Source organism: Caloenas nicobarica, chromosome 14 (genome assembly GCF_036013445.1).
Source record: "Caloenas nicobarica isolate bCalNic1 chromosome 14, bCalNic1.hap1, whole genome shotgun sequence".
Lineage (NCBI taxonomy): Eukaryota > Metazoa > Chordata > Aves > Columbiformes > Columbidae > Caloenas > Caloenas nicobarica.
Window position 1 is genome coordinate 2,138,583 of NC_088258.1, and position 71,070 is coordinate 2,209,652.

Sequence of the window (71,070 nt, forward strand, 5' to 3'; positions counted from 1 at the left end):
CTTTTGTGTTTGAACTCAGAGATGTGGTGTTTTTAGGTTAAGTCTGCAAGTGCAAGAACTTTTTCCTGTCTTAGACTTGCAGAGGTAAGAGCAGGAGAACGAGAGGAAAAAAATGATAGAGAGCAATTAAGTAGTTAAGTAAGAGCTCTGCAGAAATCTTACAAGTCATCATGCAATGCTTCATTTAGGGCAATCATGTAAGGAAGGGGAGTGAAGGAGTACATTTGGCAGTCATAAGACAGACTTAAGCACAGGATTCAACGGGGCAGAGAGATCCCCGGTAATTACTGAGCGGTGCTGCAGGATTTCTCGTGTGTGAGTTGGTGCTGTTGGAAATCGCAGCCAAAGCATATGTAAAACAACACAAAAGCAGGCCTGGCTCAGCCACTTCTTATGGGGATTTCTAGCAGGAGCTGTTAGTTGTGGGTTTTTTCCAGGCTTTCCTCCAGAAAAAAAAAGAAAAAAAAAAGAAAAAGAAAAAAAAAAAAAGGAAAAAAAAAAGGAAAAAAAGAAAAAAAAAGGAAAAAAAGAAAAAAAAGAAAAAAAAAAGAAAAAAGAAAAAAAGGAAAAAAAGAAAAAGGAAAAAAAGGAAAAAAAAAAGAAGAAGAAAAAAAAGGCTGAAACTTAAATCTCCAGGAAAAGAAGGTTGAAGGGGCCCCGTGCAGTGATGTGCTTAATTCCTCTGCTCGAAGCCAGAGCTGCCCGTATCATTTCCAGCAGAACCTCAGATGCTTTTGAAAGCTTCCTGGGATGGGGAACTCTTGTGTTTCGTGCTGCAGCCACTTGCGGAGTCTGAGTCTCCTTCTACGTGAAGTGTTTTTTCCTAATATTGAACATAAGTCTTGCCCTGTCCCCACTGGATACGGGCAGGCCATTTGCTTGCTCTCTTCCATCCATCACCCTTCTCTACAAGGATGGATGCTGTCCCAGCACTTTATCTCTGAGATGCTCCTGTGGGGCTCTGATGCCAGAGATGAAGGAAAGTCCCTTAGATGAGTTTATCTCCTCCTGTTGCCAAAGTTTGGGCTGGTAAGTGTAAATCTCATAAAGATTAGCAGTCAGAAAGTAAAATGTATGTCATCTTCAAGTCTGTTTTAATCTTCTCAAGCCAACCAAGAGATTTTTTGGAGGGTAGATGCTTCTCACCTGCTGTTTTTCTTAATCTTCTTGTTGCTATAGAAGGCTCCAGTTCTCCATTCACAGCTTTTTCTGCATAGCTCCTTGTATACACTCTCAACAGGCCCCTCTGCTTCCCCTATTTCTGGCCCTGCCCCAAGGACAGGTGAGGTTATTTTGGCAAATTGATTTATTGGTGTCTTGTACCATGGGGGTTTTATCTTCCACAAGGATCCTGGGGTGAGACCTACAGAAGAGCTAATGTTTCTTAATGAAATGTACTGGGATTTATGGCAGCTGAGGCAGTTCTTTCATTTCTGTGTAATACTGTTCACTGAAGGATTTGGAAAAAGTATTCCGACAGATCCCTGATGACTTATTTCAAAGCATAAAATACTAAGTACCAATTTAAGGAAATAATTGGAAAAGTAAATACACATGACTTTTTTTCATTTAGATTTCAGCACTTAAACCCCTCACTTTCTTCTCTTCAAAAGAGGACTTTAAAAGCTTTTTTCAAAGTTTTTGTTCTCCAAGATTTAAAGGGATTTAAATCCTGTTCCTATAAGAGAGGCCCTGCCAAGCTATTTGTTGATGAGCAGATCTCAAATATTTGTGCTTTGGATTTGGCTCATAAAACTTCTCTGAAGAGGGATGCTTGTCCAAGCCCTTGAAGGTGGAAAAAACTGGTGGATGATTCAAAAGGTGGCAGCACGAATGTCTTTGTATATTAAGCTTTTTAGATATTTCAGTGTTTTTCCCCAAAGAACTTGGAAGGTCAAGACTTCTAGTTCTTTGCTATAAATGACTAATTTGAATAATGTGGGCAACACAATAATATTTTTTTATTTGAAAGGTTATTATGCACCTGAAACCAATGTGGCTTTAATGATTTACCTGCTTATGCCACTGGCGTATCAGTCATGAGCATTTTGAGTGTTTCCTATTGCTTCAATAATCAGACTTTCTCTAACCATGCGTCTCGGTGTTATGGAGATATGCATATATAGTGATATAGATGGATGGATTTTTGCTTGCTTCCTAGTAGAAAGAAACATCCAAAATCAGTGCGGGTTGAATATAAACGTGTTCGGGGTGTGTTTTTTCCAGTGCTGAATTAAGCACTGTCAAGAACTCCAGCTGGGCATGGCATTTTAAGATGGCTGGACCTTTTTTTTTTTCCTTTTAAATTACAGTCAATGCAGCAAATTGCAGACAGGGGTGAGCCAAAACTGCTCAATATGTGAGGAATGTTAGACAGCCCCGCAACCGCATCTGTCTCAGTGAATAATCCCCGTTCGACCACAGGCATCCTGTGTGCTCCTCTGCCAGTGGTACCCTGCAGCTGGAGTTTGAGATGCTGCAGCTGCAAAATCTAAGTCTGGATGGGGAATAAAGGGGGGAAAAAATATTTTGAGCTCTCAAATACGGTACATGGCTGGGAAAAACGGCACGCAAACGCCTTCACTGGGTCCGGCGCAGCGGAAAGGTTTTTGCTCATGCCTGTGTTTGCTCAGCGCTGGCATCTCCCGGCAGTGCCCTCGGCACTAAGTGGCGTGTGCTGCAAATAAGCAATGCAGCCATTAGGGCTTTTACCATCACCCTAATGGAAAGAGCTGATTAGGAAGCTTTTTTAGAAGGAGGGTGGGAAGGAAATGCTGTGCAATGGCCTGACCTAAGCAGCTGGGAGAGCTGGTAGCAGCTCAGTGCAGGATCTGCATAAAATGCCTTTGGGAGTGTTTTTTAGAGCTAAGTGAATTTCCCACTTTGCCTTTTCAAGGTTGCAGGCTGGCAGCAGGAGCAAACGTGATGTTTCAAGGTGTGTGAGACCCACTTTCATCATGCATTACTTACTTACAAGTTCTAAGCTTCATGAAGATTGTGAGATCTCAAAGATTTGCTATTTATTTTACAGCAAGGGGTCATTAACTACTCTGTCTCCCCATCCTGATACTTGATGCTGACTGTTTACTGGCCTGCAAGGGAGGAGTTGAAGGTCACGGTCTAGTTTCTGGAGTCCTTTGGTGTTTGAGTAACTAAAATTGCCATCTGAGACATTTCTGTAGGTCTGGATGTTCAGTCCGGTGCTTTTAGCCCTGTACCGTGAAAACACGTATGGAGATAAGATAAACAAAACCAGGGTACTCAAAGCAAGTGTACTCAAAGCAATATCTTTATTTCAGCTACTTTTCCAAACAGCTGGGGGTAGGCGAGATACAGCAGTGAAGCAGTTTGCCTAGCAAGAACTTTTCGGGTATCCTTCATACAAATGGCTCGGGATGCAAACGGGAGACTGGGGGAATGGGCAAGGAGGAGCTGGAGAAAACGATGTTTCTAGCTGCTGCATGTACCTTTCCACTGTTACGCCAATAATTTTTTAGGAAAAACTGAATCCCCTAAAATATCACTGCTTGTAGTAAAGCACCTCTTTTCTTTGCAGCGAAGCACCTTTTTTCTTTCTGGTTTCTTCTCAACTTTCCAAAAAATGAGCGATCTTAAGGCAGGGCCCACCATTTTCCTTAAAATGGGAAATACACGTGTTCCCAGCCGTGCTGGATGTTCTTGTGAGAGAAGTACTGCCAGCAGTACAGAAGTCCAGCAAAGTTATAGCACATGGTTGCAACTGTACTTAAAACTATGTGCCTCTGAAAAAGCTTTGCCAGATCGATATGCTGTTATTTATCTAATTCTAGGATTATGCTTTCAGAATGCAATATCACATGAAATGGAACAAAAATGTAATTTAGGTTAAATGTACTGTGCAAAATGTTGTTCTTAACGCTGGTGCATTCTTGCCCACCTGAGTGGAGCAGACCTGTTGCAGGTGCTGGCAAATGTGGGCTCTTATTAGCAATTAGCACACTGCAAAGATCCCCCAGTATTGTTGTAGGAGCAATGACATTCCTTAACTAGCACCCATAAATGGTATCTGAAGATGACCCTTAGATGTAATTAAAATATCTTCTCTAAAGCAGAGCAAAGAGGTTCAATTTTTTGCTACCAACTTGGTAAATTCTTCAGGGATGTAACTAGGGCTGCAGAACTGAGGTCTTCTGCACATGTCTTCTCCAGGGCCCATAAGGGCTGAAGCCTTCTCAGTACTTGTGTAGTTTGCATCACCTTGAAACGGTCACCTCTGTTCACACAGGTGTCCTTGGCATGGACAGACAACCCTGTCGGCAGGCCTGAAAGCCAGCAATCCTTCCACGTGGAACTAGACATAAGCATTTCTAATGTATCTACCAAAGCTTTGAGCCTAAAGCTGGTGAATGGCTACTCTACGGCTGGCTTGATTAAATGGCCATTGAAGATGATGTAAACATCAGACTCCTCACTATAGATGGCGTTTTCTCGCTCCCGCTTGAACATCCTCACCCAGACCTCCTCTCCTTCCTGCAGGTCCAGCATCAGGCTCTGGCTCTGCATGATGCTCCGATCGCTGGGCTGGGCGTAGAGGATGGCCACCTCTTTCTCGTTCTTCATCAAGTGCAGGTAGGTCTCCTTGAAGTTCCAGGTGTGGACATTGAGGCTGAAGTAGTAGATTCCCGCCACATAGCAGAAGAACTTCCCCGAGAACATGTTGAAGTGCTTGTAGAGGTTCACGAACTCGGTGTCAAAAGTGACGTGCTGGAAGTAGTCTGAGCTGTGAAGGGGTTTTCTCCGACCCACCGAGAAAGCAGCGTAGAGCTGCTTGCAGGAATGGCCTTGCGGGCCGGGCTGGCCTTTCTGTCCTTTCCGTCCATTAAAGCCGCGTAGGCCTCTTTCTCCTTCCTTCCCAACTGCTCCAGGGTTCCCTTTCTGACCCATTTCACCCTTCTCACCTGCGAGCATAAAGGAAAACCTTGTCAAACACAAGCGCGTGAAGCCCAAGCTGCAGACACATCCTGCTGGAGATAACCGCTAAAGCAGCTGCTAAAACACTGTTTTCCCAGCACAGATGTCTGGAAGCACCTTCCGAATTCTCAGGACAAAATGCCGGGTGAAACCCTGGCCCCGATGAGCTTGTGGTGCCAAAGTTCCATGTCCAATAGTAGAACTCCGGACTGATTGCATGAATCCAGTATTCACGAACCCAGCTCCTTCGTGCAGAGGTTTGAGCAAGAAAAGTTACTGATTTTGCTGAGGTCTGATTTGGGCCTGGGAGGAGTGGTTGGGTTTGTGCACCCCCCCCACAGGACTTCTTGGCTTATCTCCTCTATTATATGCTTCATTTTTGTTTTCCTGCCTCACCGAGACAAAAAATGCACAATGGAAAAAGTGAGTGGCATCTCTCCTTGTACCTAACTCTATCATTTAGTCATTCTGTGATAACATTTGTATCTGACTTTTAGTGTGATCTAACCTGAGCTTCCAGTGATTCTGGTTTTTGATGGACTAGAGCCTTTTGCCAACATATTTACAGCTTGTGCCATGTCACCCCTTGACCTTCTTTGGGGTAAACAAAGTGGATGAGTTTTTGGTGTAAGAAAGAGCAGAGCTTGCAGAATGAGGGTGAGCAAGCAAGATAAAGGATGATATCATGGTAGTCAGCTTTACCCACCTTTGAGGATGGTGATATCTATAGTGGGCTGGACTTTGGGTACCGAATAGGCAGGGTCGCTGCTCATCCTTGTGTATCGTGAGGAGACGATGGAGACGGGCTGCTCTGAAGGTCCACAGCATCGCACACATGAGAGGCGACGCGGTTCCCGTCTCGGCTGACCCTCCTCCAGCACCGCGCCGACGTTCGCAGTGGACACCAGGAGCAGGAGAAACACGGCGCTCATCTTCGGCAGAGCCAGCTGGACCCAGCAAAGAACAGAAATTATTAACACAGTGATTCAAATCAGAGCTTTTGATGGTGATGGGCCAGCTGTTAATGTTCCCGCAAGGTGCGTTTCTTCTGATTAATTATTAGCTTATCTTGTAGTGGCACCAGGAGACTCCGGGTAGGAAGGGTGTCCCGGTGTGTACTGTTCACAAGCAGCAGAAAAGGCAATCCCTGCCTCTCATTACTTACAGGTGAAATATCTGACAAGAGGCACCATGTTAAAAACAAAACAACAACAACAGAAAAACCCACACACACCAAAACCTGCTGAGATCGGAAGCTGAAGCTGAGATGTTTGAAGCTGTTGTAGCAAACTCTGCTCAAGGCACACTTGCTGCCTGTGGCTGCTCTTGGAACAGCCCTTGCAAAAGGTAAAAGTCTTGAAGTGTTGCCCTGTTGGTTGCTGTTTCTTGCATTGCCATTCTGAAAGGTTCAAAATCAGATGCAGAAAATGAAACTTTATTTAAATATAGAGCCTAAACCCATTTGTGGTTGTGGGGTTTGGTTGGTTGAGGTTTGATTTTGGTTTTTTTTTAGGAAAAACCTGAATGGAAATACGGAAATGAAATTAAAAGAAATCAAAAGCATTTGTCTCTTGAGAATAGTCTCTCTTAGCCTCTTTCCAAGGTGACCTGGCCAAGCACTTTGTGGCTTTGACCATACCCACGTGCTGTTCCTAGCAGAATTTCTGTGTACACTTTCCATTTTTATTTTCCAGTGTGCAGAATGGAAAGCCAAATAGCTGCAACAAATGGACCGAACTGGGATTTGCTCTGCACAAACACTAGTTTTTGAGATCATCTATTACATTTTCATCTGCTACCGGCAAGCTCCAAAGGCCCTGAATCCTGGGTAAAATGAACAGAGAGAAAATGTTTCAGGGGGTGCACAGGAGGTGAGTTTTCTCCACCTCCCCATCGCCCTCTTTCCTAGGGAGGGATTGGAGCCTGGGAGACGTAACTGCCTCCTCATACCATCTGTAATTAATGTCATTCTCCTGATTGCAGTGGTGTTTCATACAAGATAGATTTTGGATTGATGCCTTTTTGGACCTTATCCAAAGTCCAATTAGTTGGATGGACTCTTGGTGACCTCAGGCTGGGAAGAGCTTTTACAGTTGCTCTTCTACCAGCTTTAATTGCTGGAATAGTTGGTAAAGGTAGCTGTTAAATGTCCTGGCTTGTAGAAAAAGCTCAGTGAACACACAGGTTGCATCTGCAGAGTGAGGGGTTCTTGCCGTGGAGCTTTACAAAGGCTTCGCTGGGCACGAAATGGACCAGTTGAGAAAATGTGGAAAAAAAAAGAAGTATCAGTCTAGGGCAAGGTACTGGCATTCTTGGGAAATGCTTTTTTCTAGTTCTTACCTGCCCCAAAAGAACTCTGATTCACACCTTTTATTACTTGGTGCAATACAACTCCTTGGAAACCTAATGAATACTTAGTAGCAGCGACGCGATAACTTTCCTTCTGACAGCGGCGAAAATTCTTTCATCAAATCTGTCACAACTTGAAACGATCTTTCTATTCATAGTCATACATCATTCTAGGTACAAGTCTGAGGAAGGATTAATACTCCTTTTACATTAGTGTTCAGGGCCCGACTTCTATTTTCATTAAGTCCTTTTTAATTTTCATTCACTTCTTAAGCCATCGTTGTGATGCCAAACAGGAACAGAAATGAAATGTAAGTCGAAATGGACAGCAGGTCATAAATAACCAACCTGTACGTGACCAGAACAGAAAGTTTGAACCGCAGAGAGAATTTGGTGTCTGCACGATGTTTCTGGGGTCTCCTCTGCAGTAATTAAAGTTTTTATATATCCATATTGGTCTAAAGAAGACCCCATGTCCATTCAGAGTCCCAGGGAATCAGGGCCAATACATCCTCCATGGGACTAAAAGCTATTTAGGAGTCAATAACCTGGGGATAAAGTGTAGGGCATGGGATTACATTATCAGAACATTAAAACCGGATGATGTAATTGCTCATAATACCTTCATGAAGAAGAAAGAGCATTCATTAAGAGGAGTATTCACAATGGGCGGAAGGGAAAGGATTCATAAATGTGAAGAAATTACTTTGCATTTTTATAGAACATTATTTTCCTTAAGATGAATGACTTTCATATATATATATATATATATATATATAAAATCCATCAAGCTTTTTATTTCCACATTTTTTACTTGCTATGAACAATCTGCATCAAAAGTGCTGGTTTTTCAGTGACACCTGGTATTCGCAGTGTACACCAGCAAAAAAACCCCGAAATTCCTCCCATGCAGGGCTCTAGAGATGCCACAAACCTTTGCTAGAGAAGGGCAGAAACCATTAGTTCCAGTTCAGGGAGTTAAATGATGTGATTCTTTCTTCTTGTGTGCAACTTCTTATTTAAATATATTTTCTTGACACTGTTGAGCTGGAGAGAGCACCTTGATTGATTTTTTTTTTTTTTTTTTTTTTTTTTGGCTCATGATTGAGTTTAATCTTATAGCTCAAGGTAGACAGCTTATGTATAAGGCACATTTGCTCATGCAAAGCTTTTTAATCATTCTGTGTACCTAAGAATCTTAATACTTTGATATAAAGTAACACATCTGGGCAATAGAAATGATAAGAAATCCCTATAATATTTGCAAAAAAATTGCTTACCTGCTCTGCACACACAGGAAATAAAGCAAGAAGGCGAAGCAAGTCAGCCTGGAAGCTGGACCAAAAGGTTTTCCCTGTGGTTAATAACGTGGAGTTTCCAACCTGACCCCTGATCGTGGCCAAGCCACGACTGGCCCATCAGCACTGCCAGCAGCCCCGTTGGGATGTGTAGGTCAAGCCAAAGGTATAAATCTACCTTAACCTAGCCCAGGCCCCTGTTTTCCATGGGTACAGTAAGTCCTTACCTTGCAGGGATGCTGGAGAATAAATCCCACTAATAACTGTGCTGAGCCCACACGCTGCTTTAGTGAGAGTTCACGAGGCAGAAATTGGTCTTGGATCCCTGAGTCGTACTTGAAATTTCTGCTGACATTTTCCTTCCTGTTATTCGTAGGGCTTCACTTGGAAAAGCAATCTATGACTGTCTTTGCTTTAAATTCACAGGACAACACCAGCCACTGCCCATTTTAAATTAGTGACAAATCTGGACTGAAAACCCAAGAGGGCAGTTAAGACTAAAACCTTTTTTTGCGCCACAGAGATGGAAAACACACGGATGCGTCAGGCGTGAACGTCGGCATCGTCCCAGAGATGGAAAATATCCTGGGTCTGCTTTTTTACCTTTTGTTTTCTTTCAAATCTCCTCACTGCTGCAGACCTCCTTGCCTCGCCGGCAGCAGGAAACGAAGCATCGTTAGGACCGGGTTCGTCTGGACGCTGGACTTCCTCTTGGAAATGATTTGTTCGGTGTTTTTTTTTTTTTCTTTTTAATTTTCTTCCCCGAGAGGATCTAAAATTTCTTCATGAGCAACTTATTGTAGAAAAACCCAAAACACTGAAGGAGCTCGTGCGTTTTCCAAGGCAAAGCTCAGCGGTTCCTCTGCCCGCGGAGCCAGAGCTGAGCGCGGGGCAGCTCCTCCCTCACACGATGCTGCGGAGATGCTCGAGCTGAGCATCCCGAGCCCGTCTGCAGCCATGAAGTGACTTGAAGGCTCGCAGACAAGAATATTTGGATCCCAAAAAGCAATGCGGTTTAAAATTTTCCACTGTCTGTAGTGGTTTGCAGATGACCGGCGTTAACGCCCTCTCGTCCGCAGTGTTTATGCAACGTGGTGGGGTGAAGCAGAAGAGGTTGGGAAACGCTGCTGGATACAGGCGGGTTGGTTTGAGTTGTGAGTGGGGTGGGGATGGAGCAAAGCCAGGATCCATATTCCTAACAACCTGGATGAACACTTGGTCAATGGGTTTGTAGCTCCATTTCTAATTATTTGGTTTGGGTTTTTTTATTTTCTGGTGCTTTTTTAGCATGTGCTTACTCCCAGTGGGGGTGAAATGCCCTAATTCCTCTGTCCCAGGAGGAGCTGTGAAAAACCTTCAGCCCACCAGTTCGTGCCCCTGAGCAGCAGCAGCTCCTGTGGTCACCACGTGCTCTCCGCAGCTGCAGTTTCACCCATCAGACATGGGAAAGGATGAGGATCCCAAGCACATGTCCCTTCCTGTCACCTGCAGATGCTCAGACCTGGGGGACTGTGTGGATTTAACATGGTCTCCTGCAGATGCTATGGGAGGAGTTGTTGTGCCTGTATGGAAATGGTCCTGTGCACCTGGGGTCCAGCATCTTAGCATGGTACCACCTTTCCTGGTCTGTGGCAGGGGTTGTTATCACACTTATCTCAGCGCAGACAGGGAGCAAAAGGCTGTTTGCTCGTTCCTAAGCAAACAACTCTTCCCCCTCTCCATCTCCTCATCCTTGTCTACACCTCTGGCGCCAGGAACGTGCCTGCACTGTCTTGGGAATGGTCCTGCTCGGGGCTGGGCGGCTCCTTGCGAGCAATCCCATCTCCATAGCAAGCCCAGACACTGATTCAGCCCGGCACAGGGCACGTTGCAGTTAAGTCATTCCCGGGCAGCTCCGCCGACGGAGCAAATTGCCCTGACGCAGTGGACGGCACCAATGCTCCTTCGCCCTTCCCAGCAGAGAAGCAGCTTTCCCATGAAAGTCACCGCTGACTCAGCCGCTCCGGGAGCTCAGCTGTCCGTCTGCTGAAATAAAGCAGGCAGGGGTGTCCCTGCAGCAGGTCCCACGGGTGCTGTCACAGCTGGGCGGGTGGCAGCGCCAGGACGCAGGTGCTGGCAGCAGCAGCACTGTCCCGTCCCTGCTGCAAACCCCTGCTCACAGCTCAGGAGCGACCGGCAACTTTCAAAGGGCTGCAGTTCCCCGGCGAGGCCGGAGAAATAAAAGTTTCCACGTCTGCAGAGGACGCCAGGAAACGGCTTTTTCCTACATCAGATCAGGCGCCGTCCCCGTCCCACCACTCAGCCGCAGCTGAGAGCAAAACCAGACTATAGGGAAGCATCATTCTGGGGTGCTAAGAGCAGTTAATGAAACAAGAAGTGTTAGCAGGGACAAATTAAAGCCAGCTCAGCAATAACCTGGCCTTGCACTTACTTTGCCTGCTGCAGCGAAGCAGAAAAATTGAGATGAAGTACGGCAGGCAGAGACCACCTCTTCTCATGACTCATCCAAGCAACCTGCTTTTGCAGGGTGGGAACACTTTGTTCCCTATAGCAAGAATATTTTTTTTTTCCCCCCAACTCATTCAGATCCATTTAACTTACCTTGTGACTCAGAAACCCGTCTTTTACTTTCCTTGCTGTTGCTTAGCAGGATGCATAATATGAAAGCTGCCGTTCATTCAGGTATTTCAGTTCTCGGCGGCTGCTGCAGCTTCCTAGCTGGAGTCCAAATGAAACACTGAAAGTCAGGCCGGCTCCTTATGAAACCCAGCAACTAGGTTGTCTGCAAAAAGCGGGTTTTTTTCTTGTTTCTTTGCTTGCATCAACTCGTACTGGGTTTGTGTGCTTTTGTCCTGCTATAGGACTTGCAGCCAGTCTGTTGAGTTGCACGTTGCCTCTCACAATGGTGGAGATGAAGACCAAAAAAATTTGTGAATAATAATAATAAAAAAAAAAGAGTATCAAAAAACCACAGACCAAAAACCACATCCAGTGCTCTTGCCAAGAGAAAAAGTGCTGGGATCACATGGAAATAATTTTTCTTCGGGAGATTTCAGCATCTCTTTAGGCAGGAGAAAAGAGGAGGAAAAAAAACACAAAAAAACCCCCAAAAAACACAACTCTGGCTTTTGTGCATGAGCTGCTTTCCTAGGTGGAACTGCACACTTGGTGATGTTTGATCTTAGTGCCCACTGTTAGCTGGAATTGCACGCTTGGTCATTTCCAGCCCTTGGGAAAAAACCAAACAAACAAACACAAATATTAGTGGTTTTATTTAAAACCAGGTTTGGGCTGTGGAATTTTCTTTTCTTTTTTCTTTTTCTGTTTTGCAACTGCCTTCCATTAATCGTAAAAGTTAAAAGACATGGGTATCCTACATAGTGCAAACTCCAGCATCATTCCTTTACTAAGACTGACAATGAAAAGCAATGCTTTGATTGTCCTGAGAACATCAGGAGGGGAAAGGTGTATTTTGTCCTCTTACAGTGCCCTTCCTCACTTCAGGTGCTTTGAATATTCCCCCCCTGCAGTTCTCCTTTGGAAACAGCCTCTGCCTAAGGTAAGGAGGGATGAGATGTGACAGCACCTTGGGAACCTCTCTGCTTTTCCAAAACCCCTTCAAAGCCTCCCCGTCCCTCCCTGACCCTACCAGGTGGGGGACATCTCAGAAATGTCCCCATCCCTGCTCCAGGTACCGATGTGTCCCAGTTCCCGAATGCTCTGCACCGCTGTACACCCGGCGGTCCTCTGTCCCCCACAGATCAGAGGCAGGAGGCAGCTGTCATGATGGAAAAGGCGGTTTGCACATCCTTGCAGAATTAAATAAGAAACAAAACAACCTTTAAAGTTGTAGGTGGACCTGGGTTATATAAGGGAGAACCCAAATTATTTGCAGATGCCTTATGTTTGGAATGTTTTCATATTGGTGCTGTTCAATAAAACTAGAAGGTGATTAAAACAGACTGCAGCACGATTTTTTTTTTAAATTCAAAAATCTGCAAGCAGAGTGATGAGGAGAAGGAACAGGGGTTATTGGGGAGCAAGGGCCGCCCCTGTATCAAGGGGAGGGAAGATTTACATGTGCCACCAGTGCTGTACTGGGATGCTCCGACAGCAACAACCAGCGAGGCAAAATGTAGAGGTTTGCTGCTGTCCCAGCGTGAACCTGAGCAGCGTCCAGCTCCCCATGAGTCAGCCTGCGGTGTGGGCTCCTCCAGCCCAGCCTTCCTGGAGCGCCCCCGGCCCCGGCCCTGGCCCCATCCTGTCCCCTCCCGCCACCCCAGTGCTCCCAGTCCCAGCCAGGGATGTGTTGCTCCTGCCGGGCAAAAGCCACCTGGAAACAGGCACATGAGCCTCGACCAGCAAGGGTGTGAACACGGCTGCAGCCTTTGCAAAGCTGCCAAGAAGAGAAAAAGATGACTCGTGCTTTTTTTGGAGGGACCTCAAACAGTCTCTAAGAAAACAAATGACTTTGCCTCACAAATGCCAAGCAAAAACCTTTTCTGTCATCGTCTCTGATCCAGATTAAACACTGAATTTGTGTAACCTTTTCTCACTCACTGTGTTCCCGGGTGCCCTTGTTCTCTTGCCACTGGAAGGGAGATGTTCCTCTGAGTGTTCTGCACCGGTCCCTCCATAGCCACCCCCATGGAGTTGCTGCACTCACTCACTTGGTCCCACAAATCACTTGCACCCCAGAAACAAATATTCTGCATTTGTGTCACAGTCAGTAGAGGCACCACATGGGTGACATCGGCGCCTTTTCAGGATTTGGGTCTCTTTGCCTCCCAGAAGCAGCTCAGTGAGTGCATCCCGCGCACCCCGTGCACACTTGGGGGAGTTTATTTCCTTCTTTTGTCATCTGGCAAATATTTATAATTAGCACACAATTAGGGAATAATATCTGTTAGTCCTGCTGAGACATGGGAGCTGGTTTGCATCAAGTATGTCCTTGCAACAAGAACCAACACAAACAAAAATGCAAATGCAGATGCCAAAGTTCTCAAAGCAGAGAGACAGTTGTGGGGTTTGGGGAAAGTGTCTCTCCCTCCTCCTGAGGATGGCATTTCTCTTCTCCCATTCTTCATCGTCTCTTCTCCCATTCTTCATTGCCTATTTTTAAACTAAGCTTTTCAAGGCAAAAAAAAAAAGTATAACTGGAGTACAACCAGGCAGACCTCTGGTTTCACAGGGGGGTGTGAGGCCACCACTGAGAGCTTACTTGTGCGGATATAAAAATAGTTTATAGATGCAACTCAATAGAAAGAGTGTTTAGGGCTCCAAAAATCATCTTAGCTAGTCAAAAACTGTCCAAATCCAGTCTATATGAGACATGTTTTATTTTTACTCTGAAACTCAGGACGGGAGAAAAATGTTATGGGAACAGTGCCCGGCATCAGGGCCTGTGTCTCCAGATTAAACAGGTTTTCTGCCTCTTAAAATGACAGCCTCCTTTTTCGAAATAATCGTCATATTCAAGGAAGAAGGATATTTCTGTTTACACAGCTGATTTATCAAGCTTGGCTTTTGTCCATGCAGGGAGAAAGGAAAAAAAAAAAAAAAAAGAAATCAGTTCTGCACACTGCTGAAGGCTCGTAGCAAATTCATAAGAAACTCAGTGTGTGACAGAGCAGCGAGTTCAGGGCGTGCTGAGCCCGTCTGCCTCTGCCTGAGAGAGCGGGGACAGTTATTGCAATGAATGCAAGAGGGAATTAAACAAAACTCAGCTAGAAAATGGACACATCTGGGGTAAATTTAAAGGAGATCAACGGTGAGCTGGCAAAGCCACGGTTTTCTTTGCAGCCTTGGTGTGCCAGAATTGGTCTGGTCAGTAAGGAGGTGAATGCTTCTTTCTAAACACTTAATTGATGAAGTGGTTGGGTTTTTAGGAGCCTCCTGACTTTGTGCTGCAGGAAGAGGAGCTTTGCCTATTTGGGTGCATGTGTTCAAGGACGAGCATATATGACTGGGAAAGGACACCCAGAGACACCCAAATAGCCGCGCTCTTGCCCAGGCAGCCAATATTCGTGACCCCGCGTCCAGCCCACGATGCGGTCACCTGCAGGAGCCGGGATGCCGGAGCCTCTGTGCTCTGCAAACGTGCTGCCCTGCGTGGCCAGGCCACGGTCACGGCTCCACTTGCGTAAAAAGACATTACAAATGTCTCATCCAGTGTCCACAGGCACAGTCATCCCTTCTCCTCCTTTTAAGTGAAGGTGTATATTGTATATTCTCTTTTTTTTTTTTTTTTTAGCTTTCTAACATACCGTATATAACAGCTGAAGTTATTTGAATTGTAACCGGCTCTTTAAACGAAAAGGCGTGTTTTCTATGGATTTTTCCACCCCGCTGAACTCGGTGAGAGCGACGTGTGTTTGCTCTCCCCCTCCTGCTCAAGGCTGGCGCTCTGTGCCATGACAACGTCTGCACCACGTGGCACAGACACACACAGATGATTCCTATGGAAACATTAAATATTAAACTTCAGTTTCCTCCCGGCTTTCTGCTGGGGTGTCATTTTGGATCACAACAGCCCCCCTGGCATTCACAAAATGCAGCCAGACCTCTGGGGTGTTTAACCAGCAGCCCAGACGATGCGATATGATTAATGCGGCGGCTGTGCTGAACTCCAAAATGAAGTGGAAAAAGTGAAGAGCATCTCTCTGTGCTCTGCCATGTCAGCCAAGCAACCCAGAAAGAGTTTTTTCCAAGCCTTTAATATGGTAACCCCCAACCGATAATATATTTTAATGCAATAAAATGTAGACATGCATGTGCATGTGTGTGTGGTGCTTTCAAGTGGCCAGTTGCACAAAGCCAAAAATAATTATGAGGTAATTGGCATTTAAACAGCAGCGCGTGAATGATAATTGGGAACTGCTTAAGAATAATTTACTAAATAGCGTGAAAGCTGTGATTTCACAACAGAATGAGAAAACGTTTCTGGCTAAAGCCTGGTTCTGAGGGGGAGGGAAAGCTTTCTGGATGAGGAGAAATTCTGCATATAATAGGTGACAAAGCGGGTGGTCAGAGCCTTCCAGGGCTGCTCACACTGAGCAATACTTGCAAAGGGGAAACGAGATGACCTGGATAAATATAGGTTAATCAGCCTTACGGTGAACCTGTCAAAGTAACAGAATTGCTGATGATCTCTAATGAGGAGTTAATGGAGGGTAATGTGGCTAATGCCAATCAGCCAGGACTGGTGGGAAACAGACCTCATAGATCTAGTTTCTGTTATATGTTACAAGTTTATTTGATGCAGGTACGCAGACTCTGGCAAAACAGTGGTCAAAACCTCTTAATTAAACAGTGAAAGGGACACTAATTCAGAGATGGGTGAGCAGGTTTGCAGCAGGTATTGGGGAGGGATAAGCCCTCCTGCATCCAGACTAACGAGCCGGACCTGATCCCCACGAACCGGGTCAGCCTGGCCAGGAACCTGCTCAATAACCAAGAGGTACTCTGAAAATTGTCCGTATCTGCACAAAGCTGCAACATTGATTCATCATTACACCTCACTACAAGCTGTCAAGCTTTCAGGCTCTGTTCTGAAATTTAAATTTGGAAATCCTGAAAGATTTGAATCTTGCTTTTAAGTTAAGCCTTTGTTGAATAGAAATGGGAGTTCACAGTGGTCATAAATAGCGTGTCCATCTTCCCTCTATCCACCTTCCCTTTGCGTAAAAAGCAGCTTTGTTTTGCTGAATAACCTCTTAAGTAGGACTTAGAGCACGAATCCACTTTAAACCCCGGGTTTAGTGTGATTAGCACTGGCTAATCTTAAAGGGCTTTAGGTATGTGTTGTAATGCTATGTAAGCCTTTCCTGTGCATCACCTTTTTGGGGGGTGCAGCACGGGTTTGTGGCCATTCTTACAGCGTCTGTCTTAGTGTAATATGAGGCGATGAGCACCGTTCCAGCCTTTAAACTCCAGTCAAAATAGTTAAACCCGGGAAGAAATCCTTGGCACAGCACCAGTGCTCAGTGTTCAGATAGGTTTATCACACTGATTGTATTTGTGCAAAAACCAAAACGAGCTGAGAAAGAAAATATTTCTCTTTGCTGTATTGTTTCCAGGACAAAAGAGGGTTTTCATTTTTCACTTTCAGTTCCTTTCCAGTTTTCAGATTACTTGTAATTATATGGTGCCAAGCCAATAAATAATGCTCTACCTTTTTGTAAATGACTTGGAAGTTTTCTTTAATCCCTTGGTAGGGTTCACCCGCAATCTCATTCATCACGCTGCTGCTCTGTATTCCAGCAACTGGGCTCATTTAATTTGCTCAGCTGAATGAAATAGATTTACCATGCCTGCTTATACAGAAGTAACGATGGGTAGGACCCCGTAGCACATAATAATTGCTATTTTCCACAAAGAGATGCATGCATGTTCTCAGAATAATCTTTAAAAAGTTAAAACTCGTGAGAGCAAGACAGGCTGCGGACAACAGAGTAAAAATTACTGAGGGTGGTTTTCTTCCCAGATTTTTTTTTTCATCTCTAGTTTTCAGCTTTAAGATGGTATTTGCTGGTTGAATCGCTGGGCTGTGGGACACCGTGCTCCCCCTCCCCACGCTTGGCAAGAGCAGCTGCCGGTCCTGTCCCTCCTTGTGGGCAACATGTCCCCACATCTACACCCCCAGGAACTATTTCAGCATATTCTAGGTTTGAGCCTCACAAAGATGTTAGTCCGAAACCCACCTAAAACTTTTCTGTCCAAAAAGGAAACTGAAAATAAATCGCAGTAATTTTTCACTGGGGAGATAAGTGCAAGAGACGGGTCCAGACAAGCCCTTTGTCTGAGTCCCGTGGCCGGAGAGTGGTGATTTCAGCTGGCCTGCTATAGTTTTGTAGATAATTTTTTTTTTTTCCACGTTGATTTGTGTCTCATTTTTAAGCAGACGTAACTTTGTCGCTAGCGTAAGCCCTGGATAGCAGAGCTCTCTGGCTGTTCAGTCTGCTCGGGTGGACCCAGCCCTGCGAACATCCACAAAGACGTTTTTTCCGTACTGGCTGCCAGATGGAGGATCTCAGCTCAGCGCCCTGTACGCACAGCTTGCAGTGCCCAAAAGCATCACTTTTCTTCTTGCATCTGAAGAAAAAGAGGAGGAAGGGCAGCACGTAACATTGATCTGCAGGAGCGCTTGACATTGACATATACCATGAGTATTTTTAGCATCCAAACGCACTTCTTCTTGGCCACATCATGACACCTGAGACCACTCCTACAACACCAGCAGAAGGGTAATTGTTTTATGACGAGAGAGCGAAGGCACAGAAAGGTTAAGAGATTTCCCCTCCGTCTGCACGGTACGACAGCAGCAGACCTGGGAATAAATCTCAGGCGCTCTCTGCACCTCCCTGCTGTGGGCTTGGGGGCTGCCAGCGGAGCAGTGGTGGTTCAAGGACCAAGTGCAATTTCTGTCGTGATTTAGCAGGTCTAATGGAGACACGGTGGTGAGGACGGCAGGCAACGCATCACCTCCGTCACACCGGCTTTCCCAGCGCCCTTCCCAGCTCGGCCAGCACAGCTCCCATCCATCAGCAAATGCATTTCAGCATGCGGCTTCCAAAAGAGGCTGTGGTACAAGAACTTCTGGGCACAGGAGCAGCAATTTCAGAGCATTTCTAGGGAAATGGTGACAGAGAGCACCAGGAACACTCCCACCGGGCGGGCGGCTGCTCCAGAGAGGTGTAATAAACTTGTAAAATCAGTTGAGTTTTTGGCAGAGAAGGGCACTGAGCTGGAGCTCCTCCATTCCCACCAGCCTCTAAGAGAGGTTATTAATAGCTGGAGAACTGATAAGAAGCAAAAGCAAAGAGTTTTATTCAGATATTTTGATATAGATAAATTGGTCTTTGATGGGACTCCCATCCTGTGAAATGCTTCTGGGAGTGGCAACGATCCCCACCCAGGGTCTGCCAGGTTAACGACTTCCAGGCTGACTCGAATCGGGTCAGTGTGGCAATCAGGGGTTGATTTTGTTTTCTCCTTGGCAATTGCATAAGAGCAAAGGCGCTGGCAATGCTTACTGGTGTTATCGCAGCCAAAGGCCTCCTATGGACCGCCCGTGGATTTTAGAATCTTGTTCTTGCACAACCACCATGGATCAAACGAGCAACTGTGGCGAGATGCTTCTGCGCTGAGCCTTCCTCTTCCTTCGTTACATAAAAATCCCATCTCTCTGCTTTGACATTTCACTCTTGGCCACAGATCAGGTGCATTGGACGGAGACCAAGCTTGTCCATTCACATGGCCAGGAAGCAAAGTCTACGGCTGATCTTAGTGATGCTCATCGTTAGGCTGGGTTCCTGTCTCAGGGCAGCCAGTGCAAAGAGGAGAAAGTATCTGCCAGGGGCATAACGTGGAGCACAGACTGAACAGGAGCAGATCTGCCCGACCACGAACAGCAACTGCCAACAGACAGGTGTTTGTCTGGTCTTAAATTACATCGCCTGCACGCCTGGAAAAGATACCGTCTTATAAATAGCAGTGCTTCAATCCCTTGTGTCTTTGCATATTCAGGTCCTGGTGTGAAGCGTGCGGGTGTTGGACAAAACGAGCTGGGAATGGGCTGTGAGCAGGAGGTCTCTAGTGTCTGGCAGTGGGCTGTCTGGGGCTTCTTCATGGGAAGTTTCTGGCGAAAAGAGGAGGAATGATTCATCCTTTCTGTTCTGCACTGCACAGAAGGAGAAAACCTGGGAAAGAATCATGTTTCTGGCTGGAAAAAAGAAGGTTTTAAGGTTTTTGACATTGACGTGTTTCAGCAAGATTCCGATTTCTCCGTGAAAAGCAGATATTTACTGTGAATATACGGAAGATCCAGTACGTAAAGCAGCATTTCTTCTTCTCCACTGCTACCTTCATTTCCTGGGCAGGATCTCCGAGACCTTCAGCTGAGTAACAACCCCAAAGAGACGCCAAGGACGGAGTGCTCATTGTGGACTAAAACCCCAACAGAGCCAGATTCCCAGCCCTGCGTGGTGCTGCTGGGGCACTGTCCCCCGGGTCGGGGCACTGTCCCCCGGGTCGGAGCACTGTCCCCTGGATCAGGGCACTGTCCCCCGGGTCGGAGCACTGTCCCCCGGATCGGAGCACTGTCCCCTGGATCAGGGCACTGTCCCCCGGGTCAGAGCACTGTCCCCCGGGTCGGAGCACTGTCCCCTGGATCAGGGCACTGTCCCCCGGGTCGGAGCACTGTCCCCCGGGTCGGAGCACTGTCCCCTGGATCAGGGCACTGTCCCCCGGGTCGGAGCACTGTCCCCCGGGTCGGGGCACTGTCCCCCGGGTCGGAGCACTGTCCCCTGGATCAGGGCACTGTCCCCCGGGTCGGAGCAATCTCCCCCGGGTCGGAGCACTGTCCCCCGGGTCGGAGCACTGTCCCCCGGGTCGGGGCACTGTCCCCTGGGTCGGAGCACTGTCCCCCGGGTCGGGGCACTGTCCCCCGGGTCGGGGCACTGTCCCCCGGGTCGGGGCACTGTCCCCTGGGTCGGAGCACTGTCCCTCAGGTCGGGGCACTGTCCCCCGGGTCGGGGCACTGTCCCCCGGGTCGGGGCACTGCGCTGCGTCTGCCACCCCACCCGTGGAGCAGGACTCATGATGTGCAGGGTCAGCCTCTATCTCCATGAGATCTGCCTCCCATCAGTGTCAAATCACTGATAAGTGCGCACCCAAAACTTCATCTCTGCTTTTTTAGGAGGCAGGCGGTGGAGCTGTGCTGTTGCAGCCGACTGACGCACACGCCTGGAGAAGCAGGACTGTGTTCTCCCTCCCCAGCCTGCCTCGAGGTCTCTCCTCACCAGTCGGCAGGGCTCAGCCCTAACGAGGGACATTTACCCCGTACAACGGGCTCGTTATGAGCTGCTCCCTGTTTCGGACCTCAAGGCATCCTGTCCTCGCTGCTTTCTGGGAGTAGCCATTTCTGCATCCCGTACAGGCAGAAAAACAAATGTCATCAGACTTTTTGAGGAGGAGGAGGGCAGCCAGTGCGACTTGCCCATGGACTAACCCGCAACATTCTGCATTATTTAATGTCATGGGAAGTCACAATTAGCTGTAATTAAGGCAGCCTCATTGCCTCGCCAAGAGCAGAGCTGCTGTCAGTTCCATTTTCTTACCTTTCTACAACACTGACATGCTGCAATTCAGGAGATTAATAGTCCGGGCATGAAGTACTCCCCGTGTAACACCGATGAATGAGCACTGAGGATTTATTACTAATATGCTGTGGTGGGGCCCAGAGGCAGCCCCAGCATCGGGCTCCCTCAGATAGGGGTGTGTTTGTTTTTAAGTCAGAGTATAGAGAGTGCAGACGTGGGATGTGACACAGTCCCCAGGCAGGGCTGGGACAAATCCACCTTGCTCCGTGTGACAGGTAGTGACAGACCCATCAGAGCACAGAGCCTGTTGCCTCCAGGCATCGCAAACTGAGTCTCATTTGCTGCTGTACGTCCTGAACTGTCTCACTGGTATTTCTGAGCTGCCTCTCAGAATACCACTAATAAAGGGATAAAACCCAGAAGTTATTATAAAGCATATCTCATAATTTTTTGTCTCTGTCACTGAGCATCACAGCATTTCCTGGAAAGAGATTTAAGACCCCTTTCACATCCTTTCTTAAGCTGATCTCTTTGCAAAGTATTTTATGTGCGGATAAGGCTTGCAACCCGCAGCTCTGCCCCAGGATGAGTGAGCATTTCTCTCCTCCGTCAAGCGATAACAGCTGGAGCTGCTCCGTATTCAGTGACTCATTCTCATCTGCGATGCACTGTATTCAATGAGCAGAGATGCTCCATTCTTGCAATTAAATGTAATTTCTCTGTTGCCCTAGAGAATACAGAACCTTACCCCATTAGTGCAGCCAGTGTTTTACTGATGCCAGGACAGGATTTTATTATAGCTGTGTCGCACAGGATACTGAGTCGAGATTTGTGCCATTTTGGGTCATGTTATTAACTGAAAAATATCTCTGTTACAACAGATGGATTCACATCAGCAGATATCTTGAATCTTTTCCTGAAATCAATCATCTTCAGGGATTAATACAACTCCTGTTATGAGAGTGTCGAACCCTTTGACAGTCGCACAGGTTCTGTCTGCACACTCTTGGGCTTGGCCAGGAGCTGGATTCCCTCATGCAGGAAATTCCACCCCATTTTGCTTCTTATTTTGAAGAAGAAAGGAATTAAATATAAAGAAATGTTGGGATTCAAATGCAGTGCTTTATGTGGATTTCAAACTTCATAGAATCATAGAGTAGTTTGGGTTGAAGGGACCTTTCCAGCCCATCCGGTGCCCCCCTGCCACGAGCAGGGACATCTGCACCAGCTCAGGTTGCTCAGAGCCCCGTCCAGCCTGGCCTGGGATGTCTCCAGGGCAAAATATTGGTGCATAGAAGGAACACATTTCATCGCAAAATAGTAAGAAGTTAATGGTTGGACTCGATGACCTTAAAGGTCTTCTCCAACCAAAATGATTCTGTGATTCTATGATTCTGTTATTCTATTCTAAGTGCATGCATTCCCTCCTGAGAGAGTCAGAAGAGGACATTTGGACATGGGGTGACTTTCTCATCTCTTCCGCATAGCAAAGCCAGGACTTGGGGACAGGATCCCAGGTGCTGGGCAATGCGAGGAGCTCAGCGGTGACCACAGAATTCTGCTCCATCCAGGTAGAACATCCACCTCCCGTCTGCAGAGAGATGTGAGACCCAACAATTGCACGTCATTGTGGTTAATGGCTTATTGATGGGGCTACAGCTTTGCTTTCCATCATTAAGATGCGAGATCTGGTTTTAGACTTTTACTAATTTGTTTGTTCGTAACTGTTCGATAGATCTTTTCTGCAAATGTGCTACAATCTCTGGGTTGTTCACAAACAAGTTTGCTCAACGTCTTTCTGTTTGCTTAATGAATTCCAGCTGTTCAGTAGTACACCTTTCATATGATATGACTTCTGTTTCCTGGATGGATGCAATAAAATATAGATACATTAAATAAAAAGTAAATTAAACAAAAACGGAAGGGTGGGGACAAAAGAAGTTTCATCGATATCTTCAGGAAGAAGAAGTGAAAAACACACGGACATTACACCAAAGAGGGAGATGGTTTCCCATGCAGAGGCAGAGCAGTGGGGCGGTGGCGAGGCAGTAACCGACATATATTACAAAAATCATGGACCAAAGCCATAACCCTGAGTCACGATGAGTCAAAACCACAGGAAACAGGCAAAGTTTCAGCGTTCACACCTCCAGGAAAAGCTAAACCTGATCTGTTGAGCCTATTTCACACTGCACTGTCATCCTCAACACGGAAACCTTAATCACAGTGTAAAGCTTGTCTCCTGAGCAGAACAGAAAGCAGGTTTCCTATTTCCCCAAGGACGTTTTAGGATTTCCAAGTGGTTTTCCACCCTGAACCTGAGAGAGGATGGAAAATCTTGGGTTTTTTGTGAACTGGAATCAATGAACTTTTTCGTTTTGGCTTATCTGACAAGCTGTATTGATTTTAATTTTACTTTTGTTTAGCTAGAAAATTAATTCTATTTCACAACGGAAACAAATTCAATTAGGAAAAAAAAATAAATAAAGACCCAACATGCTTCCTTTCCCAGATGCTATTCTGGCTGCTTTGCCAGGTCAGTCACATTGTCTCCCTCAGGAATTTTTCAAAATGGGTGATTTGTAGACACAGATTCTTCCTGTCACGCAATCCATGTTGGAAAATCGAGTTTTGCAATAAAGACATTTTAAAAAATTAAATAAATTTTTTAAATTAGTTAAATCTATTCAAATACCAAAAGATACCTGGTAGGTGTGAGATTCACCCCACCTCGGCAGAGCCACCCATATCCCATATCGGGATAATCAGGGCTAGAGAATGGGGAATATTTCAGCAGGAGCTGTTGCGTTTTGGCACAAATGTGTTCAGAATTTATTTTCGGTTCCTCCGTGCACCTTGTAATTGAATCAGATAAATGCGTGGAAGGTACAGCGATACTCAGGCGATGCTAAGTTGTATGATCACAGCAAATCTTTCAGCTCCTCGGAGCTCCCTGACAGTGACTTATTTCTGTATTTGTACGTGTCGCTGCTCATGATGGAGGAGTTCGCAGGGCGATAAACAGGATGAAAAGCCAGGCTGAAGCATTTGATTACTGCAAAATCTATTTATTTCAAGTATACCAGTTATTTCTATTATGGGACATTTTAGAAATAATTCTGCATCTTGAAGTCATTTAAAGAAGATTAATTTTCCCAGAAAAAGAGCCTTTCTCAAATCTGTTTTATCTCCTTCTCGGACAAAGCACGAAATTAGGAGCTTATCCTAAAATTGCTGAAATCAAAGGCAGGTCTTTCCCTTGACTTTGGAGGGTTATAAATCAAATTGGATGTATAGCAGAGTGGTACCATTATAACGGGTGGTTGGCGCACAGAGGAGTGATGGGGCTGGAGATGTGCAGTACCAATAAACACCTGTGTGTCATCCAACAAAAATCAGAGTTTTGCTGAGCTGAGTGGTGGTGATGCCACCTCAGAGCTTCAGGCTTCACTCAAGACGTTTCTGGATCCAGATTATTTTTCCAAACCTGCTCTCTTGTTGTACTTTCTGCTCAGCTAAATGACCAGAAACCTTGAAAAGTGGGGTAAAAGGGGACAGAATGGACAAAGGCTTTTCTTTTACTGCGATAAAAGAAAATATGAGGGCAAATTCCACATTCTGGGAGGTGACAATAGCGTCTTCCAATGCCCCGTCTGGATCCAAAAGACACCAGTTGTCCCCACCCTTAGAAAAAATAGAATTTTCAGGGTTATTTCCAATTTCCAGCTTGTTACAGGAGTTCTTCCAGGGTATCCGTGCAGTCTGTGCCTGAGCCGGCTGCTCACGACGTCCAGTCCCAGAGGGAGCTGGAAAATATTGAATTTATGCACCAGGGAAAAAAGTTTTGGGGCTTTTCCGTCCCTGTTTCTGCATCACAACCCTCGCTGAGGGCACTTCGTAGGGGTTTCCCACAAGACTGTGCTCCTGTGTCTGCTACCAGGGAGTAATATTGACTGTTGTCTGAAAGTTTGAGCCCAAAATCACTGATAGCTCAGCCATAAGACTGATCTGTTGGGATCCTATTGCTCACAAGGGTTATTGATGCTTCCCAACAAAAATTTTTGCATTTTTGTTGCACCCTTCTCAAATTCAAAACTCTTGCTAGTTACTGCTGCATTCATGAGGGTTTGGGGGTTTTTTTGTCTGAATTCTCAATGTTAGTCGTGAAAAGAGTTGACGGTTCATCATGTTAGAACAGAAACCCTCATTACCACACATGGACTAAAATTTCCCTAGATTTTTGATTCTTTTTGATTCGCTGCTCTATTGTTCTTTCTATTAGACTGACCCTGTTGCTCGGTTTATTCAGCTCACTTGTTTTTCAGCAGCTGCCTGGAAATGTTCACAAAGAAACCACAAAAAAACCCCTCAATGTGTGACAGAACACTTCTGTGCACTATTTGAGAAAGACGTTAGAAGTAAAATAATCAAGAGATGGCAATTAATAAAACATAAAAATTATCTTCCCGCTAAACGGTTCTTCGTGACATTTTAGAAAGTGAAAAACACGGTGGCCTTTGCTCTAATCATTCATCTGATGGAACGGATTACTTTGTATATATATTCAGATCACCATTGTCGCTGCCGCAGCAGAGTTAATTCCAGCTGCCTGTCAAGGAAAAAAAATACAATTACTTTCCTCCTGCTGCCAGTGTCCTGTTCAATGTAAGAGATGGTGCTGTTTAAGCAGGTCAGAATAATGACTATTGCCTGGAAGGGCTGTCCGGGCTAGATCCATAACAATGCCGATATTTCAGATCCTCTTGAAAATTTAAGGGGCTGGTAAAAATATTTTCCTGGGGCAGCAGCAACCCCCGGTACCGATTCGGCCACCCCAGTCCCGTTGGGTTTCCCATTTGTTGCTGCTGATGTACCGCAAGACCCTGGGCATGGACCAGTATTGATGGGGCAGCTCCGTCTGTGTCTGGGGTCCATGGTCCCCTCGCAGTGTGAGGTTCCTGTTGGAGCCTGTTGGAGCTCCTGTTGGAGCCTGTTCCTACTGTGCAAAACACTATTTCCGATCAAGTCTAAAATAATTATTAGAAGCTGAAAAATTGTGTCTGTCTTCCTGGAAATTAAATATTTAAACTCTCAGACAAATGGGCCTTGCTTTTTTCTGTTAAAGGTTCATGCTCTCAAATGTCACAGTAAGTCAAATGTACGTTGAAAAATAATCTAATTTCTGGTTACTTTACTTTTTATTCAGTTTTACCTCCACATAAATTACCCTCACTAATTCAATCAGAGGGTTTGACACCGCAGCCCTCTGGGTGGACAGCTGGGAAAACAACTGTCGCCTCCGACAGAGAACAAATGAAAATGGTTTGGTGAGAAAAGCAGGAGGGAACGGACGTCTCCCTTTGGGTCACTCATCGGCCCCGCGATGCTTCTCAGGGTTCCGTGCATCATTATTTTGCTATGAGCATCTCCTCTGCTGGGGAGTTAACCTCTCGCCATCGATGGACTTGCTTAAATGTCAGCACATTGTGGTGTTCTGGAAGACAGAATAATTAGGGATATGCTCATTGGGTTTCGCTTTTATAATTTAATTAGGAAAATGGAAGGCCACATGTTGTGAAGTCAGGCTGGGCCCATTGCAGCAGCTCCATGGGGTTTTGCTGTTGCATGATGGCGAGGGCTGGCGGAAGGTCCCATCGCCAGCCGTGTCTCTTGGGTCTGGCTATTGATTTTGTTGATGGCAGGAAGGATGCTGCCATTCAGCCACGTCTCCTGGCCGGATTCGGTGAGGCAGGACCTGACCCATCAGTCTCTGGCCCTGCCGCCTGCACGAGGTGTCCAGGCTGGCGGTCCGTAGCACATCAGATATCGTGACTGATTTGGACATGCTTGGCTTTCCCCATGGGAAATGCTTTCCTTGAGCTGCCACACAATGCTGGAGGTTTGCTGATAACAGATGTATCATTGCTTTGATGCTTTTGCTGGTGATGTGCTCCATTTCAGCTCAGAATGATGCAAAATGGCAAGGGAGGCTCAGTTTTTGCGATCTTGAACTGCAATCACTAAAAAGGCACAGGAATCCTTAAAAAGAGGGGTTTACATCCTTCCTCCAGCAGACCTGTCAGCTCCGGAGTACTCCACAGGTTTTTCCCTTCCAGCACCTTCAACCTGCCGGTCCTGCAGCAGCGATGGGGAAAACAGTCCCTCCCGTCACCGAGAGCAGCCACCTCCTCGGGACCCGCTTTCCCAGCACGGCACAGGGCGAGGAGCCGCAGCTAGTTTTAGTTTCACCTTCCCCAAACTGCCTGGAGAAAGGGCAAAGAGGATAAAAGTTCATTTCTGCAGGATGAGGAAGGGGGTTGCAGGTGGCTTCCCAGCTCAGGGGGCTTCGAGGATGGGTTTGAAAGCGATGACCGTGTTGGGTCCCTGCAGAGAAGCCTCTGGATTGTCTACCTGGCTCCTGCTCTCCAGCCGTGTGGCTCCAGGGATTGATGCCAGAGGCAGGAGAGATGCTAAAAAAAGTCTTCAGAGAAACTCTGTGCTCAGCAGCTGCTCGTGTGCAAACAGGCTGCAAGAAGAAAGAGACTCCCGGGGGAGTTTGTAGACAGAAAATCTCCTAAGAGCCAAAACCTAAGAAAAAAAAAATCCATGATTAAAAGAGATTTTGAAAGTGGTAACGCCGCGCTATTTCCATCAATTCATTTGACACCCACTCATTAAAAAGTAATTTATCGCAATTAAGATAGGCATTGTAACACAGTGTTGAAAACTCTGGCAAATTATGTACTTTTATGCCATCCAGTGATGTTTGCAAGCCTATTTATTTTCTTTTTTTTTTTTTAGTAAAAGCACCACATTTACATAAATCATTATTTTTGAGTGCTGGGAGCCAGATCTCCTCTTCAGTCGGGGATGCAGGTTCAGGGAGGGGGCAAAGCTGGTGCTGGTCCTTCCCAGGGAATTAAACTGGGACCTGAGGTTGGGAACAGGCTGGCGGGGAGGGGACCTGGCTCCTCGCTCTCATCTTCACCCGTAATAACTTCATTTCTGCTAAACGCCTCTGAAAGCCCAAGCCCGAGCCCTGAGGGCCCAGTCCGGCACTGGAGGATGTGCTCAAACCACTTCCCATCAAGCTCCAGTGACTGACATAATTTGATCCATGCCAGGGACAGAAAAGCCAGAGGGAAAACAATCTCATGTATCCCCCGGTGCTTTTCCTCTGCTAATATGCCCAGGAGCTTTTCTTTTTAACCAGTGATAAGAAAATCCACTTGTTTCTTGAACAAAATGATATTCTGAGATGGGGAAGCTTAATAATTTCTGCTAAATTAAACAAAGTTGCAGTTCTGCTGGCAGCCAGAGTTATCTGTGAGTGAGTGATTGAAGAGAAAAATCGAAAGAAGTCGGGACGTTTCATTGCAGCTTTTTCCGGAGGAACTATTTCCATCTTGAAAAGTTTCAGGTATTATTTTTTTAAGTAGGGAAGAGTCAAAACGGATCAGGATCAGTAAACTAACCAAGCCATTTCAGAGCAGCTCGCACAACATGTTTTGTAAAACAATACCCACACACACACTTTAATTTCACGAAGGCAAACATGCTGTGAAAAAAAATCTCATATTGTCAGAGGACGACAAGTGCATTTCGATTTTTTTTTCCACAGTCTATTTTCCAATCTTTCTTTATTTATTATTAATGAAAAGCAGCGGTTTCCCATTCCATGACCCCGCCTTTGCTGCCCCAATGGCTGGAGACGAGCACTTTGCTGCTTGCAACCACAGGTTAGATGGGGTAAAGCCTTGTGCAATGTTTTCCCTGCCCTATCCGTAAAAGTTTGGAAAACCCTCGTTGAAAAAAAGACAAAAGTGAATGTGTCCTGGAGTCTTTTCAAACCGTGAATTTGCCCCTTTCTTGAAGTATAAAAAGGGCACAGGAAGGGAAAACATTGCTAGACTTGCAAGTCGTTGCAGTTCTTGGGTTTCTTTGGTTTTTCTTTAATTTAGTTCCTCTTCATCCACTAAGACTGTAAGCAATGAGAGCAGATAAACCAGCGCAGAAGCACCTCATGTTCTCCATTTCTCATAAGTGCTCCTCAGCTCAGCACTCAGCTCGTGATGAACTGTCAGGGAGAAAAATGTAACTCTTGTTCAGCATCATAACCAGACAAACAATTTGTAAAAAATAATCTTTTTGACACATCATATTCCTTTTCCTGCATGAAAACATCTTGTGGGCTTTTCTTTCCCCTTCATCAATTCCTTCTTTTTTTGTTGAAACGCTGGAGATGAGTTGAGCGGATTTCAGTGCGGTGATTCAGAGATTAAAGAAGAAAACTGGAGCTGTTTCGACAGGACACATTGACGGGTGCTGGCGTCTCTGTTCCAGGCACATCGGTGCCTGGGCATCGCTAAACACGGCGCCAACCAGACCTCAATGCAAACCTCCAGCAGCCCCCAGCCCTGCACCATTGCTGTGAAGGCACCATCGGGACAGCGTGTTTAAGGAAAGCTGATACATGGGCAGTTTTGGCCCTGGCAGTATGAACACGCCACATGCCACGAGCACTCGCATCACAGCTGGAGATGGGGATGCGGTGGTGGCCCCTCCTGCATCCCTTGGTGGGGGACGGAAGGACCAGCGGGCCAAGGCATCACTGGGGTTTGGCTGCGTGAGCTGCAGCTTTGTGCTTTACACACGGTGTTTGGTCCAGGGAAGTTTGGAGAGTTTTCTTTGAGGGTGAATGGAGCAAAGAGCCTCTTTCATGTTGGTCATGGTCCATGTGGGGCTGAGCGCACGGGATGCAGGAAAATCTGGAGAGGCTGAAGGTGGAGAGATGCCTCTGATCCTGGTAATAAAAGATGAGTGGAGTTAGAAAGGGAGGGGCTGAGGAGACAACCCTGGCTTTAAACAGAATATGTAAGTGGTTTTGGCACATCTCCAGCTGCCTCTGGAACAGGGGGTTAGGAAGTGGGGGGAAAGGTTTTGCTTGCCAAGACTTTGCTCATTAATAACTCAGAAACGTGTTGGTCAAGCTGGGCTCCCCCTGCTGCGGTGCAGAGCTCCAGCCCTCACCGAAGCCCAGGGAAATTGTTCACCATGACCTCTGCCAGCTGCCTCTCTGCAAAGCTCGGAAAAGCAAACCTTGGAAAAGCAAAGCTCAGCAAATCAAAGCTTGGAAAAGCAAAGCTTAGGATCTGTCCCCAACGTGCTGGGGAGCAGGAGAGGTTCCCACTGGGTTGGGGGCAAGTGCTGGCTCCAGTGAGACAAAAACCAGGCCCATGCAACAGATGTCCTGCTCCCAGAGGAGTATTTTTAGGTCAATCTCACCACAGCAGTGGGAATAGAGATTTTTGTGATCTTTTGTTTACCTCTGGTCAGCACGGAAGTGTTGGCCGGAGCTGAGGGTGCCCACAGGTTCCAGAGCAGACCCAGGCAGCCCCAGACCTCAGGAGTACGCTCAAAAATCTTCCTTCAGAGACTACAAATACCGAGCAGCATCCCGTGGTACCTGTGTGCTGAAAGGTGTTCGACGGGAAGGCAAAGTGACAGGGCAAAGGCCACATCTCTGCCACTGACGGGTGACGACGGGGGCGGCACCGTCTTCCCTCACCCAGGGCTGGGTGCTCGGAGGGAGCTGCTGCTCTCCCCGATTTAAGAAAATTTTTATTTCAGGTATAAGTGGAGGTGAGCATTCGCCAGCATAAAAAATAACGGCTGAATTGATCATTTGGTTCAGCCTTTAGGCCGCGGGGTAATGAGCCAAGGTCAGACGCTTAGGGAAGCATTGCGTCCGTTTTGGACTAATGCTGTTTGAATTTCTCAGAGCTGCAGGAGTTATTTGGTTCTCACTTCAGGTAAAACTCCAGCAGCATATTTCTTTGTTTCCCTTGAACCCATTTTCCAAAGAAAAATATTGTTTATCTAAAACCCACATCCATCTGCAAGATGATTTTTGGCTTTTTGCACTTACCGTGTCAGTCCGTGAAAAGAGTTAGCAGTGACTTTGATTTAAAGAAATATTTCTTTTTCCTGACAAATGGGGTGTTTTGAAGTTGGAAGAGAAAGATGGCTGTGAGCACTCAGAATCCTCCCCTGTGGTAAAACCCAACCCAATGGAGACGGAAAGATGGTCGGTAAATCAGTGCAGGTAACTAATGAGGATTTGAAGACTGTCTCTACAAAACTCCCATTCTGGACAATCCTGAAGCTGACATTTATTTACATAAAATATATAATTGATATGTCAGAAGAGAAAAATTAAAAGCATCAGCTGACATGAATGCCACCAGTACCATGACTGCTTTCTGGGGGAAGATGGGTTTGGGCTGGCTTTCCCTTTTCATTCCTTTCCTTAACTTCTTTTCAACGCACCGAATGCCATGAACTACTAAATACAATGTATAGCAGAAGAAAAAGGCTTTAGCCTCCAACAGCTCAATAGCTCTTCCTCCAGCAGCATGGCTAAGATTTCATACTTGCTAGGTAGCGATGGCTTTTTTAAATTGTAGATGATTTTAACCTGGTAGAGGTGTCTTCAGGTTTCTTCTTGGTCTTTGCAGTCCCCCCTCAGCTTATTCCTTCCTCTGTAGCTGGAAAATCCTCAGCTGGTCTCGCAGCAGCTGGTCAGACAAGGTTGTGTAAAATAATGGCAGCCTGTGCTCAGTCCCTGGTCTCCAGCCCGTTTCTTGCCTGTAGAACATCCTTCTAATGTACCTGACCTTCAGGACACAGTTGCAATTCTACGGCAATGATGACAATATTCAAGAGATGATCCTTTTGACATTTATGGTTGATTTTTCACACATATCAAGGAACAAAAAAAAGGCATTCTTACAATCAGCATCACATTTTTCCAAAGAGGGACCCAATGAGAGTGGTCTCTGTTTCCTCTGTCATATAACCACACCACAGCCCTCCTGTCGTTATTAGGTTTCCCTGACTGTCGCAAGGAGATTTGCACTTGGCTGATCATCCCAGGGCAGCAAATTGGGCTGAAAGCGGTTGTTTCTCCCAGAACTCTTAGTTCATTGCAGCGTGTGATGAGCAGCGAGGAGAACGCGACAATAATCAGAGCTGGCAGCAAGCAGTGGAACGCGTATTTGTAAGAGCTTTGATTAAACTGTCAGCTGGAATTTTGGAGCAGATGCAAAGCATTTAAACATAGGCTGCTTAGTGGTGGGAGGCCTAATTCTTTTAATTTAAATGTTGGTTTAGGGGAAAAGCTATGGAACGTGTTTATCTCTCGGTGCATACACACATCTTGTGCTGTGACACAAACTGAGAATTAAGAGGCTGTGTGTATAATCACAAGGGCTTGGTGCTCCTGTTTCTGGAGGACACTCTCCTGCACGCACTGAAAATTTCCCTTTCTTCAGCACCAGAGTACAGCCATGGGAAGCATCAGGGCAACAGGAGGAGGTGACATCTGTGACAAACCCAGGCGGTGGCACAGCCTGGGCTCAAACCCATCCTGCGGACCAGGTTGGAGCAAGGTGTGAGCTAAACTCTGCAAAAACCTGCACCAAGCAAGCAGGAAAGTAATTAGAAGTAATAAATTATTTTAGAAGGGTTTAGACAGGTGCTGTCCCAAGAAAAGGACAAAATTAGAGATGATGCTTCCAAATGCCGGTGCCTGCCAAAGAATGGTGGGATGTCAATTTAAAGGGTTGTACTCATGGTAATGAACAGTAATAATTACCAACATGTTGGCACATAAGGCTGTAAATAGGTGTCCTGTTTTGAACACCCTCTCCTCAGCTGGGCTGTGCCTCCCCTGCATCCCGCTGGATGGGAAATTCCAAATTCAGGAAAGCTCTGAATTCCCAGGGATTTCAGTGGGACAGTGCATGGTAAGAAATAAGCCCACATTAAAGAACACTCCACGTAAGGCCACATAATGCAGTAAATTTACGTACATTGGAGGGATCCAGCCTAGAAGGGGATGTTGATGGGAGGGAGATTGGGATATGGCCCTGGCAGAGTCAATTCCAGCTGCATTTGCCGGATTCCTGCCTGCTCTGACACAGGCTTTGGCTTGGAAAAGCATTGGTCACCTACCTTTAATTCCTTATTTTATCGAAGGAGGTAGCTGGATACAGTTTCGCATCATCAGCTCCAGAGAGACAGAGACCTTGTAAAAATCATTCTTGTCTGGAAAGCAAACTGAGCGTGTAATAACTACAGCGATCAAATATTATCATCCGGGCGGAGGACAGAGTAAGGGGTGGAGGAGGAGGGTGAGGTCTGATCCTGCCCAACACGGGTTTCAGGGCAGGGAGCACAGACCCCAGGGAAGTTTCCGTTTTAGACCCATGAGTCCCATGGGGCAGGAAGCAATAATCCAAAATTAATTAAAGATAAGAGCTTGTCTGGCTCAGCTTTCCCATCTCTCAGCATAAACCGAGCTGCACGGCCAGAGCTCTCCCCTCCTTTTCTTTGGAAGCTGGTAGAGACTTTACACAAGTCTTTATAGCTGCTCCCTTGTTGGTTGGTTTGTTTGTTTTAACGAAGCTTTCCACATTTGTTTGGCCGGGGGGGCTGAAGGAGGCTGGTCTCTGTGTTACGTGAGCTGTAACTCAGCACCCGTCCCCATGCCAGAAACAGCATGAGGATGCTGCCCTGTGAACAAGGAATTCTCTGCTGAAAGTGTAAAAAAGCTCTTTGCTCTGTCCGTCGGTCACATAGACGCTGCAGCAAACCTGCCAGCTCTCTGATTTTCGGCAATAGGCTTTGGTTGGCTTTTAACAGTGACCTGCTGCCAGGTTTCCAGACAAGTGACCGCTGTGCGTGGGCAGCAAAAGTCCCTCAGACTTTCAGAGAAAGCACAGAGCCGTTTTACAACAAACTGACCTTAGCAAAAATAAATTGGAATTTGTAGGCTGAGACAGACGCATGCAGCCCCGCATTAATCTCTTGCACGAGATTCAGATTTTAAAAGCCTCTCCTATGAAGAGCTCATGCACTGCAGCAATCATAAAAATGATCTTCTATTTACAAGGCCTGAAGGCAATCCTTAATCATGAGCCTGCGTCTGAACAAGGCATTCCATCATTATGGGATGAGTGTATGAAATGGAAATACAGACTCTGGGGGATTTCAATCTATTCGGTGTGTGATCCTGCTCTGGGGTTCTCAGAGCAGGGGATGCTGCCACGTCTGCACAGCAGAAGCTGCGACAGGCAGCTCGGTGCTTCGTTTACAGCCAGAACCACTCGTGCCGGCAGCCGGGATGGGCTGTCCCCAGGGTGCTGGGCTGTCCCCAGGGTGCTGCGCTGTCCCCAGGGTGCTGGGTTTTCCCCAGGGTGCTGCGCTGTCCCCAGGGTGCTGGGTTTTCCCCAGGGTGCTGTGCTGTCCCCAGGGTGCTGGGCTGTCCCCAGGGTGCTGCGCTGTCCCCAGGGTGCTGGGTTTTCCCCAGGGTGCTGCGCTGTCCCCAGGGTGCTGGGTTGTCCCCAGGGTGCTGGGCTGTCCCCAGGGTGCTGCGCTGTCCCCAGGGTGCTGCGCTGTCCCCAGGGTGCTGGGTTTTCCCCAGGGTGCTGCGCTGTCCCCAGGGTGCTGGGTTGTCCCCAGGGTGCTGCGCTGTCCCCAGGGTGCTGGGCTGTCCCCAGGGTGCTGGGTTTTCCCCAGGGTGCTGGGTTGTCCCCAGGGTGCTGGGCTGTCCCCAGGGTGCTGCGCTGTCCCCAGGGTGCTGGGCTGTCCCCAGGGTGCTGCGCTGTCCCCAGGGTGCTGCGCTGTCCCCAGGGTGCTGGGTTTTCCCCAGGGTGCTGGGCTGTCCCCAGGGTGCTGGGCTGTCCCCAGGGTGCTGCGCTGTCCCCAGGGTGCTGGGCTCACAGAGCAGCTCAGGGACCACTGCTGAGGGCTCCACCTCCACCAGATGTGCCCCACTGGGGACCAAGGACACCCAGTCCCCTCTAAATGGGTGAAAAAGGGCTTTGAGCACGGCTGCTTTGGGAGGCTCATCTTCAGCAGGTAATTTCATTGCCCGGCAGAAGAAACGATCTCAAAACCAACAGATCCCTGCGTATTCCTGTGTCGCTGATGTCTCTGACCAGCCTTCTCCTCTGGGAGGAGCAGCTGCGGATTAAATTTGTGATTTCTCCCTTCTGCTCTCTGCGTCCCCGCTTCCCTGAGCTGCTGAGTTGCCTTGACTCGGTTCTGGCTGATTTAATTCCCTCCAGTAATTATTCACCCAGTTAATACATTCTCGAAAAGAGCTGGTTAAGGAAGGAGAAACAGCAAACATTTCCAAATAAAGAAAAGTTCTTATATTTAATCGCAGTGGTTTTGTCACTTTCTTCTGCCATCCCGTGTCTGGGACAAACCAGGTAGTTTTGCTCGATCTGTGAACACAGTTCAAACGAGCTGTGTGATATTTGAAAAACAAAATGAAACCAAACCAAACAAACGACCACCCAACAATCCTGTTGTCTGCCTTTCCATTTTCTCTCCTAAACAGACACAAAATGAAAAACTTGAGTAGCAACTCATGGTCTAGATGCTGTGTCGCCACAACACGCAGCTGATGCTGAGCTCCGCAAGAGTCCTGCTGGCTCCAAGGTTGATTGTGCTCTTTTCCCTCTGGCTCTTAGCGGGTTTTGGAAAACGTCTACACGGCGAGAACAGCTCCAGCTAAGAGGAGCTACAGCTAAGTAAGAGCTCATTACGGCCCCATGATTGTCAGGGACCATATATATTTTGAGGGGTGCCAGGAGGCATTTCATCCTGGCAGCATGGATGGGCAAGAGTGGCCAGAGTCCCTTGGGGAGGAAAGCCCCTTTCTTGGAAGAAACTTTTTTCAAATGTTCTAAAAGCTCAAAAAAAAAAGATGGGTAGTTCATTAACTTTGCAAGAGGAGAAGGTTCAGTGTCTCAGGCTTCCAGCTGGTGTGCAAATGGCAATGGAGAGGTTTGAAAGAAAGGTTGGGAGGGAGACCAAGAGGCAGCAACCACGGCTCCTCGCAGCCCCGTTTTGCCTCACACCATCCAGGATGCAACTTCTGCACGCCCCGGTCCAGCAGCCAGGGAGCATCTGGAGATGTCCCACCTGAGAAGGACATGCTGGCAAAGTCCTGCCCAGAGTCCTTTGGGTGCCCAAGGGTCATGGTGGTGGTTCCCCAGCTCCTCATCCCAAACTGGACACAATATTCTGCCTTTACCCGCTCGGCCAGTCTGTCATCTCCCCAACAGCAACTGGTGGATCGGGACTTTTCACCATCTGTATTGGTGCCTCTCAGCCCTCTGACTTGGATCCAGAAAGCTTCAGGGTAAGAAATTCACACCTCTTGGCTGCTCTCTGCTCCATCCACCTCCTGCCCGTCCTTTGGCGGTGAAGCCAAAACAACGTGGGACTTGTTTTGCTGGTACAATGTGCTTTGTTTACCATTCTTGAAACACACACACACAGACCTAAGAGCTCTTTCACGATTGCAGCCCGTGACTAATTCATATAGATGGGAGTTCAAAGGCTTTGTGATCCCCAACTCAGTTTTGCAGATTTGAATTTATCTTTGGGCAAGAGCCGGTGGCATAAAATGCCACGAATTTTGACTCAGGAGAGCTCTCGTCCTGCGATTACTGGGCAGATAATGTTCTCGGTGGTAGAACATCTATGGGAACATGATGTGGCTTGACCCGACGCCAGCAGAGCTGATGCAATCCTGCACACGCTGGGGCTGCGCTCCTAAAATGTGCTACGGTCTTGTGTGCGTCGGATCTGTAGAATGCCAAACCAAGGAGCAGGAGGGAGAGCTGGGGAATGGCAGCCGGCTGCTCAGCGACATTCTCCTGGTGACCCATCTTTGTGATTCCTCGTATGTAGTTTGGCAGAAAAAGTGGGAAATATTGAAAAGATGAAGGCAAAACAGCCATCAAAGTTTGTGGAGAGGAAAGGTCCCCATGCTGGGAAGGACAGAGGTGCTAGCACTGATTTCAGTCAGCAAAACCCAGACATTAGCAGGAACTGGGAATATTTCATAATAATTAGTAAAATTACAGTTTTTATTTTTTCCAGTAGCAAGTATCGCTCCCTTCCAGGTTGCTTGTGTTTTGGTCTCTGCTGTTCTGCAGTCTCTTCTTTCCCTGGCCATGGAGAAAAAGAAACCAGGTGCTTTCTGCACATATTTCAGATGGTTTGGTGCTGCTTTGTTTTAAACAAATTATAAAACCATTGATTTGGAAGACATCTCTGTCCCTTAGCATGAAAGATCTCTGGCAGCACTATGAATTTTTAAAGGATGAAACAATCAATATTTTAAAGAAATAAGCAAAATTTCTCTCCCTCTTCAGAGTTATTTCCTTTCTGGAAGATTTTTTTTTTTAATTCCCCAAATTACCCTGTGATGGACATTTTGGTCTTCTTGATTAACTGTGCATGACTATGTGAAAAGGTCATTCCATTTTCCTGGTGTTACTGGCTGTCTATGTGGCTATTTACCATGTAGACCGAATTAAAGATCAATCTTCGAAGCAGGTATTGTTTGTACCATGTGTCAGGGGTCCAAAAGCAGAGACAGACTCTTCTGCAAAATCTCACCTGGGCATCTTGGTGCTGGCGTCTGCCACTTTGGTACCGAATTTTGTAGTGACCTGCGACACGGTACAAGGCTGAAATTATCAGACAGTTGTTCTAACCTTCAGTCTTAGAGAAAATCAATTATTCATTATAAAAATACTACACAAGTATTATCCTATTTCTCTGTAACCTTATTTGCTCCCCTTGCAGAATGACATCTGCTCTTAAGTAACAAACACGTTTTTAATGGGTCTTCGTTCCTGTTTTTTCCTGAAATCCCTGTACCAGGCATTAAAAGGCATCATTTATCACACCATTAATTTGTTCCTCTACCTGCAAGCAGATGAGAAAACCCTCAGAGTTTCCAGAAATTAAACCTTGTCTTCACAACCAGCAATCTCTCAGGATAACAACCGAAAAAATCCTGATTAAGTCAAAAAGTCCACACTTCTCATACAGACGAGCAGGTAGATCTCAAGACAATCGGTAGCTATAGCTCACCTGTGACCAGCTAAAACACCTTTTAAAATGTTTCCTGGTAAATCCTCCGCTTGAAAATGAATTACAAAAAATTAATATAAAAACATAGTTACATGCTAGAGCAGTGGCTTTAATTATTATTATTGTTAATCAGTAATCAAAGAGGAAAATAATTGCTGAAACCTGAAGGCTATTGCATCTGATCCTCACTTCTACAACTTGTGTTCACCTATTACCATGTGAATAGGGCAGTGATTACACTCCTGCGCATGGGTGAGGTTTACTAGAGCGGGGCTTCCCTTGATTGGCCTAAAGCAAGGACAGACTAATTTAGTTCACAAAGGTAAATTAAGCTGATAGGCTTTAATTAGGGAAAGCTCCATTACAACCCAATATGGGGCACAAGGTTATTTATACTCAGCACAATCTCACGGAAGATGACAGCACTTTAATTTCCCTCTCTCTCATGCAAAACTCTGGAATCAAAATCTTTGTTCTGGGTCCTAAATGACCAAAACTCTTTTAGCACCACAGCTCTGAATACTGGAACATCCGTTAAAGCGATTTGTTCTTCTGGTGCAGCTAAAGTCAGTTTTATACCCAACTGCGCAGTGACGTAGCTGCACACAAGGTGTTGATCCACCTGAGATTGGAGCATGAAGAACGGGTCAGAACGTGCTGTCAAGAAGGTGCTGCAGGTGTTTTAAGAAAGGCAGAATGAAGGAGAATGTTTTCAGACTACAAAAATGATCTTTCGTGACTGTTTTACGTTCTGTGCACAGAAAAGAATAGTAGAGCCACGTTACTTTATTTTTTTTAATCTACATGCCATTTCTCTCTAATAAGGATTCAACATCCAGACTATAAAAATATCATAATGTAGAGGAAATCTATTAAAATCTGAAACAAAACTCTTGAATACAAAACCTGTAAAACAGAGGTTTGGGTCAAAAGCCCTGAGTGCCACAGCTGGTTTTCGAAGCAACAGTAACAGCTTTTCGCAGGAAGGCAATTGCTGCCCAGTGCTCGGCACATCCTGAGTTAGGATGATACAAATCGCTGTCTGGGAGAAAAACAGAGGCTGATGGCCTCTCCTGGCTCGATAACAGAGCAGGGCTATTCAGAAATCTGCTTTGGATAGGGGGTTTTTTTTTGTATATTTTGCCTTTTTTCCTTCCTCCCCCCCCACCGCTCCTTGATCGGCTGCTTTTTAAAAGCAAAAACCTGTAATATAGGAAACCATAATGGAATTCTGTTCCGTGTCATCTTTCCCCCTTTTCTGACACATGTCACATATTTAACCGAGTGGCCTGCTAAGCTAATGGATAAATGACATTTGTTACATTGCTCTACTGCAGTAGATGAACCTGATGTGTTCTCCATTATGGGTAATAGTTCAAACACACGCGTGTTCCAGGGAATTGTTGGAACAGATCAAGAGCTCAGTCCAACATCTGAGTGCTTAAGTTGAAAGTCATGATTACTATTCACAAGCCGTTTAGTTTTTTTCTTTTTCCTGAAAAAAAAAATGTTATTGACTTGAAGGTTAAAAACCCTTGGCTCATTTGCAGATGAAATAAGCAGGTGTCACAGACTGGAAGTGCTTTTTCCAATAGTCAGATTGTCATCTAACCTCTGCAAACTTTTTTTTTTTTTTCCCTCTAATAATGTTTGAGCAGCTTAAAAGTCTATCATCTGTTTCTTTGCTGCTCATGTGATCTTCTATCAGGCAAGCAGTTTTATTGCTCTCATTTCAGGCTGCCTGAAAATGCTAAAAAGCTATAAATGTTATATTTACATCTCTGTTTATTATTGTTACTACCCACAATAAATACCCCCTAACATATTCACTTATTAGGGTGAAAACTCCAAATATCACACGCTGTTCAAATTATGCATATATGATGTAGATACATTCTGGATGTAATGAATTACCTTTAAGCTGTTCTAAACTCACTATAAACATCTGCACTCAGACTGAACTTTTAAAGGCAAGACTCAAAGCCCACGATACAACTAATGCATTTTAATCCAAATAGAGGAAAACAACAGTGAATACAGTACTTCTGTGTATAATACTATCCATGTATTGCACATGAAAGATTCTAGACTACATTTTTCTTCCAGACTTTGCATGGTTAGCACAGAGATTACTACTGGTAACCTGCTAATTTCAGAGCAACAGGGTAGCGTGTGCGATGGGCCATGCACTTTTGCCTGTCAATAAAAATACTGTTCTTTTTCACAGCTATATCTTTTTCTAAATCCATCCGTGTGTCTTCCAGGTTCCTCAGAGTCTGTTCAGATTCCATCAGTTTTTTCTTCAGGACTGCAATGGACTCCGTTAGTTCTTCAACTTCACTGATCAAGCTGAACAGAATGACATTAAATAATAAAAAAATTATCAGAAGCCAGTTTGTGTTCAAAGAGACATATGAACTGTAATGGGAATAAAGATCAACAGCTGTAGAATCATAATAACAAAAGACCTCAGAGAGGTCCTGCGCACTTGGTCAAAAGCAGAGTTCACTTTCACAGCTTCTGTACATGATTTAGGTACTTCCAAGAATGTCTTTTGCCACTAAGCACAGTGGAACTACCCGTCCTCACCTTCTCCCACTCTGTAGGACAGTTGTACTAAGAATTCTAGGACAAAAATTGTTAAATAAGTCACCCAGTTTCACTGGATCAGCATTTTGTTAAGCCTGGTTTTGCTATCCGTTCACTGGTATAAAACTCATTTATTAAAGATGAAACTTGCACCAGACATCAGAAAACAGTCTTTAAAAGCATACAAGCCTTTTAAAGAAGCAGCGGGACACCATTTTAAAAAATCAGCTAACCATTTTAAAAGAAGCCCATCATTTCAGCTGGAAGTCCGGGAGGGTGAGGTGCCTCAGTGCGATCTGCCTGCAGAGTATTTGCTTCCTGGGAAATCGAGACCCCTGTGTGCTCTGCAAACTGAGTCACTACACACAGAATAAGCCCGGCGATTAAACATGTGCCCATTCAGCAAAGGACTGGCGTCTACGTGTCTTTAAATCCCATTAAAGGCAATGCATATACTGAAAAGCGTGCACATGGATGGTTTTCTGGATCAGGACTTGAAATGAGTGTGCCTGAGACGCTATAAAGCGTTTGGATTAACTAAAACTTCTTCCTCACCATATAAAGAGCAGCATATTGGCTTTGAACGGTGGGCTACGAGGGCACTGTGAGCCTGCAAAAGCTGATTCCCCACTTTTCCTAAGGGCAGGAAAATGTGAAGGAGGAGAATCAATTACAAAGCTTATAATGAGATCGAAACCGACAAATGTGACATTCAGACCTTTCATTTGAAAGGATTTGTTGACCTCCAGTTTTAAAATGGATTATTACTGAAAACCAAATGCCATGAGCCAAATGCTTCGTAGTCCTGAGGACTTGTCTCAGGCTGTGAGTTTGTGCAGCTCGTTTACATTCTCAGCGCTTGATGCATAATTCACCCAGCACACAAGTCCACCTTGTGGTGAGCTTCTGCTAACAGCAAGAGTTGCAAATGATCCATTTGCTGTCAGATTTTTTTGGATCGTCTAAATCAAAAAGAAACCGCACAGTTCAGAGGTGAAAGCACAGAGACAAAAGGCAGACTTGAGTCTATGGATTTTCTATTTGCGAATATGTTGGGTTAAAAAGACATTTTTCTCACCGTGATTTTGGTCAACTGAATTATTCCTGACTTATAGCAGAAGCTAACCTAGTAATAAAAGCTAGAGGCCATGTGTTGCCAAAAAAGTGCAAAAGCTGTCTAACCTCACTTCTGGATAGAATGGACCCCTTGGAGGACTTGTTTAATAGTGTTTACCTGAGTTGTGCTTCATCTCTGCAGAGCTCTACGTTGGACCTAAAAGACCTGTCATACAGCCTTGTTTGAGCAACTTTCATCGGGGCTTCCTTGTCTTTGATGGCTTGTTTGAGAGCAGCGATGTTCGCTTCCTGATCTCCGATCTCCCGAAGCACCTAAAGATGATGTCCAAGAAAAAGAACCATTTAATAGAAAATGCACATTGTGCATGCTGTACATCTGTTCATGGTCCTAGTGAGGCAGTTATAGTTTTGGCCTCCTATTTGGCCATGATATAGAAGAAATAGAAGTACAGAAATAGAAATACTCTTATCAGATACCAAGCTGACACAAAATTGTGTTCTGTACCTGACATGGACTAAGATATTTTTCCTAGAGTCTCAAATGAGACTGTCACACCTGTAGCCAGCATTTCAAGAGGAACACTTACGTTTTTCAAATGATACTCTAGCTTGTGTTTTGTATCCTCCAGCTCCTCGCAGCGTTTGGCAAAAGCCTCGTTAACAGTATCACATTGCCTCCTCAGGTCCTCAGATACGTCATGAAGGATATTGTCAATCAAGACACGAAGATTGCCAGAAGCCAGTTTTTCTCGTTCTGCCCTATAGATGTTGTCATGAGTGAACTTGGCCCATGTCTCTGGTGTTGAGGCACTGGAAGAAAAGCGGAAAGTCTATTAATACAAATAGGAACCTTGCGCTCTTGTTCAAGTTGCACTTAAGACAATCTGAAGCTGTTTCTCTCCCTACAAAAGTGTTGTCCACCACTGTTTCTTTTTGCTGCTGCATGCAGTCTAGACTTAACACGAAGGAAGAAGACTAATTCTTTATAAAATTAACAAACTCTCATTCAGCTTGTGGCCTCTGAGGGAAGTAATACATAACAAAAAAATCATACAAAGTCCTTCCATTTGTAGCTAGTACTACTAAGGCAAAAAAAAGTATATTTATTCTTTTTTATGCAAGCACAAGCAGTTAAATGACCAATCTGTAAATAAACAGATTAATATATTCAAGCTTTACAGTCTGTGTCTACTTTGAAACAAAAAGAAACACTATCTCTGGTTATACTTTGCTATGTTGAGCAGCAGAAGGAACGACATAGGACTTGGGACACTGCATCATATGAAAATGGCCTGAAAGGAGAGGGGGAAGCAGCAAAATTTACTGTAATAGTCATCCCCTCTGTGTGGAAGCAGCATGTGCCTTTCCCAAAAGAATGGCATGCCTGCCGGTGTCAAGCGGTGGGTCTCAATGGGATTTAGATCAGGCTTTAAAAGTACAAAGCAAATTAGTTCTGATAAAAACTTCCACTAACTCAGTCTGCATATGGTGAACCAGCTTCGCCATGAGCAGCACGCCGTGCTGAGAGGGTTGCACCACCTTCACTAACCCTTAGCTGTTTTAAAGTTATGACATTTTAAGTCCAAAGCAGCAGTAACTACACCTTTAATTCAGAGCAGCATTACAGCTTTCACTGATGCAAGGATGTATTTTATCTTACTGGGGTTATTTGTGGAGGATAATGACAGGAACTGCTCACCTCTCTTCAAACTTCACCGAGTTAGGATGGAACTGGACGTTGGTGCTCTGGTTATTGTATCTTCCACATTTATCGTCGATGTTGTACGTTTCAACTTTGTCTGACCAGTCCCTCTCACAAATCTCTTTGTGATCTCGATTTAATCTGAAAAGTCATCAGTGTTAGTGGAAAAAAAAGTACAATTAACAAGACTGTCACAAACGCCTGTGAAGCTGGGCCCTGAGCTTTTGTCTTTCAAAGAACAACGAGAACAGAAACTTTCGTCCTGAAATCCTAACAAAACACTCTCACAACTATCTGCTATACCAGCAAGAAGCCTGATGTGTTGACCACTACCCTGAACCTGAGTCCCATGTCACCAAATTAACCAGAATGACTTCAGGTTACCCAAGACTGTGGGTTCTTATCAACTGTTAACACCAGATGTCACTCTCACCTAAGGAATTAAAAAGATTGTGCTGGTAGATAATAGTACTAAAATGCTCTTAAGAGAGTTATGAAAAGTGAAGCCTAAACTCAGATTATCCTCATACTTTAATTGATATAACAGAACTACTTTAAATTATTTTGTGTTTATAGACATTCTTTCTAAAAACAATATTTCGTTTATCTCATAGAATAGCACAAATTGGACCAGATTTTAAAAAAACCACCAAACCAACAACAAAACAACCCACGACTAAAATACCAATATTTCCCACAGTTAACTCCTTCATATTGAGGCACTCTACTTGAAAATCCTGAAGTTTCATCACTGAGTACCTCTTCTCAGGTTTAAATGCAATGCATGTGGCTCCACTGGGCATTGTACCCCTATATGTCAGGAATTATTTAGCTATATAAATTAGCTACTAAGGTATCATGAAAAACATCTTACTGCATCTGGTTGCTAGCTTGCATCAAAGTTCTCTTCAAAAGCTCCTGGATATTTCTGATAAGTTCAGCTTCCTAGATAAAAACAGTGAGACTTCTAGGATATCCAGAACAGATTTATATTATATTATATTATATTATATTATATTATATTATATTACTATACTATATTATATTATATTATTTATATTGTTTTGTGTTGGGTAGTGCATCTCCACGTAAATAAAGAGACAATCTCCTGTGAGTAATGTGCACAATTTCAAATGAGAAAACCCTTCCTTTAGCAATTAAGGTCTCTCACATGGAAGAAGTGAAATAGCACAAAACCAAAGAATTCCCTTGTCGAATGACCTAAACTAAAATTTTAAAACTGATTCCCCGTCGAGGAGATATGCATTCAAATATGACATTTAAAACTGAAGATGCAGTTCTCATAACTAATGGCAGTTGAAGATGAGTTAGAGTGGATGAGCAGGCATGAATGACAATGAATTTTCAACATTTACCTACTAAATGATTTCTCTTAAGTTTTAGAACAGGTAAAAGGTGGGTTGGATGGCTGGGGGGAGCTGTGGCACAAGGCTGAAGTTGAAGATGCTTCGATCGAGGTCCCTCGGTCCCGCTGGACCGATGGACATCGCGGTACAACCCACGGGGCCCGCCCAGACTGTGTGATTTCAACCACCAAAATGTGGGTGATTCCACATTAAAATGCTGGGGGCAGATCTGGGTTTTGTCACGGGGCAGACTGGGTGATCTTTATTTAGTCTGTGCGCAGAACTGTGCTGGCAATTCATTTTATGGCCCAGTCCACATTAAGAGAGTAAAAGCAGGATAAAGAGTTTTACTCGCTAGCAGCTTTGCTGGCTCACAGGATAACAGAAACTTAGATTTGCATTTCTTCAGCTCATGAGAGGACTCGGTGGATGAAATATCTTTTTATTTCGCCTTATTTTTCACATATATGTCTTCATGTGCTGTCTATTAAAATGAAATACTGTCACATTTGAAGTGATCTTGGCTTCTTTTCAGCTGTCTTCTCCATGGCTAATACTACTAATAAACTTCTGTTATTATAAATGGTTGTCAATTAACAGGGAGAGAACATTTTATAGTTTAGCGTGCCATTTATTTTATTACAGTATTCAATGTTTACGATGCAAAAGTTGGATTTTCCTCAAATCTAGTGATAAAACCATCCCAGCTCATGACTTTGTAAGTCTCTAATTAATGGTGCAAAGAAAATGTTTAAGAGCAGATGTTTGTGCCTTCCGTGAATTTATAAATTCAGGGGGTTTTTTTGCAGCCTGTCTTTTTACACCGGTGACTTGCAGATGTCAGTGATGTCTAAATACAGCACCCAGGGCCAGGATAACGCAGCGAAGGAGCAGCTGGTTTCTAACTGCCCTTGATTACAAATCCATCCATCCATCAGCAATAACGTGACACCAGACGTCCCACACACCAGCACCGCAAACAAAAGCAAATCAAGACTCTGAGTCAAATACAGTTCTAGGTTTAAAAAATGCCATAAATGTAAGTACATCTGCTGATGCCCAGTCATGTCTGGCACTCCATTAATGAATCCGGACACTGGACATGAGAAAATAACCTTGAAATGCAGAATATATGCAGCTGAAACAGGATTTATTGGCAGTATACCACCATGCGGCAAGTCCTTTGCTCGGGCTTACATTTTCAATATTAAATGTATGCACATAAACATACTGAATTGCCACTAAACTGATGGAAAGAGGATTCAGAGGAGATGTCATATGGGTTATGAAAGTCAAAAACCTCATAGAAAGCAGATGCATGTACTGCTTTTAATGAATTCAGCTATTTCCAATGCAGGAGCACAAAGAAATAAAATTATTCTCTTTAAGAGATTTTATCTTGATTTTAGTCATCTAATATTCTTCCTTATTGAAAAACAATTGTGTCTTTCTGCTTCTTTTTCTTAACTAGGACTTCATTAAGAAAAGATGAATATGCTGTTAAGTGGAGTCAATGAATTTCCAACTAACAGCTGATTTTACTGTGCAGGTGAGGAGCTTTCACTTCAATACCCTCATCCCTCATTCCAGCTGTGGCTATTTAGTGGTGGGATGTATCACAACAGGTGATTTAAATATGACTCCATGCTGCAAAGCAAATGGGACAGATGACTTGAAACCAAAACTCCCTAAAAGAAATAGATGGTGTGCCAAAAACCAGGAAAACCCCAGATCTTCTTTGAATGCATAAAACCTTCACCAGAGAGAGTTCTTTTTTGCTTTGTGAGTCATCTGAAGTGGTTCCTACTGAACAGATAATAAAAGTGCAATTAGATGCAGAGATTACAAACTGCTTGTATATATGTATTCAATGTTGTCTTTTTAAATGTCATCTGCCAAGGGGCTGCTGAAAGGTGGTTATTTCACCTCAGGGAACCAGGAAATGTGCAGAAAGCTGAAAGCTGGTAGGAGAGGAAGAATTTCAAAGGAAGGAAAATGCCCTAGAATATCAATTAACTGTGAAATTAAAACCTCAAGGAAAAGAATGTCTGTTTCTTCACATAGCTGACTTTTGGAAATAATTTCTTTTTTTTCCTCAGTTTTTGCATAGTAAGAAAACAAATTGCTCCTGAGCTCCCTTGCATTACCATTTGTTAAGAGAGTCAAGAGCAGAAAGTGACTGGACAAGGAAGCGGCATTCAGAAAAAGTACGTCAGTACTTTAGTGATAAAATTTGCATAGCTCCTCCAAATAAGCAAACGCTGTAACACAGAGCTACCAGTGAACTGGGCCATTAATGTGGACATCTGCGCAGTGAACAGTCTGAATTCATGGAAGAGCAGCTCTAAGTGTCAAGAATTATTAGTCAGTTTTGGAAAGAGTAAGAAATACAAGGTACCATCCGATTTCTTCCAGTGGAAGAGGTGTAGAGCATAGCTGCAGCTTAAAGAGGCAGCAAAGCCACATTTTAACATCTATTTGCAAACATTCGTGCCATAAAATCTATTCCTCTGTGAAAATGGGAAGGATTTCCTCAGATATTATGCACTCCTCTTCCTTCTGCGCTGCAAAGGCCATTGGCATGGCAACAAAGTCTTCATTTCTCAAGGGTCCATCTGCTGCTGGTACACAGGCCTCATCTGAACCCACATCACTCCTTTTTGCTGACATCCCACTTGGCTGTTGACAGTCTGTCCTCATGAGCAGACAATCACAATTTCAGGTGAAGAATTAGCAGCAGCAGCAGCAGCTGGACTTCTGAGCAATGCACAAACTATTCTCTGATATCAGGAGGAAAGAAATACAGGACAGAAATCCTGCCAGAAAATGTTTTTTTGGGGGGTAAATCTTACATTTTTTACAGACTTCTCTAAAACATCAGCAGCTGATGAAATTTTTTTTTCTGTAATCTGAATCTTGTAACAATTCACACACTGAAGTATCCTATATACCACCTCTCACATTTATGTTTTTGACTGCAACAACCTCTTAGGTATTGATTACAATTCACCCACTGTACACAATTCCCATTAAAATATTGCTAAATCCTATCACGCCATCAAATCTGTAAGTCTCTTCAATATTTTTCTAACAACAAATATTAATCGTCTGGTTTAATCAGTAGCTCATCATGAATCAACTTGCACAGTATATTGGATTCTGCAGGAAAATAATCATTAATCTGTTTGTGGGACACTAGAATATGTATCATTCCAGAATGAAAAATGACCAAGAATTTGTTCTTTGTAACATGTGCAGCCACAATAATTACATCAGCTTTGAAGGCAGCTCACATACAGTGCTGGATCTCAGGGACAGATAACAAAGTGTCAGCTGGAGCAAAGAGTCCTCCATGGGAGGAAAAGGGTCAAGCAAATTTCAGGAGAGTCTCGGGTTTGTTGGAACCAGCCTGTCAGAAACACCACCTGTCTGTGTCACCCAGCTACATTGTACAGTTTGGGGACACCTGTGCTGCTGTCCTGCAGGACGTTTAAAATGACGGTTTGCGTTGAGACACCGTAGTTCAGCGTTAGATCACCACCTTGTCGTCAACCTTGGCAAGACTACGGCATCAGACTCAGCAGTCAAAGGCAACGGCAGAAACTGCCACATTTGGACAGCCCGAGCATGGAAACGGGCAAGGAGCATTCCATGGTCCTGAACAGTCTGCTCATGTACTGTATTTTGAAAGAGTAACCTGCAGAGATGAGAGGACTTTAATCCAACTGGAGGCTAGGAGCAATTTAATGCCAGAATAGGATGCCCACCTTCGTTCAGGAAACCTCTGTTTTCATTTTGTTTAGATCTGGTCTGAGAGAGGGGATCTGGTCTCCTCCAGTCACACTCACATGATTTTAAACACTTTTTAAACAGGAGGATTTTAAACAATCCTCCTTAAACCTAAGAGTGACAGAGAGAGTCCAGGCTGCCAGGAGGCGGCACTAGGGCAGAACATTCCTTCATGAGCTGTAGTTACCACCTGCTGACCAAGCTGCTCACTCTTCTAGAGACCAGAAACAGAGGCTGTGGAGTCTCCTTCTCTGGAGACATTCAAAACCTGCCTGGACACAACCCTGTGCGATCTGCTCTGGTGACCCTGCGTTAGCAGGGGTTGGGCTGGGTGATCCCCAGAGATGCCTTCAACCCCAAGCACTGTGATTCTGTGATCCCAACATCCTGCTCACCTTCAGCAACTCTCTTTCCACCTCGTCATTGACCAGATCCGGGGGTTGCCTCCTCTCCCGACACTGCAGGTTATCGGTGGCAATGGCATAGGGCACTTCGGTGGCATCCAGCGCTCTTTCCAGCCGCAGTTTCTGGGCTGCCAGAAGGTTGGTCTCGGCATCGAGGTCCTCGATCTCCTTCTGGAGCTCGGACTTCCAGAAGTGTGTGTTTTGCAGGCGGTGGCCCAGGGCGGCTGTGGAGTCCTGCTGGGCGCACTGGGCACGCTGGGCAGTGTACTCGGCCAGGTCCTTGGCCTCAGCCCGGTCATGCTCACCCTGCTTGCAGCCGGCGAAGGCCTTGTGGTACATGTCATAGTTGCTCTGGTGCCACTCGCCAGGCAGGTACTTGGCGGTGCGGAAGCCTGCAGTGGCCAGGCCGCTGGAGGAGTAGGCGCCCGTGTTCAGGGCCACCTCGGACAACTTCATGGGCAGGTCGGAGGCCGGTACCGACTGCGGCGCCGGCTCCTTGGTCATGAGGACCCCGGGCTGCGCCATGGCGGCGGCGGGGCCTCCCGCAGGGCTTGCCCTGCGTCCCGCCGGGCCGCGCCGCGTCCTCCCGTCGCCGGGGCAACAGCAGCAGCCAATGAGGAAGCGGGTCCCCCATTGCGAAGGGAAACCCGAGGCGGAACAGCCCGCCCCTCGTTACCTCACAGCGGTGACCACCAATCAGAGCGCGGATCCGCTTCGAAGGCGCGTTGGATAGGGGAAGCCGGCTGCCCGCACCCGCCTCCAAGCTGCTTGTTGCCATGGCGACGGGGACACCCAATTGGGAAGGAGCCGGGGGCGCGGGCGGTGTCATGGCGGCCACGGGGCAGGAGGCGCCGCCGCCCTCGGGCCCGGGACGGGCGGATTTCCTGAGGCAGGACTTGCTGCACGTTGTAACGTTTGTAATTCCTGCGTGCGTGTGGTGAGAACAATGATGCGCTGAAGCGTCTGCATCGCGTTCTGGCCCCTTTGTGCGGAGGAACTGCCCTTTTCCAGCCGCCGCGTGTGTGCGGTGACGCTTCCTCCTGTTCGTTTGGAAACACGAGAGGATCCTGACAGGATTTCAGATCCATTCCTGCCCAGCGAGGGTGGAGGTGAGGGGGGCGCCCTGCGAGCGCCCAGGCCCAGCAAACCCCTCGGGCAGTAGGAGGCCCCAGGGCCCAGTGCGAGGCCTGTGGCCTCTGCTGCAGTTAAGCCATTCAATTTAATACATTTTTGCACCTCATTCGATTTTTCCACCCAATGTTCATCCTTAAAGACAATTTCTGTGACTCAGGCCTTGCCGTGGATGGGACGCATGTGAAATCCAGCTGCTGCGGCACCCCCTGTTTAACTTTCGTCTGGGGGGACGCGGCTTATGCTTGAATTACATGGAATTTTGGGGGGGTTGTCATCACTGTGCAACAAGGAAAGGAAACGAAAGGAGAGGCTGGGAGGCAGAGGCGCCTCTTCGGAGCCCTCAGAGGAAGGATGGAAGGTGCTGGAAGCACGGTGACAATAGAGGGCACTCTTGTCTTTGCACTTCAACAGATCTTCTGTCTTCAATGTCATTTTGATTTAGAAAATAAAAAGGAAGAAAGAGCCACGTGCACCGCAGCCTGCCCAGTGTCATCCCGGCTCATCGGCTCCTTGGGTGTCGAGGGGAGCGACGCCTGAGCTGCACCGAGGTGTGCACGGCGGTAACACACACACCACCCCGTCTGCGCCACGCAAACTTCTGCAGAAGATGCTTTGCTTTGTGAGAGTTTGCTCCAAACCCACGGAAAGTCAATGGTCATTTTTCCAACAGGGTCTTGCACGCTGTAGAAAGATCAAGTGCCTGTCCCTGCCTGACAGCCTCTATGCAGAAGGTGCGTCGTGTGTGGGCCGCAGCTGCTGCCCGCTGGCCCTGGGCCACTGCTGGCAGCACGTGCCCAGCAAAGGCTCCTTCCACAGAGACTGTTGAAAAAGGACATTCAGTCCCAGCAGAGGTAAGAAATCCTTCATCTTCCCTTTTGCAGGTGTTATAATTTGCCCTCCAGTAAACCAGCAACAGTCGATGATCACTTTGCACTCCTGAAGCCACTGGAATGACACCCTTTGCTTTCGCTTTGCACTTCAGTTCTGTTCCTCTCCTTTTTCATGCATCTTTCCTCTAACTGTCCTGTCTGTTCCTTTCCTTACGTTACCCCCAACCTGCATCTTTCTTTCTCTTTCCTCTGCTTGTGGCCTTCTCTGCATGATGCAGATTTTGCATTTTTAAAGTACAGTAAGTCTACAGGAAAAGCCCTGCTGAGCTATTCAGAGTGAAAGTCCTTAGTATGGAAAATACCTTTTTTCAAAATAAGGACAGTAATAATTTGCTATTAAGTAGCATTTTTCTCTGAAGGTTTCAAAAGAGCTTTTACTCCTGGCATCTTCTCACAGCCCATTCAGTGTCAGTTTTGAGGGTGGGTCAGTTAGGGCCAGGATGGGATGTGGCTGAGGTTGCAAACTTAGCACCGCAGTTCTAGGCCTTAAATGTGACTAGTAAATGATGATCTTCTCCAACAAGGAAACACTGCACAGGCTAAAAAAAAAAAAAGTAAATTCTTCCTGATTCAGTGTAAGGATTACCAGTTTTATGGTTGTTATCCCAACTGGGCAATGTTTCCAAGGAACAGACAGATTTTGGAGGGTATTTTCATCAGGCTGGGTTTTTTTGCCAGTCTAAACCTGCTTTCTAGTGCAGATGCATCATGTTCTAACAGGCTGCATATCCCACTGTTACAAGAAATAAAAGCAAAACCTGTTGGCACCTGGAAAACCCAGGAGTTCTCTTCATCATCCAGGGCAGACCCAGGGACCCTGTGTTTCAAAGCCATGTGACAGCCAAGTGATTTAATATGCCACTGTAACGTATAAATTATTAACAGCTGTTCAAGACATTCCCAGAGCACAAGATGACAAAACATAGTGGAAGAAAAGAACAGAAATGTTTTCCAGCTCAGATCTTTTGACACGTGATAGACTGAGATTTCTGGTGGTTTGAATCCTTTTTACAATAAACTGGTTCCCTTTCCCACAGCAATTGCTCCTGTTTATGTCAGGTGCCCTGTGAGCTTTTTGGCCTGCTGCTTCTGCTGCTTTTTCCCTTCTTTCATTTGTTCTATTTTTTAATCAGCACAAGTGGCCAAGGCAATGTTGTCACCTGGATCCACTCTTCATGTTTGCACCTCATTCCTTCCACGAGTACCATAGGTCCTGCGCCTGGAGAAGGGCAAGGTTTCCTCTCACACCCCAGCAGCTGGGACATTCATGTCTTGTCTGCAGCACAAACTTCTTCCAAAGAAGGCCTGGGTCCTTTAACATATTCCTTCTCCTTTTAATCTTAATCAAAAGCTTGGAAATGTGACTCACTTCTACCCAAATATCCCTCCAAGCAGAGGCTAACACATGATACAGGATTCTGCAAATTTGCTTTTCAAGCTGTGTTGATGTTTTGGTGGCTGCCCATGGGGACCTGCTGGAGGTCTTATTTTGTTGTTCTAAGCTTAACAAAATCGCAGCACAGAGCAGCTATATCATGGCCATTTTCTTGGAATTAATAAGCTTAGTTACTAATTAAATGCTGTCTCATCAGCAGAGAAATCAGAAACATGACCAACAAGACCACCTGCCTTATGTTTTCTTGGAAGAAGGAGCTTTGTTCTTCTGTTTAATATAGGGAAACTTTGCTAAGAATAGAGAGCACACCATAAACCTTCTGTAGTTGGCCTGGTATAAAGAGATATACTGCAAACAGGCTACAGACCGATCCCCTGCCATAAATATAATTTACTACCGTTCCCCTCCCAGCTCTGTCCCAGTTTCCACAGAGAAAATATCTGGATGTACTGGCTGACAGGGGGATGTGGTGCCTCTGCATGAAAAGCAGTGCAGTTAGTTTTCATATCTCTGTGCTGAAGTGCCAAAAGATGTTTCCTCCATTTCAGCTACTGTGGTGGGGTGGGCAGAAAGAGCCGAAACGCTTTGCTGGGGGGCTGGCCTGGCTGTGAGGCTTTCAAGGGCTCACCGATAACAAATAAGCAGCCGTGCACAAAGGCGAGCAATCAGCGCCACACTCAGGAAACACCGTCTTGTATTTAACTGTAATTCAGCATTTTGCAATGAAGGGGGAAAAAAAATAGCTGAAATGGAGTGGAAGGACATTAACGTTTATATGGTGCATTAGAGGGGCATTGGTCTGAGCTGCCCATTCTCGGGACAGACTTGCTTTAAAAATTGATCTCCCTTTTTGTGTTCTCAATGGACATTCTCATGACGAGCTGTCTGTGAGGCAGCCAAGAGTTGCTTTCACTGCATTTCGGATCCCAAACCCCCATCCTGCTGTTTGAACAACTCCCATCACATACAAATTCACACCAGTGACCCAAACTGGTGCGCCGTTTTACATCTGAGAAACACTGCATCTGAGGCTCCCAATCTGCTTTTCTTACCTCTGTGAACCAGGCAGATATTCACAAAACCTGTTCAATTCATGTAGTTTTGCCATATGTGCTGCTGTTTGAATGATCCCATTTCTTGGTGTCATTTAATAGCCCTCCAAGCTGTGGGTCTGCCCAAAATGCAGCTTCTAACCCAGACTCTGACCCAGGAGAAAAACTTACTGGTGAACACTGGCCGAGTCCGAGTCATTAACAATGCAAAAGCTAAATGCCAGGTTCTTAAATCTCACAGCTTTCATGTCTTCTCTTGCCTCACCTGAGTGCAGCACCTGGTTCTCCATGTCCACACCAACCAGGACAAGAAATACTGGACTCACACAGGGCTGGGGCAGCGGGGGAACACGAGATGAACTCTGGATTTCCCAGCCCATACGGCACTGCCGGGAACACGCTGCTTCAGAAAATCCCTCTGCTTGAAACGGCGGTGACCCACTTGTTAGGATTTGGCTCAGTTTTCCTGAGAGTGGAACATCGATTTTCTTTATTTAATATAGCATCATTATACTTTTTATCTGCTGGCTGCATACCCCTGGTGATGAGTGCCTGAGCAGGGTGATGGATAGAAAACACAGCGCATTCATCTAGATGATAGATAGGGAGAAAATGTGGTGAATTAGTTCAGAGGATGGAAAATACAGTCAATTATTCTACATAAGGCAGCGTCTGGTACTCACAATCCCTGCCTGAGAGCGACAGAACACATGAATAAAAAGATTAAAGAGTTCAGAAGTGAAATTTTTGTTTTAGTATCAACATATGGGCAAAATGTTACATTTCGGCTTAAGAAATAAACATACGCTAGCCTCGGGAGCACTGATGTTCCGCAAAAGACTGAGAGCAAAGGTTATCTAAGAACACAGGCATTGTTTTTACATTGTCTCATATCACAGAGATTAGAAATGCCTCTGCTGTTTCGAATCTAAACACCCGCTCCTAGAATTTGATAGATTCAGATAACATTAATTATTTGTGGCAGTATTAGCATTTCTTTTTAAAAAGCAGTTATTTCACAAACAAAGCATAAATTGAGCCATTTCAGCATGGATGAAAACACCATGTAGAGCTTCATTTCCAGCCTGGTATCTCAGAGGCGGACTGTGTTTGATGAGATCCTTCCAGCGGGTGAGATCGATGTGAGTGACAACTATCTGTGCCAGATCCATGCCGTGACTATTTGCATTTTCCACCAGCTCTGAGGGCTTGCACTTTCTCCCTCCTGAAATCCATCTTGATGGGGCAGCATCAGACAAATCACTTTAATTATAGTGCAGGGACTGGAGGCTTTTCAGAAGGTCAGGGTCTCTGTGCCGACAGGTTTGATTAAAACCAGACACGGGTAAAGACACCAGAGTTAGATGGTGAGCGGCGAGTCTGGGCCAAAAGGGAGCAGAACAGCAAGTAGAGGTTGTCACCTCCTCAACCCCCTGACGTGTCTGTCTTCTGGCGGTGATGGGCCAGGACCGTGTGGCAATGAGAAAAGTGAGAACGGGGATGTCAAACTGACAATGCACATTGTGAGGACACTCGGGAGTTGAGGATAAATAGCTAAAATCTCTGTTTTTTTCTCTCCTTCCCCAATCAGAGCTGTCGTATCATCCACAGCAGCACGTGGCCAATTCGCAGCTGTTGGGATTTGCTGCTCTCCCGTTGCACCAGGCTGGTCAATGGGGACATTCGGTGGCAGCTTTGGTCCAAAGCTGCGTGGGACTCGTGGGTGAGGACTGCCCATGTGTGCTGCTGGGCAGAGGGATGGGAAGGGGGAGCTCGCAAGAGTGTCTGGTCGGGGTCTGGCTTGGCAAAGCGGGCACCAGGCTGCTGAAACAAAACCAGCACTGTCCTTACCCAGTACTGCCCAATCCCTTCCCGCTGCTGGCAGCTCCTCGGACAAGCATGGGCGGAGATGGCTCTTGCATTACTTAAAAAGAGAAAGCAGTCTGGTTGTTCAGACCTTCACTGGAATAAAGTGGTTTAGTTCCAGTACGGAAATTAAATTACACTGGTGCTTACCAGCAGAAAATCTGATCTCGTGCTTATAGGAACACAAGAGACTTTCTCTTTAAAAAACTTGCAGCTACTTAGCTATTTTCTTTTGATATACTTTTGTCTTATTAGATTCCCTTGTGCTCATCTGAACGTCATCTTAACGTCTATTTTTGGATCATGTCTTCCTTCCAAATCAAACACCTGGCATGTGAGCGTGGGTCCCACTGGTAAGTGTGTGGGTATGGGAGCGCAGCACTGCATCGTGATTAAGTCTTTGGAGTTTGTTGAGTCTCCTTCACCAAATTGCCTGCTCACATGAAGGATACGGTGCTCTGTCCCCTACACCTGCATGAATGATGAGTCACCCGCATTTATTTTTGCTTTCCAACAATTGCTGTCAGTCAGGGAAGTGTGTCCTGCGATTCTTCAAAATTAGAATCCGTATGTGGTTGCACCAAGCTCTTCTGCAGAAAGCAAGTCTTAGGCTGTCTTTTTTGGTGATCTTTTCCTCTTTTCCTAATCTATTCTGCTTAACGGAGCCACGTGGTGATAATCAGACAGTCTGCTGCTGACCTTACGGAGTTCAGCAGCCATCTGTTTAAAATGGAGATGTAAAGAATTTCCAGAGAAGCCTTTTATTATTTTCTTGGTTCAAGAGAATAACAGGAGGAGTCCTCAGCATGGACAGCAGTTTAACAGTGCTAACAAATTCCACAGCTAACAGGAAAACAGTCGATGTATCACTCAAGGCTGCTGCTTTCTCTGCGTGGAGCCTGGAGGTTTGCTGCGGTTTGGAACGATGGGCCATCAGTTTGAGTTAGCTTCATTTTCCCAGCTTTTTTCCAACTTTGTAGTTGAAAACAAAGTCTCCCCTTCAGCTTCGTTCTGTTTCTGCAGCCAAAATGTACATCTGCTTGCAGAGCAGAAAGTGGGGATTTTGTTTGAACAAGCTCAGGCGTGTTTAGGATTTTGTCTGGTACAAACCAGGGCCTTGATCCTGCTCGGAGACGTCCTGGGAAGATCCTGGTTCTGGCACAAAGCCCCATCAGAACCATCCGTGCTCCTCATGGGCTCCATGCAGCCAGCCGGTGCCTGAGATTTGTGACGGATGGCTGGAGTCTGTCAACATCATGAGATACATTAAGATAAATTGTGGGTAAATATTTGTATAAATTAGCTGAGGACTTTGTATTTTAGCTAAATAATTTCCACCTTGGGCATTTCTGTATTTCCTTCAAAGGAGAGCATGCTCATCTCCTCGGCTGGTCCACACTCTGATCCTGGTGTGCTCCAATAGTAAAACTATGCCCGGTAAAATGGTTAAGGAGCTGATGCTAAAGGCTTAGTTGTTTTTCTCAGCATGTCTAAACCTGGTATTAAGCATTTGTTGGTAAATAAGGAGTGTTCCTCATCCATTGCATCAGTACTTAAGAGAAATTCACTGAAGCCCCAGTGATGGTGTTCAGTTTTACCCCATAATGGGGGAGTATTTAAAAAGTGAAGCTACCGCGCTTTTTTTTGTCATTTTGTTTCAAGATATAAAATGTGCAGATATGTAAAAAGTATAAAAATCTGAGCCTGATGGTCTTTGCAAATGTAAGTAGAAAAATGTTTGATTTCTTTTTTAAACCTGAGCTGAGCTTGCACTCCATGCTGTTTGTGTTGTCTTCAAACTGGGGAATGAAGAACAAAAATCTTCAAAAGCAGCGACTTGGGTAGGTGGTCATTTCAGCACACGACAGTCTTGGAAAGGCTTTTCCATTGCAGAGCTGGAGCATTTGTCATGAAAAGCACTCCTACAGCAGTCCCTGCTCCCCCCCGGGGCAAACCAGTCTGTGTCCTGGGCAAACCAGTCTGTGTCCTGGGCAAACCAGTCTGTGTCCTGGCCTTTCCAAGAACCCCCAGTTCCTGCATGGGCAGCAGGGCTGGGCACTGCAGTGTTATACCTTGGGAAGGTCATCTGAGGGAGGTCGTGAAAGCTTCAGTTTGGACTTGATACGGGGGTTTTTAAGTCGCGAAGATGTTGGGCCAGGGCTGCCCTTGGACAGGTGAGCGAGGCGGGATAGCTCGAGCTGAATTTCATTACTAGAGGCAGATCCACTCTTGTGGGTTTGTATCTTTGAGATCTACCGCCAGAGTCTGGCCATGTTGCTGCTTTCCATATCACTGGCAGTGCTAATCAAAAGCACAATACTCTGAATTTCCCTTCGTACCGGGGAATTAGTCAGCAGGAGAGAAAGCTGATAATCTGTGCCGTGCAGGTTCTCACCGTGCGGTGAGTCACTTGGAAATGGGTTTTGCTGAGCTGCCGCACTTTGCCGAGATGTTATTTCCTATCAGAAGGGTTCAGCGCTCGAAGCCTGTGTGAACGGGCAGCTCTGAGCAGGGGGAGCCGAGCCAGGTGACAGCGAGCGAGCGCTTAGGGTCACACAAGAACGTGGCTCAGGATGCGGTGGGGACAATGGCACTAAATATTTGCACAAATAATCTCAACTTCAGGTTATGGTCAGTGCTTTTTCCAGAATTCAAGTTTCAGGCTGTCTAATCAAAACAGCAGCTCTGCGCAGTTCAACCCTTCCAGCTCTTTGCTCCTCCTTTTCCGAAAAACACTGAAGCCACATAAAATTTACAACTCTGGAGGATGAAGTCCTCAAATCTCAGGAAAAGCGGTCCCAGGCAGAGAGATGAGTGATGAGGAGTTAGAAATTAAAAGCCTGAGTGTGAATATGAAGAGGGATCTGAAAGTCATTTACTTTAATATGTAGAAAAATCCACAAACCAGGTTTCCTTTTAGGAAGCTGAGAATTACTGATCTGTTACTTCAGTGTGTGTTTCACTTGCTAGGAGGTATTTAGTGTGAAAATTCACAGGGATATGGCAGAACTTTCACAGTCAATAAGTGGAAGACCTTTAATGAAAATGACATTAGTGTCAGGTTTTTGACTGATCAGCACTAAAAGCTTCTTTTTTTTCTTTTTTTTACCTGTTTTTTGTGGGTGGCTGGTTATATTTGGGTGGCCAAGGTCCAGCTCCACCAGATCACTGCCTGGGAGGTGAGCAGGGGGGTTTCAATATCCAATTAAAACTGATGTGTGCTTTGGGTTTAATGACAACAAGTTCAAATGTCTGGAGTGCATTTCTGTTCTAAGATTCTTCTAATCTCAGCCATTGAGTTTATCTTCATAAACTGCATGGAAAATGGAAAAGTAATGTCCTTGTCTTAGGAAGGAATTTATTCAAATTTGTAAGTTAGAGTAATATTCATAATATATATTGCTCTCTTCTTATTATTAACAAATCTGACATTAACAGATCTTCTGCAAAGCTATTAGTCGTTGGTAAACATTTACATAGCGGCATCAGAGCATTTCAGCTTATTTCTTTTCTCATGAATCATCTGTTCATATTCTCTTCCTATTGTTGTTCTTGATGTCTGATCAGTCCCCTGAATTGCCAGCACTGTCTCTGCTCCCTGTTGCCTGGCTGACACCAGCAGTTGACTTTCTAGCACAATGTTTTGGGTGATAAAACTTTGGTTCTGGAAGCTCTGAATGCAGGAGATGGTGAACATTTTCCATAACTTCCAGATACTTATGACAAAACATTAGTAATATAATGTTCCCTTAGGAAAGAACAAACAAAAAGTGGTTTGTTTCCAGATCAGCTTATTCTCTCAGATGCTCTGAAGCAGGGGCAATGGGAAATGAAGATATTTCACAAATGCCTGGACCAAACTAACTCTAACTCTTTGGAGAAATGTGGGTGTATGTCTGCAGGGAAAAGTGAAAATTCAAGTCAAGTACATTGGGTTCAGCAAAGCTCAAGGTCTCTTTTCAAACAACAAGTCACGCGTAGATGAGCTAACCCAGGATGATGCTGTTTGCCTCTCTGTCCGCCCAGGACACCCCGCCAGCTCCGTCCTGGAAAGCTGCTGTAGACGGCAGAGGAAAAGGACCTGAGACTTGGATGCTCTGGGGAGCCCCGTGTGCTCTCTCCGGATTTACAAATCCATCCAGACACACTGGGTTGTGTTCCCAGTGCACAAGGTGAGGGCCAAGACAGCCCCCATACCAAGCCGGCCTCTGTAATTCGCTGGCCCTACATATTCCCCGGAATACATCTTATTTATCATACCTGGCTCGTTTCCTAGGACTGAGTCCAAAACTGCTTCTGATCTTGCCTGCTGGAGTATCAGTGTAAATACCGCGTGCTGTACGCCCTCCAAGAGCCGTCCCCGGCGAGTCGACTGTGGTTATCCCAGACAACAGCCTGATGTTAAGATCCCCCATTATCAATGGTTTGACTTTTAGAAAGCCGTCTACATAAACAAAGCCTGTTTAGCTTGTGATTGTGCCCTGGAGAGTGTCCTACAATCACTTTCATTTCCCCTTTTGCCTTCAAGTGAAGAGTCTGTCCCAGCGATGAGAGTGGAGACCGAGAGCCGCGGCTTGGATCCGCTCCCGGCTCAGTTACCGCGCTGCTGTGTGGCCCTGGCCATGGCAGGCGGGGTTGGTTTTCAGTCCATTTAACTAAATAATGAATATCCTGTCTGCAAATGGTTGAGAGAGGCTCTTGTCCCTACAGAAAACTGCAAAAGAACAACTGGATAAACAGTTATACAGGGGAAATTAAAATTTAATGGACATTAATTGAAAAGAAAACAAAAAACAAACTTAAATTCTTAAGAAAAAGTTTTACATGATTTTGAGATCTTTGCTAATTGATAATGGGCACCAGTATTTTTAGCTAGCCATCCATAAGATAAATTCTGCTTTTTTTCTCTTTGTTCTTCTAAGAAAGTTACATTTGCTCAGCAGTTTCTGTGCAAATTTTTGCTTCCAAGCTGTGCAACAGAAGAGATTTATGTGAAAAAACATTGATAGACAACTTTTCTCTCTTCTTGAGTATATTAGTCTCTTCCATCCTTAACAAAGGACCAGTGCCTTTTACAGTACAGTACATACAAACAATACAGTTTGTATTCTTTGCTTCTTTCCTGGAGACACTGAAGGCTCTTTCTCTGGATGACACATGAGGAGCATCCCCTGCCCTGGCAGGTCCATGGCCCAGAGTCCGCTCATCGCTCCCCAGGGCTCCTTCACTCTCGTAGCAGAGATGAGCCTCTCTCAGTGATCCCTATGATTGCTAGCCAGAATTTCATTATAAGACTTTCTCAAATGAGTGGACACATGCCAAATTAACACTTTTCCTGGGGCCATGACTATACGTGGGGACCCATTTTGCAGCAAGAGGCTTTGGCAGTTTTTTCCCCTTGTTAGCACTGACACTTAATTTGCTGTTCCCCTTTAGTCACTGCTGCTGTCAGATTTGTTTCATCTTCCTGATATTGCTCCTGTAAAATGGGCTGAGCCCCATGGGGAATGTGCTGTCACATGCGTGTCCCCTCCATTTCCCAAACTGGGACGTGATGCTGCCCACCTTCCAAATGGTCTGCAGTGCCTCTGCCCTCACACCGCTGGCTCCAGGAAAACTTAGTTACTTATACAGTCCATTTATCTACCGCCTGAGGCAAAAGAAAGATTTCAGAGCTGGAAGTTTGTTCGTAAGGCTCCCACAGAGGAAGAGGATTTCCTGCTTTACTCTTGGTACTCGTCTCCTTCGAATCACACATTTATCATCTCCGGGCAGTGCTGCTTTCCCACATCTGCCCTAACACTTGTGTTTTCCAGCACCTGAAGTCACGGGAAGGTTTACGCTTGGCAGACCTGCCAACCCTGCCACTGCTCTGGGCTTTGAGCCGCTCCAAAGCGGGTGAAGCAGAAACGAGAGTCTGGCCGTGCCGTCAGGAGAGGAGGTGGCACCTTTACAACTCCCCATTCCGTAAAAGACAACGTGGGACGCAGCCTCCCAGATCTGCAGGTTTCAAAGCTGAGAAGATCTCCATCATAACTGAACTGGGGATTGTTTCTTCTTTTAAATTTTTTTTTTAATTTAGGGCTTGTTTTACATTGGAAAATTAACCTGGACTAACTGAAGGCTGGAATTTAAGGTAGATCCATTCAGCTGCATTTGCTTCTACGTGGACAGAATTCCGCAGACTTTTATTTGGTTTGTTGTGATTTGTCTCCAAACTGCGTTAAGATAAACTAAATTAAGTCTGGTTTTGTTCTAAAGAAATATTTTATATATGCTCATTCATTTTAAAAGTTCTTAGATTAATTTTGCAGAAAATGTTCCTGTGTAGACACATCAACATTCCTGATAATATTTGGCTGAAATGCAAGATAATAGCAAAGTCCAGGCTGGAATAAAAGGGATGAATCATCTCTAAATCACATGTTGTGATATAATAGAATAAAGGACAATTGTTTTGCTGGAGAGAAGCTGCCATGCCCAGAGCAGCTGTAGGGTCATTTCAGCCTCTGGGACAAGAGAGGGGGAGCCTGAGGATTGTCCCCCATGCATTGACGGAGGGTAACGCAGCCCCGTTTCCAGAGCACACATCAGCCCCAGCTCTCACCAGCACTTTGGGTGCTTCCCTGCAAAGGCAACAGTGGCAGCATTGGATTCATCAGGATTTGTCTCCTAGGACCCCAAAAATGAGCCCAGAATTGAATCAGACTTCAGCTGGGGACACATGAGGATGAAGGTCTCCCGTTCCCCACCAAACTAGATCAGCATCCTTTGGCCCCCGGCGTCACAGTTACCCCATGCACACAGCTTTAAAACTGCGGGCACTCAATGGAAGCCAAAAAAAAGTTACTTCATCTTTATATTAGTATATCCCAAAATAGGAAGTGACTCCCTCTGCCAACAAAAAAATTAAAAACCAAAATGCCTGCCCATTACTTAAGCACACATGGACCCATTTTCACAGCCTTCATCTCCTGCGCCCCTGGAAAAAAAAACATTCCTTGGAAATTACAGTAATTGTTTTATTCTCTTTGAACTCCGCTAATAAAGCTACGGACTATCACTCGGCAGGAGCTGTTTCTCTTCGTTAGGATCTTTCCAGTGGTACTTACATTAGGAAGGCTCTGGGGAAATTTCAGTAAATGCACTTGAAAAGAGCTCTGCAAAACTGCTTAGACTTTCTGTAAAAAATATTTCCCCTGCATTTGCTCAGTACACTTCTCAGCTTATTTGTTTTTCTCTTTACTGCAGTTGTTGTTGGACTGAGGTGAAACCTAGAGAAAAGGGTTGTGACTGCCTGTCAAGAGATCTTACGGTAGCTGCAGAACAGAGCGAAATGATTTCTGAATCCCAGACAAGTCACTGTAGAAATCACACTTGGGAACAACGGTGTCCTGCTGTTCATATTTTACTTTCCAAGTTTAGTAAGGAAGAGGCAGGAGTGATGGATTCTGCTGGTTCTGCAGCAGGGATCCCCTCGTGTCCAAAGCACCATGTAAAAGCCCCCAGCATGCCCCATTATACCCCATTATGGGAAATATCATTTTATTCCCAGGAAGGGCAGCATGGATCAGACTTAAACATAGCTGGTTTGTCACTCTCATGGATATATCAGTGTAAACTGGGCCTGCTACATTTAAAAATCCTATTCCCCAGTTTCTGGGGCACCAAGGAACTGTTGCCGTTTGGTGTGGTGTCCATGTCGTCGCCCAGTCCTGGGAGATGTGGTGGGCTGGTCCGTTCTGAACTGCTGCAGCGAAAGGGCAGCATCCTCTCCGTTCTACAGACCTTGCACAGCAAGTGACTTGTTCAGGAATTTGGGAAGTTGTTAGATTTAGTTTTTAGACCTCAGGCTTTAAACAGCACGGCCAGAGCTGAAGATCAGCTTGGCAGGTCGGGTCAACAAGCCAAATATCGGCCCAGTCCAGCACACGCAGGAGTGACGCTCGTGTTGTGTGTGGACAAGTTCTCACGCGTGGCTCTTGGTGAGCTCCAACACACTGCTGTCACCTCCTGTAGAGCTGACAAATGTGCAGATGAGTAAGAAGACGCAAAGAAAAAAACAAATGTCAGAGCTGCTGGGCACTGGTGGAAGAAATCTGATCCTCTAAAAGCAATTCTGCATTTCAAATGAAGTGACCGACGAATTCCCCAACCTGTGACATCTTTTGGCCACTTCTTGCTGTTTTAAGATGAAGGCGGCAGTGGCCTTCACACCAAGCAGGAGGAGTCTAAAGCATATCCATGTACCTGCCTGTTGCATAACTGGCAATTGAAAATGAGTAATTGCACCAGCTGGTCTCTTTTTTTTATTTTATTTTTTTCTTTTTCCCCTCCAGCTAGAAACTGTAAAAGCTCAAACGACCAACTGCACAACCTTAAAGTCATATTTACTGTGTTTGGCATCCTGCCACAGGCGAAGGGAATACGGTTCTGGAGATGTTGCTAACTGACTGCTGCTTTACACTTAATGATCTCATGGATGTGCAAGTGAAGAAATATAATCCCCAGTGAAGACAGGGGGCAGGGTTGGTAAGGAATAAAAAGCCTCTTGCTCTAAACTGGCTTTGATCTTTCCATGGGCTGGAAATGAAGAACAGTAATTAAAGCTTAACTGGAAGAGATCAGAGAGCTTTTAAAATTAATAAAACTTGTAACAGGCATCAAGGATGATCGTATTTAAAGACTATTCAGGCTGCGTGTCAGTGCCGTTGCTCTCTCTGGATCGGTGAGCTCATTTTCTTTGTCCCACTGTTCGAAGGACTGTGAAACACATCAATGGCTGATGCGTTTGGGCAGCAGAAGTGGGTCTCCTGAAAGGGGTGAGCAAAAGGTTCACTGTCAGAGAACTTGCCCAGGAAGAAAACATCATTCTGCAATGCTCCAACATCTGCTTAGGGCACTGCCATGTGTGGAGCAAAGCTCTAGGTTGGCATTTTTTTTCCATTTAAAGAAGTCCTGCACAGAATTAATGCACTTTTCTCAGCTCTGGAGCTGACCTGTGGGAGAGTAAAGAGAGGGAGATGTTCCACCTCTTCCCTTTTACTATCTGGATGCCAACGAGACCTTAAACTCCTTCGGGATGAAAGGGATGCGCAAGGACAGGATGGAGCAGCCGCGACCTCTGGCCACGTCCATCAAGGAGGAGGATTGGAAACGAGAGGATGTTTCAGCCCTTTGCTGCCATTTATTCCAGCACTAAAAGAAAATGAATTTTTAAATCCTAATGGTGAAATACCTATTAAAAAGAGTACTAAACTATGGCAGAAGAGTGTCTGGGAGGTAGGGCTTTTTGGATTAACCCAGCTGGGGTTTTTTATTTATTTTTTTACTGCAAATGAACTCTCACTGGCTTTCTTTAAAGGTCACCTTTTTTAAAATACTACTGTGCTGGGAAAACGCTTTTAAGTTTCATCTGCTTTGTGTGTGTGCATTTTCTAAGCCATGGGTTTATTTCTTATTGGAAAATGGTCTTGGATCATCTCCGAGTTGGAAATTTTATTTTATTTATCAGGCACATGTGAGAAAAGAGGTTTTTTAACTCTTTCAACTCTTTTTATTGGATGCTCAGCACCATGTCTTTGGACCCGAAACTGTGAAGCAAATCCTACCTGCTGCACTTTTTCTTCCCCCTCCCACCCATCCCCGGTCAGCGTCTCATCCAGGGCCCTGGAGCTCCATGTTTCATCTCTGTGTGTCTCTGCCTTGATGCACAGAAGGAGTTAAATGGGTTCTCTCAATTCACTTGATTGCTAAGGAGCTGTGATTTCCTCCTCCTGGCACTGGCACCACCAGCAGCTCCAGAAGGAGAGGCTGTTTTTCCCGCAATCGGCTCCATGGTTGCTGGAGAGATCCGGAGGTGTCGGAGGGATGCAGACATTTTCGCGTCTTGTGCTCCTGCTATAATCAGTCCATAGCCTGTGGATGTTCCTGGACAAATTAAAGCTTTTGAAAATTTGATTGCGAATCCAAAATGTTGTTACATCCTTCTACACCTCGGTATCTCTCAAGAAAAAGCTCCGTGCTAACAAATAACATGGAGAGGGGAACATTCATGGAGGGATGTACCAACTCAGTTTGCAACCTTAAATCCTTATTACGAATTAACTTTCTGGCCAAAACCTGTTGGTTGAGGATTACTAATAGACAAATAGATTTTCAAAGGGTGCCCAAGTCAGCTCATATTATCCACGCTCAGCCAAACCCTAAAGCACTAATTCTCCTGAGATGTCTCAGCTTTAGGTGGCTCAGGAAGAAGCCAAGCAGGACGAAAGGCCACATGAAACACACCAGTTACTCCTTCTCGCAGGAGATCACCAGTTGCCCCAAACCCACTTGCCTAATGCCCCTCTGGATTTACAAATCCATCCTTTTGACTGAGACTTGCTCCCATCCACGGGATGTTTCTTATGGTCTTGTGCAGAATTCCCTTAAAGAAAGCCACAACAAGTAGCTTCCCTGAACATATTACACAAATCATGTGTTTATCAATTATAAAGCAGCACCGGCTCGAAAGGACACTCCCAGGATGCTCCATATGCCAGTATGTCACATAAGTCTTCTATATTTATCAACTTCCATCTTCAGGATAGTTAGATTTTTGCTTCATTAATCACATTAAAAGGCTGTTCCTGAACCTCACGCCACTGATGGTTAGAATTACACTCCTGATTTCCATCTTAATTTATTTATAGCCAGTTGATTCACGTTGCCACATAAGTAATACTAGAAATACAAAAATAAAAAATGATATTTAACAATCTGTCTAGACTGAGGACAGAGAACAAGTAGAAAATCCCTATTTTTATTGTTAACTAAGCTATGATGGTATATTTTACTAATAGGAATTTGTATTTCAAGAGCAGATGAGCAGCCAATATAGACGTTAATTTACTGAAACCAAAACATTTCTCAGTCAGTAAGGTCAAGTTCAATTTGTAGCCCAAGGGAAACAGAAACCGTTGCAGTTAAGCCCTGCTCTTGCCAAGGCCCGGCTTTCCAAAGGCTGGGCTTACTGTGCCAGCTGGTGAGTGCTCAGGTCTGGGACTGCCTGTCCCAGCTCAGCCTCCTGCCATCTCTGCATCCTTGGACACTCAGCATCTCCACAGCATCACATTTCCATCATATCCCTATTCTTCACAGCATGAGCACAAATGAGGAAGCCACTGATTTCATCCAAAGGTGGATGAAAGGACCTTTATCTGCTGAGTGGTTTGCTTTCAGGAGGCCAGAAGTTGCCATAGGTACAGCGTTCTTTATTCATCTGCTTATAAGAATAGATCTGCTCTTATGCTCTGGATTGTGCAGCAATAAAATCCATCTTCCTTGCAAAATAAAGTTCACTTTAAAGCCAAATTCCAGATGCACAGAAACTCCTGTTGTCTCCAGGGGATACTGTCCATCCCAGCAACTTGCAGGCTACATCTGAAACTATTTCATCTTCAAAAAAATCTGCCTTCCGCAAGAATATACCCATTTGTGGCCATGAGAAAATAGTTATTTGTTAGTGTTTCCTAGCAGTGCTGTAAGTTAGAAATGTTGAAGATTTTTATTCCACAAAGACACACTTGGGAGGGTATCTGATCCCTCTCCTCTGGAAATGCAGCGTAAAACCGAGTATTTGTCTTGCATTGCCAGCACTAATAAGTTGTAATCAAGCTCTCACCATCCCTGTGATTCAAAGGGTTTCTTGTGATTTGAACTTCCCTGGGGAATGGTTTCCTCCTGACCCCGCTTTGCCAGGTCGCGGTCCCAGCTGCAGCGGGAGGAGGCGGCTGTGCCCCCTCCACGTCCCTCCGCTGCCCGCTCAGCCCCAAACCAGCACATCTCCAGGCGGCTCCTTAAACCGGACTTGGACCTGGCACGTCTCACGGTGCTGGGGCAGCTTAAAAGCTGGCGATGCCCAGCAAGAGCTGGTGCTGGCCTGGCACCGCTTCATCCGGATGCGGAAAAAAAATCACTGCGTTCGTGCTCCCTCTGTCGAGGTGATGGACCAGCAAAGGCTTCCTCCGTGCGTGGTTTCTGAGGCGTGTGGTGTCTGCAGGGAAACGCTGGCCCTTTGCGCTGCTGGGAGGAACCACACACACGTGTGCTCGTGGTTCAGAGTCCTGGGGAGCACACGAGGGCTGGCAGCAGCTGCTGTGCTCTATGGCCACGCTGCAGGTTGCAGGGGCTTAGGAAAGCCAGTTTTTCCCAAGCCAGCACAGCCAGGCTTGTCCTTCCGCTTGGATTGCCTGGGCAGTGTCACTGTCGCTTAAAACCTTCATGCTTTGCCCTCTGCATCTGGCCAGCTGGCTTCGCACCTCCCCAATGCGCCGTTGTGTTTGTCATGGTCACGTGCTCCGCGCCTCCCTTTTGGCTCGTCCTCCTCGCGCGGGAGGGGACGGGGACCGGCTGCCAGGTCCGAGCACGCAGCCAGCACCCGGTCACCGCCGCCAGCCACCAGGCAGAGCGGGGACTGTCACCCGCCTCCCCGTGGGCCCCTGGATGGCAGCGCTGCCTCCCCGCGTGTCACACGCGGCCAGGGGCTTATCTCTGTCACTGGCAATGCCACTGTCACCTGGCCCGCAGGCATGAGTCTGAAAGCTGGCACCTCGCTGCTGGGAAGGCCGGAGCATCTCACCCACGCGGCATTTTTTCCCTTGGTGCGTGTACATATCTATAATATGGCATATGTTTATTTTTCATTTGATAACGAGACATCAAAAGATGTATATTGATTTATTGCCTACTGAAATGCACGCTGTAATCTGGCTGCAAGATCCCACTGAATCTGCAAAGTCAATAGCTCCAGCCCCCTCGCAATAAGCAAACGGAGAAGGCTGTGAATTAATAACTTCCCCGACCTCCAGCCTCTGCAAACCCGAACAGCCGCGGCAGGAGGGATTCCAGTGAACCATTTTAGCACCTGGAAGGCAGCACACTCCCCATCTGAGCATGGACCTACAGAAAAAAAAAAAAGTGAAGAGAAGGAAAAGCAAACAAACCTTAGGTCTGGGATGGGCTGAAATAGAGGAGGAGAGGGAAGGATTGCAACCCGACAAAGCGGCAAACTCATTTGCAGTCCCTGGCTGCGTGATGCCTTCATCTTGCAAAAGAGGTTTGGGCCTTTATTTGTTCCTCCAGGATCAGCTGGGCTTTGTGCGCTCTCACTGCTGGTTTTTTGCATTGCTTAGTGATCAGGGGAAGCTAGAACTTCTTGCAGTGGCCTCAGCCTGAATCACTTCTCGCCTCCGCAGCAAAGTGCCCAACCTTCTCCTGCCAGCTCAGCCCAGGGCACCGCGAAGCTCCCGCCCGTCCCAGGACCCCGGAGCGTTTTGGCAGCCGCACAACGGACGCCGACTTGGGAATTCTGCTTTCATACACTATTCTCAGTCGCCTTATTGCTTTACCAGACTCTTAACTAATCAGCTTGAAATTTCCTCTGTAACATTTAAATTAAAAAAAAAAAAAAAAAAAGGAGAGGAAAGAAACTGGCTAAAATATTCCAGCTGCTCAAAACAGAGAAGAGAGGTTTCAAAAATAGATTATCTTCCTCATTTTAAAAGCAAGGCAATGGTTTGTTTTGCTGTGAGCACTCACAGTCCAGCTTTCAAATCGCAGTGTGAGGCTCACGGGGGGTCAAGCATTTGCTCTTCTCTCCCTCCGTGACATTTGGCTGTGTTGGGACAGAGCAGGAGCTGCTGGCAGACAAATGCGAGCTGCTGAATTCAATATCATAGATTTTATTAAAAATCCAGTCAGTATGTGGAGTTGGTCAGAAGCTGTTAACAGCATGAATGGGTTTGCAGTAGCAGACAGAGCCCAGCTGCCTTAAGGAAGAGCCACTCCGGGTGCTGGGCACCAACTTGTATTATTTTGATTTTGGATTACGGTACTCTTTAATTAAAGGTCCCGACTCCATAATCCAATCAATCTAGATAAATAACAACTCCCTTTTGCAGATAAAGTTGTAGGCTTATCACTGCCCAACAGCCATATTTTAAAGACGAGCCATAAAATTGCACAGCAAATCAGCGTACAGAGCATCTGGTCACCGCAGCTGTGTGCAGGCAGAGCTCTGCGCTTGTGCTGACGACCGCGTTTTGGTGACACGGTGACACCCCAGGCATGTGTCCTGCTCGGCCCTTCTCCTCTCACCACCAGAACCCCATTCCTGCCTCCTCAGCAGTGTTGTGCCCTCTACTACTCGTCCCATTCATCCCAGCAAACCTCTAGCTCAGAGTGATTGTAATTAGAAGGGGCAGGTTACAGTGCTGGAGGATGAAATGTAATGCAATTAGTAGACTGTTTTACCCATTCTTCACCTTTCCCTGCCAAACAGCTTTGTTCTAATGAAGGGTAGCAAACAACCATTTCATTGTGATTTAATTGAGAAGTCGCTTGTGCCGCACAGACAGCAATAAATAGTTACGGGAATGCTTTTCAGGGATCAGTGGAAAACGCAGCGTACTAGATTAGTGCACAGATCTGTGAGGGACGGACCATGCCAGTCCTGCCTTTAATGTCTGCGTATTTGCATGAGCCTTGCTAGACTCAGCCTCCCTTTGGTCTCTATAAAAGCTCAGAGCCCCCTAAAAAAGCAGCACAGAGGGATACAACACCCTTTCTTTGCCTGGTTGTGGTCCAATATAATGCAAAGAGCTTCGGATTGATCCCAGACCTTGTTCCCACTCCTGCATGTGAGCGACCCTTTCCCCCCACCTTGCAAAAGTGCATTTTCTCAATACAGCTTTGCAGTTAATTTGGCAGAGATGAAAGGAAGGGCAAGCCTGGCAGCCGCGCAGGACAGAGTGTGAAATTCCAGAGGGTATCGGTAGAGCTGAGACAAAAAGCCCGTGCAGCCCTATCTAAGCTAAACTTGCCCCCAGATAGCGCCGCTGTCTCATTGCCTGGAATGTATTACCTAGACATAGCTGACAAAAATAAACAGAGAGAAAAAGACCATTCTGGAATACAATCAAGCCTCAATTGCCCATTTGGTTTTGTCCTTGGAAAGAGCTAATAACATGGTAATTGGTGGAGAGATCTCCAGGGCTCCATAAGTGAAAGCAAGAGAGAGATTTTCCCACCATGAAATAGAGACACATATTTTTCTAAAGAAGAGAGGGAGGTATTACCCAAATTAAAGGAATCCATATAGATCTCTACCTGATGTCCAAGCCAGTTCTTCCATTGAGTGTTGGCTTTTCTTTGCTCAGAGGTTTTTGGTGTGATGGTGGTAGAAAAGCCTCTCTGGAATTCGCTTCTTGGCAAGGAAGGATCCAAGCCCACTGGAGCATATTGAGGGTCAAAAATCCATGGAAGCAATTTCTGCAGCAGGACTATTCTTGCTTACATTATATCTATTTTTGTCCCATGACACCAAAGTGGCAAGAACTGTTTTTATGTCCCAAACTCTGTAAAGTCAAGAGCCGACCAAGTGGAGAATATTCAGCTAAAGCACATTTTGTCTTTTAAAAGAATGTCCCTGAGCTCCCTTGTCCCCCTTTTCCTGTCATCAAGTTTGCATTCAAATTCATCTGCTTTAATAGCCAGCTGTTGTCACCCAAAAGGCACACAACATTCTGGGACACAAACAGCAAAATTGCTCTTGTCTTTCTCAACATATCCAAAGCAGACTCTGTTTTTTTGAAATATCTGTTCATTTACTGAGCCTTATTTTATTTTTTAATGGTCACATCTCTAGCTCGGGTCCAAAAAATCCTAGAAAATTCCTGAAAACAGGTCCTGAAGTTCAGTTCTTGCATTGGTTGGAGTCTGACTTGGAGCTGCTTCTTATGGCTCTCCCAGACTGAAGGACTCTGAGGTACCTGTGAAGCATAAACTTTTAGTCCTCCATTATCTTGCACATTAATTAATATTATTTACAGCCTGATCTATGTTACTTTTATCCTTTGCAAAGTACTTATGGTTTCTTCAGGATCCAGGAGCTATTGAACAGTAAATTATCATTTTATTGAAGTGATTTGCTTCATTCTAAAGCAGGTTCTTGAAGAACAGGCTTTAAAGGTTAAACTCCATGCCAGGGTAATATGTATATCACATTGCCGGGTGTCTTTTGTGGTTAAAAATCGACAGTTTCCATCTGTGAAAAGAGGAATTTAGACATGCTGATACTCTGACATTTAAATGTGAGCAG

The 71,070-nt window shown here is 45.6% G+C and overlaps 2 protein-coding genes across 2 annotated transcripts; both read right to left on the reverse strand.

Moving 5' to 3' along the window:
- Window positions 1-3,794: 3,794 nt before the first annotated feature.
- C1QTNF8 (C1q and TNF related 8) lies at window positions 3,795-11,301 on the reverse strand. The gene is made up of 3 exons (XM_065644919.1): window positions 11,199-11,301; window positions 5,657-5,897; window positions 3,795-4,937 (listed from the first exon to the last, which is right to left on the reverse strand). Exons 2-3 carry the CDS (start codon window positions 5,880-5,882, stop codon window positions 4,390-4,392), a joined length of 774 nt encoding a protein of 257 aa, XP_065500991.1. The 5' UTR covers window positions 5,883-5,897; window positions 11,199-11,301; the 3' UTR covers window positions 3,795-4,389.
- Window positions 11,302-39,795: 28,494 nt separating this feature from the next.
- On the reverse strand, window positions 39,796-49,116 carry TEKT4 (tektin 4). Its single transcript, XM_065645068.1, has 6 exons — window positions 48,583-49,116; window positions 43,906-43,976; window positions 43,029-43,172; window positions 41,917-42,139; window positions 41,487-41,641; window positions 39,796-40,012 (listed from the first exon to the last, which is right to left on the reverse strand). Exons 1-6 carry the CDS (start codon window positions 49,114-49,116, stop codon window positions 39,796-39,798), a joined length of 1,344 nt encoding a protein of 447 aa, XP_065501140.1.
- Between the last annotated feature and the right edge of the window lie 21,954 nt (window positions 49,117-71,070).

What these genes read in the sequence shown, in the direction of transcription:
- C1QTNF8 (XM_065644919.1), bottom strand. Translation starts at nt 5,882, where the DNA reads ATGAGCGCCGTGTTTCTCCTGCTCCTGGTGTCCACTGCGAACGTCGGC. An exon ending in AGATATCACCATCCTCAAAG is followed by an intron (nt 4,938 to 5,656) that starts GTGGGTAAAGCT and finishes TTATGCTCGCAG; the next exon opens with GTGAGAAGGGTGAAATGGGT.
- TEKT4 (XM_065645068.1), bottom strand. Translation starts at nt 49,116, where the DNA reads ATGGCGCAGCCCGGGGTCCTCATGACCAAGGAGCCGGCGCCGCAGTCG. An exon ending in TGGAAAGAGAGTTGCTGAAG is followed by an intron (nt 43,977 to 48,582) that starts GTGAGCAGGATG and finishes GTTTTTATCTAG; the next exon opens with GAAGCTGAACTTATCAGAAA. An exon ending in AGAGATGAAGCACAACTCAG is followed by an intron (nt 40,013 to 41,486) that starts GTAAACACTATT and finishes CATTCTGTTCAG; the next exon opens with CTTGATCAGTGAAGTTGAAG.